This window comes from Labeo rohita, chromosome 24, assembly GCF_022985175.1.
Source record: "Labeo rohita strain BAU-BD-2019 chromosome 24, IGBB_LRoh.1.0, whole genome shotgun sequence".
NCBI lineage: Eukaryota > Metazoa > Chordata > Actinopteri > Cypriniformes > Cyprinidae > Labeo > Labeo rohita.
Window position 1 is genome coordinate 22,672,410 of NC_066892.1, and position 60,894 is coordinate 22,733,303.

The following is a 60,894-nucleotide window of genomic DNA, read 5'->3' on the forward strand; positions in this document are numbered from 1 at the left end:
GCTCGTGAAAGAATACCATAAATTAAACAAGAATTGTAGGTAATTATCCAAGTGATTATAGTTACTTTTTTCCATAGTCACCACAAAATCATAAATGAACTTACGCTATGTAATCGAGCCATTTTATGGCCGAAGCGTGACCCCTAACGACACAGAAAATAACCGCAAGAGACTGAAGAAAACAAGCAAGCAGGACCAGTACAGTCTAAAGGTGTTACCTACAGTCTAAGTTTTGTTTTGTTTTTTGTTTATTATTATTATTATTATTATTAGTGGCATTTAGAAATATTTTTACTATTTAAAATAGATGTTTTCTATTTGAATATATTTTAAAATGTAATTTATTCCTGTGATTTCAAAGCTGAATTTTTAGCATCATTACTGCAGTCACATGATCCTTCAGAAATCATTCTAATATTCTGATTTGCGGCTCAAAAACATTTATTATTATTATAATGTTGGAAAAAAGCTAAGTAGAATATTTTTAGGTTCCTTCGATAAATAGAAAGTTCAGAAGAACAGCATTTATCTAAAATAAAAATCTATTTTAACATTATAAATTTCTTTATCATTACTTTTTGATCAATTTAAAGCATCTAAATAAAATTATCCATTTCTATAATTTTTTCTTTAAAAAACTGTACTCAACTTTTAAATATTGAGGATGATGATTATAATAATAATAAATGTTTCTTAAATGGCAAAGAAGCATATGACAATGATTTATAAAGGATCATGTGACACTAAAGTCTGGAGTAATGATGCTGAAAATTTAGCTTCAATCAGAGGAATAAATTACATTTATTTTTTAAAATATATTTAAAAAGAAAGCACACTGTAAAAAAAATGCAAATGCATATATATATATATATATATATATATATATTTTTTTCAGTTTATGAAACAGTCTCAAATACTAAAAAATGCTTTTCTTGAAATGACATAAAAACCCTTGTCAGACCAATGAAATTGCCCCAAATGTTGTCCCAACTAGTCAAACACAGTTGTCTGAACAAAGAATTTCATATTGTTGAAATGTAAATGTATATATCTGTTTGCTGGATATCTTAGTCTTGTAAGATGTTTTACAAACAAAGACAATATTGTCTACATACAGTATTAGTTATCCATGAAAGGAGAAGTCCACTTCCAGAACAAGAATTTACAAATTATTTACTCACCCCCTTGTCATTCAAGATGTTCATGTCTTTCTGTCCTCAGTCAAAAATAAATTGTGGTTTTTGAGGAAAGCATTTCAGGATTTTTCTTCATATAATGAACTTCAATTGTGCCACCGATTTTGAACTTCCAAAATGTAGTTTAAATGCAGCTTCAAAGGGCTCTAAATGGGCTCAGCTTATGTTTGACTTACTTGCACTTTCTTAGCCTTTGCGCGTTCGCTTTGTAAACACTGGGTCTGTGGTTCCGCCTACGTTCGGCGCGACCTTTCGACATGATTCAGTAGTACGTAGCGTCGTGAACGCGCATGCCAGAACCTGTGCTACACAAGCTTTTGTGCTTAAAAAGTATGCACATTTTTATTTTCCGAAAAAAATGACAGATCGTTTCACTAGATAAGACTCTTCTTTCTCGGCTGGGATCATTTAGAGCCCTTTAAAGCTGCATTTAAACTACATTTTGGAAGTTCAAATTCAGGGGCACAATTGAAGTCCATTATATAAAAAAAATCCTGAAATGCTTTTCTCAAAAACCATAATTTCTTTACGACTGAAGACAGAAAGACATGAACATCTTGGATGACAAGGGGGTGAGTAAATTATTTGTGAACTGTTGTTCTGGAAGTGGACTTCTCTTTTAAGGTTTCTATAACAATGCACTGTTTGTCATTTGTAAATAAACAAAAAATTGATACATAAAAAAATGAATTACCTCAACAACAGTAATTGTTGTTCCAGTTGCTGTGACAAAACTTTTTCTATTAGCAATAAGACAATCAGCACTGCATGAACAAACACATTTGTGTTGGCTAAGCAAAGTATCTTCACTGAGAAAAACTAAAAAACTATTGTTGAGAGAACTCAAAAGTCTTACTGCATCAAGTTTTCTTAACCATTTATTTTTTACAGTGCAGTTATTTTTTAAATAGTGAGAATATTTCACAATATTACTGCTTTTGCTGTATTTTGGATCAAATAAATTCAGGCTTGGTGAGCAGAAGAGAATTCTTTAAAAAACATGAAAAAATGTACTGTTCAAAACCTTATGAGTGGTAACATTCCTTGAATGTAATTTCATGGTACATATAATCAATCAGAAGGCCTAACAAACACATACCAAGGTATTTAATATATGATTTCTATAACTCTATCATGATACCACATGTATACATTTTTGTAAATGTAAATATATTTTTCTAAAAAATTTGGATGTTTGACAAGTTACTGAACCTGTACTGAACCTTAGTGTATTGTTTTATCTTGTGTAAAATCTTGATCACCTGTTTTTCTCAGGTATTTTTAAAGGAGTTCTCTGATGTTTGAGATTACAGACATCAGACAGATAGACACCAAACTGATGTTTGCGGTCAGGGTCAGGTGCAACGCTTTAAAGATGAGACACTCACTGAACTTACTATAAAAAGAGAGAGAACTTAGATGTTTATGTTATGGAGACTGATTTCAGAAAACACACACACAAATTCACACACTATGTTGTGTCTGGTGAGATTCAGATTGATAAGATGGCTGCGTGTTGTTATCACTAAGTGGCTAATCTTATCTAGCGGGGCAGAAAAGCATGCATCAAAGTGACGCAAGCCAATGCCAGCCACCCCCTTCCCTTCCCTTCATCAGTCCAATCACTGATAGCCCATCACTCAAACACACACACACACACACACACACACACACACACAAGCACAGACACACACTGTTTTCCATATTTTATGGGGACACAGTCATAATGATTTTTATACTGTACACACTGTATTTTCTATCCCCTACTCTACCCCTCACACAAAACTTTCTGCAATTTTAGATTTTCAAAAAAAAAAAACGTCATTCTGTATGATTTATAAGCTGTTTTCCTCATGGGAATCAAAAATGTCCAGGATCAAACAATATCATATTACCATCCTTGTGGGGACATTTGAAATTAATTAATTAATTAATTAATTAATTAATTAATTAATTAAGTTTAATAAACATTTTTACTCTTCTTACAAAATAAACACATTTTCACAATTATTTTAATTATTCTAAACTGTTAAAAAAAAAAAAGTCAAATTAAAATATTTTTTTTACCCCGCTGCCTTAAAATTTTAAGTTAACTTAAAAAAAGTTTAGTCAGCTTGAAATGTTAAGTTGTACTAAGTGTCAACTTAAATATTTGAGTTGATTCAACGTAGAGCAGCTGGGTAACAAACCCAGCTTTTAAGTTTAAAATCTTAATTTCCAAATTTGTAGTTTAGTCAACTCAAATATCTAAGTTGTCACTTAGTACAACTTAACATTTCAAGTTGACTAAACTTATGTGAGTTGACTGAACTTAAAACTTTAAGGCAGCAGGGTAACAATTATTTTAAGTTGACAAAAAAAACAGTATTTTTTAACAGTATAAAGGCCCAGTTACAAAGATTTTTTGTTCGTTTTTTTTGCCAAATTATTTTTGTGATAACTAACATAATGCCACAAATGTTGTAACTTTTAACATTTGGAATTAACCTGTATCATTCTTTTAAATGAGGGGTGTCTAATCCTGCTTCTGGAGGACCACTGTCCTGTGGAGTTCAGCTCTAACCCCAATTAAACACACCTGAACCAGCGAATCAAGGCCCTACTAGGAATACTATAAAGTTCTAGATAGGTGTGTTGAGGCAAGTTGGAGCTAAATTTTGCAAGACCATGGCCCTCCAGGACCGAGTTTGGACACCCCTGCTTTACATCTTGGATCACTATGAACTCCCCTTTTGTGGAAAAGCACTTTGGATATTTTTTTTTAAAGAATCTTTACAGAGAGAGAGAGAAAAAGACCATAGAGGTTTGAAGCATAGGCTGTAAACGTTTGAAGAAACATGAAGGTAAATAATACAATTAAAAATAACAGAATTTTCATTCTTGAGTCAACTAGTCCTTAAAGACAGAAAGAATCTCAGGCAGTGAAAGGAAACAGACAGTAGCAAGATAAGTGGGTTAAGCAAGATAAAAGCTGAGCATTCCTCTGCAAATGTATTTCAATTGATAGCTGAAAGTGTTAAACACACACTTGCACACAGCCATAAGACAAAGTGTGTGTACAGCACACCATTTCACCAATCATGACATTCCACTGCACCATCTGCAACAACAAGATGCTAAAGCAGTTGTTTGTTTTCAAGGTAACTTTAAAATAAATGGCTGTAACAGGTTGACTTGAAATGATTGAAAAGTGGCACATTCATTTCAGGGGCTCTGATCACAGAAAGGATGAGAGGAAAGTGCAGCATTAAGGAATGCAAAGTGCAGCATTCATGTTTGAACTGATCCATTCTTCAAGGGTCAGTTGCTAATCAGCTGTCAGAAGCATGATGAATGACCTGTGCGTGATTCTGTGTGGGGTCAGTTAACAGACTAACTTTCCTGTCATCACACTGTCTAGACAAAGCCTCACTTTAAAGACACACATGCACTTGTATATAGTCACACATATGAATTCTTTTTTATATATACCATGGAAAGATATGAAGACAATGCATGTTTGCAATGTTTTCTTGACCCATCTATTCCCACAAATATAAAGCTTTTAACAAAGAACAAACTTTTAAGAGTTGATAATCAAGTTTGAGAACTGTATAGATAATTTTCATTATGCCCTTGATCAAGACACTGAACTCAAGGTTACTTCAGTAGGACAGGTGAAGTAAATAACAATGATTTTATTGATACAATGGCACCTGTCAAGGGAAGCGATATATTAGGCCACCACTGAACAGTCAGTCCCTGAATATAATGAGTTGAAAGCAGAAAAAATGGGTAAGCAAAATGATCAGAGTGACTTTGACAAGGGTCAAATAATGATAGCTAGACGGTCAAGGGTGTGTTTCCCAAAAGCACCGTTAGCCAACTATGGTCGCAAGTTCCGTCGTTACCAACATAGTTTAACGATTCAGTGTTTCCCAAAACTATAGTTCAAATGAACATTCGCAAACAGCGTCACTAAATTTATGTGGTTGGAACTACAGCTCTCGACCTGTGTTTAGAAGCATAGTTTTTTGTTAGTAAGACATTTGGGCTTAAATTAATTCTGCTCTTGGGCACAATAAGCAAGCTAACATGCAATACAATCTATATCTTTCACTTGATCTAAGTATAAATGCATTTTAATCTATGTAATTTTTGCATGTCCTCTATAAGCACCATTTTTGTAGAGCTTGCATGTGCATAAATACCTAAGGGAGCACCAGAGTATGACGTAGGAGGGAACCCGTGATGAATAAAACAGCATCTCAGGGATCTGTAATCAGTTAAATAGCAGAAGTTATTACTCTACCACATTGGCCCTATATTGTTGAACTAATGATGGAGATGCGACCGTGTTCGGGAAACAGTTGTGAGTAGCTAGTTCGTTTCTAGCACAATGCGTCATACTATGGTGTTTAATCAGCAAGTTACGTCATTGTACGGAAACCCACCCCAGATCAGCTAGTCAGAACATCTTCAAAATGGCAAATCTTTTAGGGTGTTCCTGGTATGCAGTGGTTACTTGTACCTATCAAAAATGGTGCAAGGAAGGTGCCCAGGTTCATAGGCACCCAAGACTCTTTGATACACCGATTGGTCTGATCACACAGAAGAGGTAATACAGCTCAACCTTCTGGAAATCTTGATGCTGTCCATGATAGAAAGGTCAAATAGAAAGGTCAACATTCAGTGCACTGCAGTTTGACTAGTCTGAGTGCCCACAATGACACCACAGACCAGTCTGAGTGCCCATAATTAGCCATGCCTAGGTGGTTTTAATGTTGTGGCTAATTAGTGTAAGTGTACATAACAGCATCCAGAAAATAACCACTTATGTGTCACGTATCGTGCGAGGAAGGGGCGAACGAAGGACCCTGGAGGCTGGTGCAGGGCAGACACAGGGCAGAGAGAAGGATGGCCTCCAGGGTGGATCAGGGAGCTCAGGGAGCCATGGCGGAGCACACAGTCCAGGGGGCCATGGCGGATCAGGGAGCTCAGGGAGCCATGGCAGAGCAGACAGTCCGGGAAGCCATGGTGGAGTAGGCAATTCAGGCAGCCATGGCGGAGCAGGCGGTTCAGGCATATGGCAACTGGAGGGTACTCTGGAGGGCGCTCGGAAAGGAGCGGGCTCTGGAGGGCGCTCAGGAGGAGTGGGCTCTGGACGGCACTCAGGAGGAGCGGGCTCTGGAGGGCGCTCAGGAGGAGTGGGCTCTGGACGGCACTCAGGAGGAGCGGGCTCTGGATGGCGCTCTGGAGGGCTGGACGGGACCAGCGGAGATGTAGGAGGGCTGGACGGGACCAGCGGAGACGAAGGAGAAGGAGAGAGGATAGGGGCATCAAACCCCATGGGGAGTGCCAGGTCCATAATGTCCTTAATATTAACCTCAATGTTAATGTGGCTTGCCACATGAGAGGCCGGCGGGCTTGAGCATGGATCGGCGGCCAGCAAGTTTGAGTGCTGAGTGGCAGCCGGCGGGTTTGAGCACTGGACGGCGGTCCTTAGCGAGCCGGCGGTTCTGACTCTGGAACAGCCGGTGGGCTGGTTCTGGATTGGGGCCGGACACTCTCCAGACACCGGAGGATCCCTTCCCTCCAGCTCAGTCCTGTGGTGTCTGGGAGGTCCACAGGGCGGTTGTAATTCGTCCCACTCCAGAACAGAGAGTTGAGCGTGGCGTCGTCCAGCGCCGACATAGTGGCCAGCCTGCAGATCTCTTAGGGCTAGGGCAAAGAAGCGAGCTGCAACCTTCATAATTAAACTGGTCTGGTCATCTGTCACGTATCGTGCGAGGAAGGGGTGAATGAAGACGAAAGTGAAAGATAAAGTCTTTATTATGTTCCACAGGCAATTCCAAAACAGGTAAATCCACAGGAGGGTAGATACACGCATTCATTGACGAGACCGGACACCAAACACTGAACAGAATGCAACTTATAAAGACAGATGATAATGATGAACTTAATTAGGGCACAGGTGAAACAAGGTAAACCAATGATGATTAAACGAGGACAGGAAACAGGAACAACCAAATTTGGGCACAAGAGGGAGAAACCAACATAAACAGTCCACAGGGGTATGACATTATGTCTCTAGTAAAAAAGTAATAGATTTAATATGCATTTATTTTATACTAAATATAGTTTAAAGGGGTCATCGGATGCCCATTTTCCACAAGTTGATATGACTCTTTAGGGTCTTAATGAGAAGTCTGTAACATACTTTGGTTAAAATTTCTCAGTGGTAGTCTAAAAAAACACCCTTTTTACCTTGTCAAAATCAGCCCTTTTTAGAGCGAGCCATTCTGTTGTATTTGCCTTTAAAGCTCTGCTCACCCTGTCCCTCTCTACTTTTGGGTGACAAGACGTAAAGTTTACTTTAGCGGCATTTAGCCTTTATTATTAAGAAAGGTGATTCTGCTGTAGGTGAAGCTGGATCACAAATGATTTCTCACGAACATAGACGCAATTATGCAGATCGCCGGGCCCATTTCCTTCTAAAACGAAAGTAACGTTAACCCTCTGCATCTTCAGCGGCTCAGATGTTGGGAGTAAATGATGACTGCTTCGTTCATTATTACATCCGACACCTTAATCGCTCAGTCGGAGACTTTCTTGTCTTCCCCTGCACCAGAGTCAACACAATGGCCGTCAGACTGTTACAGGTCAGTCAGGGCGGGTCTAAGGTAAGACAGCCATGTCAATCAACTATTGGTCGGTGTGACATCATACCGCCAAGAAGTTCAGAAAGGCTCGATTTGAAAAGGGGGATTTTACTTAAAAAAAAAAAATAATTTTTAATTTTTAATTTTTATCATTACAGGGTGGTTGTGTACACACTTTTGTGTTCAAACAACATGTACAAGTGAGTTTTGCATCCAATGACCACTTTAAGTCTTTTAACATATTTATTGACATATCGTTTGAGACTTACTGATATATATATATATTTTTTAAAAGCTGTAATTAAACTTAATTTGGAGTACTACTTGTGCACAATGCACATTTCTAAATATTAAGCCTAAAATATGTTTTAATGTCACTATTTATGAGGATTGTATGATCTTTAAATAATATCGTCTTGAAATGCAAAATATTTAAAGTGTACCTTAAGTATACTTGCAATAGTTCCACTTTAGCACAATCAAATATACTTAAGTATATCTTTAGTTGGACTTCAGCACTACTTCCAGACAAATTGCATTAAGCACAAAATTAGCAGACTTTAAATATACCACTTTAGTATACTAAAAGTACAACTGCAGGGTATTTTTATTAAGTACATAATATGTAAATGTATTTGTAGTATACATAACATGAAATAAATGTATTTTAAATACATTTTAGTATATTTATTTTTCAAACACAAACACTTGATTTGTTTTAGTGATTTGAGCAAAGCCTTAACCCTAGGTAAACTGCTCAGTTTGTGCTCCAGAAGTGAATGATACATCAGACTGTGAAGCTTGTTGGTGAGCTGTTGCCTGTCTAAACAAACAAACAAAAGCATGATGTTGACTTGGTGGAATATGATATTAAGTAAGAACTCAAGTTTGATTCAGATTTTCTTTAGTATGATCTTTAATATATTTGATTAGCAATATAAAAAAAAAAAAAACTTACAATGAGAACTTGATCAGAGGCAAATGCAGACCTCTTCATGATTTACAAGCTTTAAACAATTAGATGCATATTTAACAAATGTTTAATTGTCACGGCATGCTGGTTTAAGTGTTATCTTTACCCAGATGTGGACTGGATCAAGAAACAGTCCATAGACTCTAACCTATGATACACTGCAAAATTAACCGTAATATCAGCATTATTTAGTTACACTCTGTCTCACGTCCATTCATCTGGCCGTTTACAGTTTACTCTTAGAGAACGTCCCACCTCTTCCAGCGCCTAAGCTGAATTTTGTTGCTCCAGTGACTGCTTCAGATGCAATGACTGGCAAACCATGGTCAAACTCATACTGCATGGCCTGGGTGAAGGAGGAAGAGTCAAAGGCAGCATGGTAGGCGGAGTTACGGTCGGCACGGAGACAGAGCTGTGGAAATGCGCTGACCTGTTCGGCAAGTTCAAGAGCCACTTGAAGTGCTAAAACAAACGAACAGATTAACAGTTAGATGTGAAGATGCCAAAATGCGGCCATTCCTAATCAAGCACAGGCGCATCTCAATAAATTAGAATGTCGTGGAAAAGTTCATTTATTTCAGTAATTCAACTCAAATTGTGAAACTCGTGTATTAAATAAATTCAATGCACACAGACTGAAGTAGTTTAAGTCTTTGGTTCTTTAAATTGTGATAATTTTGGCTCACATTTTACAAAAACCCATCAATTCACTATCTCAACAAATTAGAATACTTCATAAGACCAAATTTTCAGTGTGGGCAGGTGCCAAATCCTACTGGAAAATGAAATCAGCATCCTTAAAAAGCTGGTCAGCAGAAGGGAGCATGAAGTGCTCTAAAATTTCTTGGTAAACGGGTACAGTGACTTTGGTTTTCAAAAAACACAGTGGACCAACACCAACAGATGACATTGCACCCCAAATCATCACAGACTGTGGAAACTGAACACTGGATTTCAAGCAACTTGGGCTATGAGCTTCTCCACCCTTCCTCCAGACTCTAGGACCTTGGTTTCCAAATGAAATACAAAACTTGCTCTCATCTGAAAAGAGAACTTTGGACCATTGGGCAACAGTCCATTTCTTCTTCTCCTTAGCCCAGATAAGACGCCTCTGACGTTGTCTGTGGATCAGGAGTGGCTTAACAAGAGGAATACGACAACTGTAGCCAAATTCCTTGACTCGTCTGCGCGTGGTGGCTCTTGATGCCTTGACCCTAGCCTCAGTCCATTCCTTGTGAAGTTCACCCAAATTCTTGAATTGATTTTGCTTGACAAGCCTCTCAAGGCTGCGGTTCTCTCTGTTGGTTGTGCATCTTTTTCTTCCACGCTTTTTCCTTCCACTCAACTTTCTTTTAACATGCTTGGATACAGCACTTTGTGAACAGCCAGCTTCTTTGGCAATGAATGTTTGTGGCTTACCCTCCTTGTGAAGGGTGTCAATGATTGTCTTCTGGACAACTGTCAGATCAGCAGTCTTCCCCATGATTATGTAGCCTAGTGAACCAAACTGAGAGACCATTTTGAAGGTTCAGGAAACCTTTGCAGGTGCTTTGAGTTGATTAGCTGATTGGCATGTCACTATATTCTAATTTGTTTAGATGAATTGGTGAATTGGTGGGTTTTTGTTAAATGTGAGCCAAAATCATCACAATTAAAAGAACAAAAGACTTAAACTACTTCAGTCTGTGTGCACTGAATTTATTTAATACACAAGTCTCACAATTTGAGTTGAATTACTTAAATAAATGAACTTTTCCACGACATTCTAATTTATTGAGATGCACCTGTATAACAGAAATCTGACAGAAGAGAGCAAAGCTTCTAAACTTTTTTTCTTTTTCAGCTGACCATAAAGTGTGACCTCAAGTGACCTCCATATCATCACTCATTTCCTTCTGATATGAACTCATTTTGTCCTTCCGTGTAGCACATGAAAGGTTTGGCCTCTGTCCAGATCTCCTATAGAAACTCGAGTGACTTCACTTTGAAACTTAAGTGCTTACTTTAACAGTATCTCTAAACAGCTTTGAGCTCATCTCATTTAACCTCGCTGTGACTGTGTCAACTGCTGCCACATTACATTAGTTTAATCTACTGACATCCTCAAGAGAATTCTGCTGTAGATGAAGAAAGATGCAAATACACTGGTCAGATAGATGGACGATATACTCCAGAATGCTCACACAGCTCTTCTGCACAAAATCACTCTAAAAACATTAATCCATACAACTATAATCCATATTCTAATGATAAAATTATGTATTTAAAAGATCAAATAAAAAAAAAATCTAAAGTTCTCAAATTTCATTTGCGCTTTCACATATTCAGACTTTCCACATTATGATTAGTCATGTGACAAGCCAGAATACCATGAAGCACATTTTTCTAAGTAACTTTTAATGATATTACTTCAACATAGGTAAAATGTATTCCAAGTGGTTACTGTTTTCAAATGCCTTTTCATACTACAGCAAGTTTCAAGGCATACTGTATGTGTACCTTGGCCATCAGGCACCACTCTGTTTGCCAGTCCAAATGTTAAAGCCTCTTGCGCCTTCACCGGTCGGCCTGTAAGGATGAGATCTAGAGCTCGCGAGAGACCAATCAGCTGTGGCAATCTCACCGTACCCCCATCAATCAATGGCACACCTGTGTGAGACAGACAGGAAAAGGCTTATAAACACAGAGGAGCTGAGGATTAACTGGTAGGAGGTGAATTGTAAACACACTCATATATACACATATTCATATATTTTTGCAAAACACATACATTTGAAACTAAAAGCTAACTTTTTTTCAAATACATGCTGTTTTTTGAATTGTCCATTTTTAAATAGAAAGCAGTACTTTTAAATTGTATTACAGTCATTACTTACAGTGCTGCTTGAAAGTTTGTGAACCCTTTAGAATTTTCTAAATTTTTGCATAAATATAACACAAAACATCATCAGATTTTCACACAAGTCCTGAAAGTTGACAAAGAGAACCCAATCAAACAAAAGAGACCAAAAATATACTTTGGCATTTATTTACTGAGAAACATGATCCAGTGTTAAATATTTGCGAGTTGCAAAAGTATGTGAATCTTTGCTTTCAGTATCTGGTGTGACCCCTTTTTGAAGCAATAACCACAGGTAGTGTATTTTGTAACCGCTGATCAGTCCTGCACAACAGCTCGTAGGAATTTTAGCCCATTTTTCAGTACAGAAACACTTAAACCCTGTGATATTGGTGGGTTTCCTCCTATGAACTGCTTGCTTCAGGTCCTTCCACAACATTTCTGTTGGATTAAGGTCTGGACTTTGACTCAGGCATTCTAAATCATTAACCTTGTTCTTCTTTAACCATTTTTTGGTATAATGACTTGTGTGCTTGTGGTTGTTGTCTTGCTGCATGACCCACTTTCTTCTAAGATTCAGTTCTCGGACAGATGTCCTGACATTTTCCTTTAGAATTTGCTGGTAAATTTCAGAATTCACTGTTCTATCAATGATGGCAAGCCATTCTGGCCAAGATGCAGCAAAGCAGGCCCAAATCATGATACTACCACTAACACATTTCAAAGATGCAATAAGGTTCTTATGCTGGTGTGTTTTTCTTTTTCCAAACATAACACTTCTCATTTAAACCAAAAGTTTTATTTTGGTCTCATCCATCCACAAAACATTTCTCCAATAGCCCTCTGACTTATCCACATGGTCTTAGCAAACTGCAGACCAACAGCAGTTTTTGCTTTTTTGGTTAAAGGTTTTTTTTTTTTTTTTTTTTTGGAGAGTTTTTGCTTTCTTCTTGCAACTCTGCCATTCATACCATTGAATCAGAATCGGTTGTTTAGTGTTCTCCTGATGATGGACTCATGAACACTGATATTAACCAATGTGAGAAAGGCTTTTATGTGTTTAAAAGTTACCATGAGGTCCTTTGCAACCTTGCAGACTATTACAAGTCTTGGTTTGGAGTGGTCTTTGTTGGTCGACCACTCTTAGGGAGGGTAATAGTGGTCTTGAATTTCCTCCATTTGCACACAATCTGTCTGACTGTGGATTTGTGGAGTCCAAACCCTTTAGAGATGGTTTTGTAAACTTTTGTAGCCGGATGAGCAACAACAACTATTTTTCTGAGGTTCTCAGAGATCTACTTTATTCATGCCATGATTCACTTCCACAAACATTATCAGACTTTGATAGATTATTGTTCTTTAATTAAAACAGGGCATACACTGGCACCTGATAGTCATCCTATTGATTGATAACACATGTGAACAAATGGACTCTAATTTCACCTCAAAATTAACTACTAATCCTAGAGATTCACATATTTTTGCAACTCACAAAAATGTAACACTGGACCATTTTTTTCACTAAATAAATGACTATATATATCTCTTTGTCAACTTACAGGACTTCTAAATAACTTTTTGGTCATATTTATGCAGAAGTATAGAAAATTCTAAAGGGTTCACAAACTTTTAGGCAGCACTGTACATATAAAATAATATATCAACATAGGCGATTGTATAACACACACAACAAAAGGTTTTTGAATGCATATCTAATCATTAGCAATCCCTCCCGGTTTAGAGCTCTCGTTATCTCTGCCAATTCAAACTAGCATCATTAGAACCACATTCTATAAATGATATTTTCTCCTGAAGTCCTCCTGTAGCGGGTTATGGAAATAATGCAGCTCTATTCAAAGTGGCTTGAGAGGGTGAGAGATAATGAGTGGATACATCTGCTACCAATCATCTGTCCTCTCGGTCCAACACGCTACACATCTGGCAGCCTGAGCTTAGGTGGGAGGGAGTTTCTTTCAGTAAGCACATCCTTCCATATTTCCTCTGCTCTTTTAGCCCATCACTCAAGTCTGTCGTTCAGAAAGTCAGTCCTCCATCTCTATTACACATCTGCAAGCATGCAGCTGACACACACCAGACGTGATGAGATGCATCTGTTCAGAAGACGAACCTATGAAATCTTAAAAGCAGAGGCAGTGTCGAATCCATAATTGAAAGAAATCCAAATGAGGAATGAAGGTGCATTCATGCTAATGTTAATTAAATTGGCAAAGTTGACGAATCTAAGTTTGACCACTTGAAAGGATCCAAGAGATTGTTTGATGTACAACTTCAGAAAAAAATGGGGACTTAGGAATCAGTGAGGCCAAACCCTCAAATGAGTTTATAAAAATGATGATGTTCAAAAGTTTACATATACTTGATTTACTTAATTGGAAAATTGAGGTACTGACTGTATGATTTGAAATCCATCTTTTCACACTGAGGACAACTGAGGAACTCATATGCAACTATTACAGAAGGTTCAAACACTGATGCTCCAGAAGGAAAAACAATGCATCAAGAGTCAGGGGGTGAAAACTCTTTGAATTTGAAGATCAGGGTAAATTTTACTTATTTTGTCTTCTGGGAAACATTGTAAGTATCTTCTGTAGCTTCTGAAGGTCAGTACTAAATAAAATAAATATGATATTTAGGGAAAATAAGAAAAAATTATTCATTTTCATTCTGATCAAACATAATCATACAGTCATTGCCAGAAACAATTCAAATACAGAAAAATGCTGAAAAAACAAAGAATTTGTGGGACCTGAAGGATTTTTCTGAAGAACATTGGGCAGTTTACCTGTTCAGGACAAACAAGGGACTTCTGAACAACTATCACTAAACAAAAAACACAGCCGTGGATCATTCAGGTAACAACACAGTATTTAGAATCAGGCGTATGTAAACTTTTGAACAGGGTCATTTTTATAATTCCAATTATTATTTTCTCTTTTGGACTATATGTAAAAGTCTTTTATGTAAAATATCTTATTCAGGTCAGTACTAAATAAAAAAATAACATGCTGTATGATCCCTCTTATTTTGGTAAAATAATTAACATTTTGCAGATTCTGCAAGGTGTATGTAAACTTTTGACCTCAACTGTAAAGTACAAAGATGTACTTCTGAAGATACTGCCCCAGTGACGCATTTTAGCAAATTTGAAGTGACAGCATTCCCAGAAATTAAAATTTATCATTTCAAATGCATCAGAGGAAAGCGTTAGATACAGTTGTCTGTATATCTCTTTACATCAATCCATTCCTTTCATGTCCAGACCTTCACTGTTGCGCAAAATCCTCTTGCTCTCACACACAGGAGACATTGAAGTGGTACAATGGCTTTACAGAAATCACAGAATGACTCCATGTCACTAGTCCTGGGTGATTTCAGTTCACCTCAGGTGTTTGACTGAATGAATGGATCTGTCTGTGTAAGCCTGAGCCTGCAGTTGAACTTTAATGTCTTCCTGTACGTGTTCATGCTGGTGATACTGGTATCCACAGAACTTCAAAGTCCCAACAAAGCCCACGACGCAGGCTTGCACACACAATGGTGTTGAGGTAATGGCGTGTTACCACACTAGAGCTCAGGAAAAAACCTTTACACGCACACATGACTATACAATTACACATACGCAACAACAGCTAAATAAAAAGCTTTGGTCTACATGTCTGTGAAATCAGTACTAACATGACCATGATACAAAACCTTATTAATTATATTTGTAAATCCCTAAGGGTTAAACCTAAGATTTAGTTCATTTCCATTTAAGCTGTTTTAAATAAATGAATGCATTAAGGGAAGTCTTCCATCCGCAAGAGAACTCAAATCCGTCAATGTAATTGATGAAATCTGCATCCCTGAGTCCAAGTATTATAAGCCAAGGAAGGATCTGAAGGTTGAAAGAGAATGTCTGTAAAATCTGAGAAAGGTCGAGTCATTTCAGTTGTTGGCAGCCACTCCAGTGGCTGAGGTGGACGAATGGAAAGTGCATTCAGAACAACTGGCTTTGACCACCTGGGCTGTTGGATTAGATACAACGTGTGCAGTTAGGGCCTCTTAAAATGATAAACTCAGATTTCACAGATCTTCTGGTCTCTGATAAATGTACTGCATTTCATTTGAGCTGGGAACAAACTGTCCAAGTGAAACACAATATTCAATGAGAAAACAATGACTGGATCATGAAATGTGGGCGTTCCATAGCAGGATGGAATCAGACCTGAATGTGAAGTTCCCGTGAAGTTACTGTCCAGACACTTTCGGAACCTACTTTTTGACCTGGACACGGGGGCTGAAGGTCAGGTCAGGACATTTTAATATGTTCCAAAGGCAACACTTTTTGTCAAATTACCTGTAGCCTAAATATCTATAGGTAATGTCAGGCGAAAGTGAATGCGGTGAAAGTTCCTTAATTACCTTTAAATTATCGTACTTTTTAAATTATTATATATAATCTATAAAGTTTTTTTTTTCTTTGGTTTAACATAATGAATTATGCACAATAAAACCAGGAATGTACATAACAAATGTGCTAAAGACTACATAACTTTTTACTCAGTCAAACAATATTTCCCTTGGGGTTTAATGTGTGTAACTTGCACTAGCTGAATCACTTAAATGGCTTGTCCACATTCTTTTCAGGGCTGTTTCTTTCAGTTTGGTGGCTCAATGTAGTATCTGAAGACACAACAGGAAGTATTTGGCCACATCAGAGAGATTTAAGTCCGTTTTGGTAGCATATTTTCTTTTTCCAGGGTTACCTCCCCCATCCTCCTTCTCATTTCTTTCTCTTCGTCTCTCACCACGAGGGATTCCCCTAGGCTGTTCCCATCTTGGTCTCCCAAATACAGCCCTAAAATTCACTTGCCAAAACAAGATTAGGTAAAATAAAACCTACAAGCAGGATGTTAAAATAAACCCTTTCCACTGATGGTGGCCAAGACATCTATTATGTGAGATGAATGGTGTTTAAGGGCCTGCTGTGCACTGTGGGTAAGTACAGGAGAGAGTGAGGAAAATTCAGAGGAAATAAGTGGGTAGTGTCAGAGTGCTTAGCCTTGTTCTGGGAGAAAAAGTCTCCAAATAATAGTTCTCATTTAAACTCAATCATAGCGGAATGGCCACAGGAACCAATGTGCGGCAAAAACAACACATAAAATTTGTTGACAAAACATTTTGGTATATGGTTGAGGGCATGGTTACATGCTAGATGCTCCAATCAGAAGTGTAATGTGACTATAGATATCACCATGTAAGCTATTGGGTTTTGTCATGATTTCAGGAATAAATACAATTTCCTGGAAAAAAAATGTGTGGCATCTGCCTTTGCATTGCCAGTATGTTGCTAGAGGTTACTAAGCTGTACTGAGTATGTTTGAGCAGGTTGCTATGTGGTTGATTGAGTGTTGCGAGTGGTTGCCAGGGTTTTGCTATGTATCTATGCTACATAATCAAGATGTCCTGAGTGGTGCTCTGCGGTTGTTAGGGTGTTGTGGCTAGTTGCTTCATGGTTGCATAGCTGTTCTAAGTGCTTCTTTTTTTAAATAAGACTTTGTTCCACAATTTCTTCTCTTCTGTCTCAGTCTTCGACGTGTGTTCATGAGAGCAGCACGACATGTGTGTGCGTTGCTGCTGACAGAGGAGCAGCGTTCTGACATACAGTAGAACCTGGATGCACTGTGCTTTGTTTACAAGCAGAAGTAAACATGTCCGAAGAATTATAGATATAATAATTATGCATGTGTCTTGGAAAAACAGCAAGAAGACTGCATTAACATTTTAATAATTTAATAATAACTTTCTTTGTTTTCAGTTTAAGAGAAGTCGGTACTGACTGTCATTTAAATTGGTTTATTTGAAAGTAGACATTTCACTCTCTATAGATATATTTTCATGTCTGTAAGGCAAGTACACACAGAGTTTTGAAAATTTCACGCTCAAGATCATAGAGACCAAGATGGCAGAAAATGCATCCTGTTTGCTTTAATTATTTTACAAAAGCACAACGTTCCGTTGTTATTGTGAGTGTGCACAAATAAATGTAGAGTCTTCACTGATTCGAAAGATGTTTTACTTTTATCTGTATGACCAAAAATGACAAAGCATTTTAAGAGCAAGTGACCGCACCAGCACCTCCATCTGTCATGCAGTAAGCGTGCTACTGTTCAACTTCGACACACCGAGCAGACATTTCATTTCAATAGCACACATTTTTCTAGGTCAACACTACATTGAGCGACATGTAAAGTTGCGATCTGTCCGTGACTTTTTTTTTCTGCGACTAGTGAACTAGTTTGTTTCCTGCAAATGTTGAATGTTTAGTCAACAATTAGGGGGCGTCCCTAGTATTCCCGTGGCTTCATAACATTACGGTTGAACCACTGGTGCCATACAGACTATTTTAATAATGTCCTTACTACCTTGTCTGGGCCATAAAACGTCTCAGTTGCATTGCTGACTGTGCAGGTTCAGAAAGTTCTCGAATTTCATCAAGAATATCTTCATTTGTGTTCGAAGAGGTTTTATGGGTTAGGAACGACATGAGGGTGAGTAATTAATGACCAAATTTTTATTTTTGGGTGAACTACCCCTTTAATCAAGCTCAAATTTCATTAAATAATGTGAAGTGGAACAGTATCTTCCCGGTCTTGTTCAAAAATAGATGTAAAACGATGTAGGACTTGTAAGTGGTGTTTAATTTACTCTTATTCAAACTCTTACACTTGTTGAAACTATAGTTGATTAAAAGAAGTCAAATTGCCACCAACAGGCCTATTATATGAAGTGCAAGCAGTTCAAGTTCAAAATAATGTGAAGGACTTTTTTATATTTATGCATATACAGTATCTCACAAAAGTGAGTACACCCCTCACATTTCAGCAACGTTTTTAGTATATTTTCTTAAGGAACAATACTATAGAAAAGAAACTTGGATATATTTTAAAGTAGTCAATGTGCAGTATAGCAGTATATATTTACTGTCCCCTAAAAATAACTCAACATACAGCCATTATTGTCAAAATAGCTGGCAACAAAAGTGAGTACACTCTATATCATAACAGCACTATGTCATTTAACCATGCAAAGCCACATGTCCTAGTCATCATGTTGATGTTTTTGTCTGCTTGACAGGACCATACAAAGTTGTGTATCTTGTATTAGAGCAGTTAAAATTTGGTGCTTTGAGTACAATTCTCTCATACTGACCACTGGATGTTCAACAAGACACCTCATTGTTAAGAACTCTCTGAAGATTTGAGAATTAGAATTGTTGCTCTCCACAAAGATGGCTTAGGCTATAAGAGGTTCAGTAACAACCTGAAACTGAGTTACAGTACTGTGGCCAGGGTCATACAGAGGTTTTGCAAGATGGGTTCCATTCGGAATCGGCCTTGGAAGGGTTGGTTAATGAAGTTGAGTACTCGTTCTGTGCGTCAGGTGCAGAACCTGGCTTCAAAAAGCAGATACATGAGTGCTGCCATGGTTGCAGGTTAGAGGTTGCAGAAGTAGAAGGTCAACTTGTCAGTGCTCAGACCATACACTGCATGTATTGTCCCTTGAGAAGATATACTAAAATGATTGCGAGAAAGCATGCATTCCATTGAAAATAAATGGCAATTTAGTGTCATTTTATCCTGTTGGTTGTCATTGCTTGTTTGGTTATTGTATTTGTGGGTTTTGGCTTGTCATTACAAGTTCTACAAGGATGTAAATACGTTTTGCATGCCATTGCTATGGTGGTAGTTACCAGGTAATTGCTATGTGGTTACTAAACTGTTTTGAGTTGTTTAGAATGTTACCATGCAATTTCTAGGTTGTCGTAGGTGGTAACTTAATGGTCAAATTCAGTCCACCTCTTAATAATATATATTTTGCTCTCTATATGGCTCAGGTTCCTCCTCATAAGTAAGTATATGGGATTTTTACCCATTTTTTCGTCCATGTGGGAATTATAAATCTAATAAGAAAAGTTATAGCATACCTCAACTCACCAAAACACATGACTTGAGGTATCATTAGTTTTGCATGTAGTGCAGGTAAAGTTACACACCAAATTTTTAAGGGTTATAGGTTTGATCAAATTTTTTCATTGCACAAACAATTGTACTAATCATTACTGCAGAGTACTGGTAAATCCTTCAAGACAGCAGGCGTCACGTCTTCCTGGGTGGCGCAAGTACAGTAGAGGCAGACTGTCTGAGCAATGGGTTCGCAGGCACATGCGGGCAATGCCCGGATGCTTGGTTTAATGAAAGAGAGAGGGTCATGATGATGGTTCTATGTTTTAAACGAGCAGCTGGAAAAATCAGTTCCTGGCAGTAAATTATAGCACTGCTGGCATATTTATACACACTGTGGTCATATCTGTAGCATAGAGAAACTAGTACACGCAGAATGAAACGGCATCAAATTTCTCTTCTCTTTCTAGGTACTGTAAACCCTGTCCACAATAGTTCAGCTTCCCAGGATTTAGTCTACTATGTCTGGATTGAAATTGACATATTTTATTTTATTACTCATAATACACCCATTTAAAGCATTCTGCAAGTACCACTGTACAATTTGGTAATATCATGGTACATGAATATGGTAATCCAAGAATGTGCAGTCCATATAAGCTGTGAATTCTCTGCATGCCCAAGACATTTGAGAGAATGAGCTCAGGAACTGGCTAATAAAAATAACACTAATAGAAATTTCCTTGTCATTTGAGGTATAGAATAAAGCTTACATAATAAAATGTTTCATATGTATGTAAATTATTTATTTTCCAATTTCCAAATATGTGCCAGATACAGAGGGATTTGTGTGAGTGCATCCACAACAGCTTTGGCACCTACACTCAACTGCTATGATTCATCATTACTGCTCCAAGCTTTTATTGGTTTATTGCCATGTGGGCAATTTCATGCACAAGAAAAACCGTCCGCGAATTGCTCGCCCAACCAGAAAAAGGATGCCGTTGCTGCCAGATTATAATTACTGAATATCATGTTGTATTCGATGCAAAACTAACGCAACTAATTCAAATCAAAAAGTTGTAACTGTATATTCCTATGTTTTCTAAAGCTAAGCAAATGTTTAAAGTTCAATGAAAACATTTTTTTTGCATAGACAAAGTATGCTGAAGGTACATGTTATCTGGCAACATGCTTAAGCAAAATTTTTATTGTTCCATTTGTTTTTCCAATGCTTAAAAAACTTGCATGTGTGACACTGACATATGCACATGAGCAGTCATGGCCAAAAATATCGGCACCCTTGCAATTCGGTCAGAAAATTGTTCCAATTGCAGATGTTTTGGTATTCATCTGCTTATGTCTGCACTGCAACAACACAAAAAAAAAGTCAAACAATTTCACACAGAACTCAAAAAATGTGGAAAAACATGGAAAATCTCAAGGCTACAAGTCCATCTACAAAGATCTTAATGTTCCTGTGTACACTGTGCACAATATCATCAAGAGGTTAACACCCATGGCACTGCAACTAACCTCCCTGGACGGGAACGGAAGAGCAAAGTAAATGAAAAATTACAACGATGGATTGTTCGAATGGTGGAAAAGAACCCTGATTAACTTTCAAACAAATTCAAGCTGATGTGCAGACACAGGGTACAGCAGTGTCAGCTCGCACTATCCGTCGCCATCTAAATGAAAAGGGACGATATGGTAGGAGACCCAGGAGGACACCACTGCTGAAACAAAGGCATTAAAAAGCAAGACTGGAGTTTGCCAAAACTTATGTGACAAAACCACAATCCTTCTGGGAGAACGTACTGTGGACAGATGAGACAAAAGTAAAGCTTTTGGTAAAGGACATCATGGCACTGTTTACAGAAAGAGAAATGAGGCCTTTAAAGAAAAGAACACAGTCCATACAATCAAACATGGTGGAGGTTCAAAGATGTTTTGGGGTTGCCTTGCTGCTTCTGGCACTGGATGCCTTGACTGTGTGAATGGTATCATGAAATCTGATGATTACCAAAGAATTTTGGGGTGCAATGTAGTGGCCAGTGTCAGGAAGCTGCATCTCCACCAGAGGTCATGGGTCTTCCAGCAGGACAATGACCCGAAACACACTTCAAAAAGCACTCAGAAATGGTTACAAACAAAGCACTGGAGAGTTCTGAAATGGCCAACAGTGAGTCCAGATCTGAATCCCATAGAACGCCTGTGGAGAGATCTCAAAACACCAGTTGGGAGGAGGTATCCTTCAATCTGAATGACCTGGAGCAGTTTGCAAAAGGAGAGTGGTCCAAAATTCTAGTAGAGAGGTGTAAGAAACTCATTCATGGTTACAGGAAGCGATTGATTTCAGTTATTTTTTTCCAAAGGGGGTGCTACCAAATGTTAGAGAAGAAAAGTCAAATATGATACAATTTCACACAGAACTTAACTTGTTTCTGTGTTGATCCAATGCAAATAAAAACAAATAAATAAACATGTGAGTACCAAAACATTTGCAACTGCAACAATTTTCTGAGAAAAGGGTTGCATTTTCTGACAGAGTTGCAAGGGTGCCAATACTTTTGTCCATGACTGTGTGTGTGTGTAAGCATCTGTATGGTTCTTGGAAAAGCACTGCCATCTGGCTATTCCTGGCAACAGCTCTGAATTTTGACCCTGTCCTTGTTATGAGTAAATGGAGTCATACTTCTAAATCAACACTTGCCATGGTGGTGCTTCTTATTTGTTGTCTCTGATGTTGATGCGTTTCTTTAAAGGGGTCATTGGATGCTAAGTTTACTTTTACATGTTGTTCGAACATTAATGTGTGTTGGCAGTGTATATACACATCTACCCTATAATGATAAAAGACTATGCAGTGGTTTTTAATTAATCTGTAAAAATAATATCCCCTTTTTCAAATCAAGCCCTTTTTCAAATCGAGCCCTTTTTCAAATCAGTGTGGCGTCACACCGACAGAGGCCGCTCCCACGATAGTAGATTGACATGAGCGTCTTACCTCAGACCCACCCTAAATCAGCTGTAACAGTCCGACCTCCATTGTTTCGATGCCGGAGCAGGGATGTAAGCTAGACAAGAATATCTCCGATTGAGCTATTGAGGTGTTGTGGTGCTGGATGTAATAATAAACATAGTAGTTGTCATTTACTCCTGACATCTGAGCTGCTGAAGATGCAGTGGATTACATTTGTTTGTGAAGGGAATGCACCTCCCGATCTAAATAAATGCGTCTATGTTTGAGCAAATTACCTTTCCTAAACGTGCTAGTTAGCAAGTTTTGCGGCTAAATGTGCTAAATGTGGCTAAAGTAAACAGGTTCGTCACTCCACGGAGAGAAGAGAGGGGCAGGGCGAGCAGAGCTCATTTGCATTTAAAGGAACAATCCCACAGAATGGGATGATTTTTGCAGAGCTCATTTTGACAAAGTAAAAAGGGTGTTGTTTTACACTACCATTGAGAATTTTTAACCAAAGTATATTAAAGACTTTTTATTAAGACCATAAAGAATCATATCAACCTGTGGAAAATGGGCATCCGATGACCCCTTTAAGTGTCTCCTAAGTTGATGCACAGTACCATTCATTTTTAGGGTTTGGGGGTTATTGTCTACCAGTGCAGTAAACATTTAGTACCATGAAAAGCAAGGATATGCATTTTCATTCAACGCTGTTGTGTTGTTGCTGTATGTTACATTATGTGAGGTTTATGATTTTATAAAACATTTTGTTTTTGTCAAAAAAAATGTAATTATCATTACTGTACAGTTATTTAAATTGTAGTTTTTATGTTGATTTTACTGTTTTGGATGTTACCATAAGATATTGGGGTTGTTTTAAGCAAAATAACACCTGTAAGAACAATCAAAGAGAAAATGATACCTACCAAATCTGCGGCAGAAAACGCCCATGATGGAGCTCTCTTCAACCACCCTCAGATCAGCCAGCAGGGCCAGCTCCAGACCCCCAGCCACAGCGTAACCACTGACTGCTGCGATCAATGGTTTTGAGAGCCTCATACGAGATGGACCCTACAGCAAACAACACACATCAGTTTACTGCTGTTCTACCATGTGAACCAAGCTTTGGGTCTGCAAACATAGGTGTCAATTGTCTATTATGGAGAACATGTACACTGAAAATGACTTATCATTGTACGTCGCTGTTACTAGTGAGTGTATCATCCAGCTGTATCAAATGGTAGTTTACGTAAGCTTCACAGTTTGCTCTACTGTAGTTTCTGTTGTTTAAGTGGTACATGTTACTCATTTCACTCGTGAAGAAGAAGATCAATAACGACACAGCTCATTTACAATTAAAAAACCTTAAAGCTATAGTAGCAAAAAAAAAAAGCTTGTTTAAATCTAAAGGCCTGTTCACAGCAAGACAAGTGTTTGGTGTGAACAAAGAGTACAGAGACAAGAAAGCTGGTTCTGGATTTGTCTCTGTTATTCACTCTCTCTTAGCAAAATAGTCATAAGCACCACCAAATCATTTTATGTAACAGCAGTGGCTTTGGGCATGAGACCAAAAGCACAAATCTTTTTGGTTGGCCAGCTTTTTTCACAATGCAGTGGGGATAAAAAAGAACCATATGTTGCAATGACTGCAATGTTTGTTTCATAACGAACATTTTGGTAGACGTTTTAATTTTAAGTAATGGTTGTTAATGTGTCTCTTAAAGCATAGGGTCATAGAAACAGTGGATAATGGTCATGAAAACTATTTCTGGTTAAAGAAACAATTATTAGTGATACTAGTATAGCAAGCTTAAAGATAATGTTTTAAATGACTCCTCTAGTATTACTGTGTCTAAGAAGGACCACTCCGTACCATGGGACCAGGACCATGACAGACATCTTGTTCCATTATGAGAGAACCAGAGGTCTGGGCCAACTCCTTCAGATCAAAACCAGCACAGAAATTCCCTCCTGAAACAAATAACTTGATTATTTAACTGACAAGGGAAGCTTTGTAAAAAAAGAAGTCCATGTTAGCATACTGATTAATACAGTTGTAATATTACTTTAATAATTTAAAAGAATACACTTAAGTGCAAACTGAATGTACTGTTTACTGTTTTATATATAAATTTTCCTGAGGAAACATTGCCAGTTAAAACAGCCTTCAGTGCACTTCAGTTAATCACAGCTTGAACTAAGCAATAAAACAGCAATTATTTATAATTTAGCTGAAACGTGAACATGGACACAATTTTCATAATGGCTTCCTAATGGACTAGTAAAATCCAGACCAGTATGTAAGAATGTGTGTGCTCAATTGCATTTTAATGTCCTTTTAAATGTCTAAGATATAGTAGACCTGAACCTGTGTTCTGGTGAAATAAGGGAGTTCTTGTGTGGCCATCATTACCTCATTCACCTCTTCAAAGCTCAAGCAATTACTGTCATCACACATTCTTTATGTCCCTGTCCATGTAATGTTATCTACTGTGTTCAGTTCACCTGCAGACAGTCCTCTGGCTGGGCTCCAGATTTAGAGTGTGAGAGAAAGCAAAACCTCTCATTTGACTCGTGATAAAGGTGATTTAGGAAATTTGAGCAGAGTTGGTTGATCCAGGTTGAACAAATTATTTCTACTGAGGGTGTGCAATTTGATGGCCTAGGATAATTGTTTTCAACGTGGTAATATTGTCATCACCGGCTTTGACATAACACAGGACTCTTGAAGCCATGTGCTGCCCACTTAGTCAAAGATTTAACAGCTTTTAGTATGAAGGCACATTTTGAGAAAATGTTAGAAAGCTTTAGACCTAACCAAGTATATATTTAATGTCTGCAATGGGAATCTGGGGACAAAATAAATAAATAAAAAATCAGGGAAAAGAGCATGTACCATTACAATAAAATTCTTTGCTTTACCACTCATTCAGATGATGTATTTACTCTTTTCACTAACTATCAATGGGCTCCAAAGTTCATATCAATAATAGCGTGTAAGTGAACTTACCGACTCCATAAAGCACTGCCACATCAAGGCTGTTGTCCTGGTCAAAAGCTGACAGCTCCTCAGTCAGTCTCTGAGCAGTCTCTTGATTTACCGCATTGCGTGCTTCAGGACGGTTAATCCCAATAACCATCACCGTACCCCTCCTCTCAGAAATCACTGTCCCACCTGCACCTTCCACAATCACAGAAGGAAATGCATGAACATTGAATGAATCTGTTAGCAGGTGTATACAATAGATAGAATTTAAAACAATAAAATATGTCAAAATAAGTACAGTATCCGCAGCATATGTGACATACACTGACATACATTTTGGACACTTAAGACACGTCAGTGACATTAGATTAAATAATAAACTGAGTTAATTATTTCAGTTTAATTAGTATTTAATTATTAATCAATCTATGATTTTATCATTTTAAAAACGAAGAAAATTTATTTTGCAAAATATTTGCGAATTTATTTAATTATTTGTTTGTTTGAAAGAAGATTGCATTTATTTGATCAAAAATACAGTAATATCAGCAATATTCTGAAACATTTTTACAATGTTAAATAACTGTTTTTGTGTATTTTCATATATTTTAAAAAGTAATTTATTCCTGTGATGGAAAAAATGAATTTTCAGAAGCCATTACTCAACATCACATAAACCTTCAGAAATCATTCTAATATATTTATTTGTTGCTCAAGCAAGATTTATTATTGTAACATTTCTTGGTGAGCATAAGAGACTTCTTTCAAAAACATTTAAAAAAAATGTTACCACCAGTGTAACATTTTGTAACAAAATTCAACCCTTCTCTCAGAAAATTGTTGCAGTTGCAAATGTTTTGGTACTCACATGTTTATTTTATTTTTTTGTTTGTTTGCATTGTATTTTTTAGAAAAAAATAACTGAAATCAATCGCTTCCTGTAACCATGAATGAGTTTCTTACACCTCTCTACTGGAATTTTGGACCATTCTTCTTTTGCAAACCGCTCCAGGTCATTCAGATTTAAAAGATGCCTTCTCCCAACTGCTGTTTTGAGATCTCTCCACAGGCGTTCTATGGGATTCAGATCTGGACTCATTGCAGGTCATTTCAGAACTCTCCAGTGCTTTGTTTGTAATCATTTCTGAGTGCTTTTTGAAGTGTGTTTCGGGTCATTGTCCTGCTGGAAGACCCATGACCTCTGGTGGAGAAGCAGCTTTCTGACACTGGCCACTACATTGTGCCCCAAAATTCTTTGGTAATCATTAGATTTCATGATACCGTTCACAGAGTCAAGGCATCCAGTGCCAGAAGCAGCAAGGCAACCCCAAAACATCTTTGAACCTCCACCATGTTTGACTGTAGGAAATGTGTTCTTTTCTTTGAAGGCCTCATTTCTTTTTTCTGTAAACAATGTCATGATGTCCTTTACCAAATAGCTCTACTTTTGTCTCATCTGTCCACAGTACGTTCTCCCAGAAAGATTGTGGTTTTGTCACATAAGTTTTGGCAAATTCCAGTCTTGCTTTTTTATGCCTTTGTGTCAGCAGTGGTGTCCTCCTGAGTCTTCTACCATATCGTCTCTTTTCATTCAGATGGTGACGGATAGTGCGAGCTTACACTGTTGTACCCTGTTTCTGCAGATCAGCTTGAATTTGTTTGAAAGTTAATCAGGGTTCTTTATCCACCATTCAAACAATCCTTTGTTGTAATTTTTCATTAATTTTGCTCTTCCGTCCACGTCCAGGGAGGTTAGCTACAGTGCCACGGGCTGAAAACCTCTTGATGATATTGCAAGACACGAACATTAAGACCTCTGGAGATGGACTTGTAGCCTTAAGATTGTTCATGTTTTTCCACAATTTTTTCTTTCAAATCTACAGACAGCTCTTTACACTTCTTTCTTTTCTCCATGCTCAGTGTGACATACAACAGAAAGGTTGACTCAACTTTTCTCCATTTTAAGTGGCTGCAGGTGTGATTACTATATTGCCCACACCTGTTACTAGCCACAGGTGTGTCTAAATACAAACTGCAGGAGCATCACATGCTTAAACAGCAATTATTTCTTACAATTTTGACAAGGTACCAATAATTTTGTCCAGTCCATGTTTGAGTTCTGTGTGAAATTTTATCAAGTTTGACTTTTCTTACGTTTTTTTTTTTTTTGTGTTGTTACAGTGCAAACAAAAACAATAAGCATGTGAATACCAAAACATTTGCAATTGGAAGAGAAGTGTTGCATTTTCTGACAGAATTGCAAGGGTGCCGATATTTTTGGCCATGACTACATAGTGGATTTATGACATATTATTAAGGATCATTACTGTTTTTAAAGGAATCTCTTATGCTCATCAAGACATTTTATAATAACAAATGTTTCTTGTAATTACTAATAAAAGTAATAAATGTTAAACAGATAATAAATAAATCTGACAATGCCTCACAACTACAATAGTTCACACATTATTTTGACACCTTTTTATATTCCTGACAAGCTATAAACAGTGTTGGGGAGTAATTAGTTACATATAATGCCATTATAGAACTTAATTATAAAATAAATGTAACTGTAATCCGTTACAGTTACTGAAAAAAAAATTGTAATTAGATTACAGTTACTTAATGGAAATGTTAACGATTACAAAAGGGGTTAGTTACATCTGAATATTTTCACACACATACAGATTCAGTTGATTTCTTTCCTAGATTTGATTGACTGCTCTAAAATATGAGACACCAATGTTTCAGAAATTTAGGGCACAGAATATGAAACATACTTATTTGATAATTGTTTAATTTTTTAAGATTAAGTTTTTTCAATTCAATTCAATTCAATTCATATTGCTTTATTGGCATGACATACTTATACATATTGCCAAAGCATTGTACATAGCAACTACAAATCAAAACAAAAATACATACAACATACATCCATAAATAAACAAAATACATATAAAATATATCCATATATATATATTCATATAAACATTAATGGTTTTACTAATACAGATGTGTTCACTCTTTACTTCTTAGTTTGTGGCATTTATAAATATGATGTGCTACCAAAGAGGAAGTAGGTCCTTCACCAAGTAATATTATTAATTTGTCATTTTCATGGAGTGACTGAAACTCAGGAATGATCTGCTGTATTTGATTGTAGAGTGAGTCTCTTAAGGATGTGTATTTGTCACAGTGGAGGAGGAAGTGTTCCTCCGTCTCAACTGCTCCTGATCTACATTCATTACAGATTCGCTCTTCTTTAGGTAACCACGTCTTTTTATGTCGTCCTTTTTCTATGGCCAGCTGGTGGTCACTCAGTCTGTATTTTGTCAGTAAATGTCTGTGTGTTATATTCTTGACTGAGACCAGATAGTCAGCCAGGCCGTACTCTCTGTTGAGTTTCAGATAACATTGGAGACGACTTTGTTCTTTAGTTTGTTCTTTCCAATGTTGTATGTATGTCTCCTTCTCTTCATTCATAATTTCTTTGATTCTTCCATATTTTTCAAGTTTGTTGATATTAAGTGCTTTGTTAGTTAGATCTGACACCATTACACACAGATGACTTTTTTTAGTACTCATTTTTTGTGTTTGTTTGTTTGTAGAGCTTTATAGTGAAGAGAATCTTCAGAACTAGAGTTTAAGTGGATCCAGAACTTTAAAACTCTTTTTTTAATGATTAGATTTAGGGGGACACGGCCTAGCTCTGCTCTGCAGGCGTTATTAGGCGTATTTCTGTGGACATAAAGGATACTTCTGCAGAACTCTACATGCAGAGCTTCTAAAGGGTGTTTGTGCCAATCTTTATGGCTGTAGTTACTCGTTGGGCCCCAGATCTCGCTTCCATACAGGGCAATAGGCAGTATGACACTATCAAAAATCTTTGTCCAAATTCTAATAGGGATGTTTATTTTGAATAATTTTGTTCGTATGGCATGCAGTGCCCTGCGGGCTTTTACAAGTAATGTTTTAATTGCCAAATTGAAATTTCCAGTGGGAGTTAAAACTAGACCAAGATAGTTGTATTGTAAAGTGTGTTGAATTTTGGTGTTGTTTAAAGTATTTATTCTATTTAGTATTTTTCTCTCTCTCTCTCTCTCTCTCTCTCAAAGCAAAGCTACATGCTAATGTAATGATTTTAAATCTTTATTTAACCTCAGAACTATCTCCAAATAAAAAGAGGTGTCTGATTTTGTGGTGGCTGTGCCTATATTTAAATTATTATAATCTTAATTCAAGTGATGAAGGTTTTTGAAAGCATTACTGTAAACAGAGGTGACTTCTACTGTAAGGGTTACCTGCCTGGTTTAAATGTTTGAAATGACAGTTAATAAATAAATAAATAAATATATAAACAAATAATTAGAAATTTAGAAAGTAATCAAAAAGTAATCAAATGTAATTAGTCGCATTACTTTAATAAAGTAATTAAAATAGTTGCACTACCTATTACATTTTAAATAGGGTAACTTGTAACCTTTTGCAGATTACTTTAACCTTTACATTTTTAAAGTAAGTTTCTCAACTCTTGCTCCACAACTGCTCTGGCCACTTTGTTTTCCTAGCCTAAATATTTTATAGCAAATATCATCATATATTGTAAACCGTGAACCGAGTTTTAAAAATTGTACTATAACAGAGCAAGGTCGCAATGTTTCTGGTCAGCTAATGCTAATCTAAATAATCTTTCTAAACATATACACACACTGTATTCACTGACATTATGTGTAAAACTCGATTTTACTGAAAATAAACTACGATAAAACTCTAGTCACCCATTGTACTGTTTCTGAAGTCCAACTCAGAGTTCATAGAGCAGCAGCTGATTGGACAGAAGCAGTTAGTGAACTTAAGAGCCCCCTCCTACAGGGGGAGACTATAAACTTACTGCAGCAGTATCCCGGACAGGTCAAGTCAATTAAATGTATTTATTTACGCTTTTCAAATGTCCATGGTTTCAAAGCAGCTTTAAAGAAAAAGAACTGCAACCTAAAGATAATAATCTGGCAGTGACTAAGAGACCAGGTTTTGAAAACAACCTCAAGTGCAGTTTTTTTTTTTTTTTTTAAGTTTTACTGACCTCTACCGACAAACTCCTGAAATTATATTAACTTTTTACCTGAATCAGCGCTTGTTTTTTCTTCTTTTGAAATTGCGCTGTAAAATCTTTGTCCTTTCGTTGAGTTTAAACTCATGTGTTGAATTGCCCTCCTAAGGCCATTATTGATTGTCATCCTCCCTAAAGTTAAAGCCATAGTTTAGGGGAAATCTTTTAATGCGTCTTTAATCTGTTGTTTTGCTTAGTTTATAGTGGCAGATTGTGTCACACTTCACTGTTATACGTTACCATAAAATACAATAACAATCAGTAGATCGGAATACCAAAGTAAAAGTCACCCAAAAATGCTAATAAAATACAAACTCGTGTAAAGCAACACTTACACCATCTATTTCAGTGTCAAACCTTACCTAGAAATGAGACCAAATGTTCCCAAACGCTAAATGATATCCCTCGCATTGGATCCAAATATAATTCCGCTTCTTTCCTATATAACTAAACTATGCTAATTATAGAAATATATCTAGAAAAAATAATTGATAGTGCTGTCAAACGATTAATCGCATCCAAAATAAATGTGTGTACTGTGTATACTTATTATGTATATATAAATACACAAACATGCATGTGTATATTTAGGAAATTATATGAATATAAATATATGCAAGTAAATACAATATAATAGTTGTATGAAATCTAATATATATATATATATATATATATATATATATATATATATATATATATATATATATAATGGCTGAAACATTTCTTTTAACCAAATATGAAATCTACCCATCAAAAACGCTAGGTTTTTTCACACAAAATATAATTTCTTGTATTTTCCATGGGTTTTAAAGTGAAATATGAAAATATGAAATATGTTTCGTGATATTTACCCTTTAAACACAGAAAAATACAAATAAACGCAATTTTAATACAATATCCAAAATTAATTTAAATATTAAATAATTTAATGATAATAAAAAAACGATGCTGTCTACTGTGCAAATATGTCACTGAAACTAATAGTTTTCCTGTGTAATAAAGCTTAATTGATTTATATCGGTCTCACTTTTTTTTTTTTTTTTTGTTTTGTATTTTCTTCATTTACGTTTTGCAGCCACCAGGACTTTTATTACGAAATGAAAAACAAATCTTCCCATGACCCGGATGTTTAAACACGATCCATTCAGGCATGTTTCGAAGTAATTTCTTGCATTTGGCAGATAAAATGTAGATTTTTAAATTACGTTGGCTGGCAGTGAGATGTATATATTGACATAATGCGAAAGAGCTGGGTTAAGGAATGCCTGGTTGTTATTCCGCTCAGTTATACTGGATTTTTCATGGACTATCTGAAGATTATTGTACCGTACTGATGGTTTATCGTCCAGTTCAATAGTAGTTTGCTGTTTCACCACGGTAATTCTGAGCAACAGTCAGTCAAATGAAATCATCTTTTTTCAAACAAATATAACGGAAAGGAAGACTTTTGCAGGTTACTCTTTTTCTTCAACTGCTCATAATGTCTTTAGCTGGAGCGTTGTGGTTTGCTGTCCAGGATGATTTATTCTCAAACGGATTGTGTAACAACACTTCATCGCCCAGCATCAGCATCAGCAACACAACACAAAACAAACAATCCAGCATCAGTGAGCCCATCTCTGCCTCTGAGACACCCAGTGTCCTAGACGAACTGGATGATCGCTTTATTTCTCAGTCTTTACATCTCAATCGACAGTGTTTGCGGTTTATCGTCGATTTCATCCAGGCCCGTTTAAAGAAAGACGTGTTTGCGCCCAGACACAACCCGACCTCCGCAGAAGCCAACATTCTAGCCACGCTTGCCTACTACACACAGGGGTCTCTGCCCGGTAAAATCACAGACCGGTTGGCAATAGATCAGACAGCAGCGGTCGAGGCTGTGAAGACCATTACTAAACTCTTATCAGATGTCAGTCCTGATTTCATCACTTTCCCAAACAGTTATAACGACCGCATGGGTGCCGCACAAGCCTTTAAGAACCTGAGCGGCATCCCGCATGTGGTGGGAGTGCTGGGGTATTTGCACGTAAAGGTGAGCCCTCCGCATGGGGAGGAGCTCATGTACTTGAACACTCTGGGTTATCACTCAGTCATGATGCAAGTCATTTTCGACGTGGATGGGAATCTCCTGAGTCTGGAGAAGTGCTGTCCAGGAGGAACGCCTGAACACACTATTTGGGAAAACTCGGAAATTGGCAGACAGTTCAGCATATTTCAACACGGTCATACTTGGGTTATTGGTAAGAATTATTGAGAAGCGTGATAAAACTATCTGTACATTAGAATGTGAACTGTTTATTATTCATCTTTTTTTTTTTTTTCCTGAGGAAAAAAAATACTATCATTCAGTTTTACCATGATTTACAAAAGACACCCACTAAAATGTTGTTCAGTGTAACAGTAGTACATTTAACAAAATAATAATAATAATAATAATAATAAAATAAAAATCTGTGCAGTCATATTTAAAACCAGTATCAGTAGATTTCATTAAGAGACTATTTAATGATCACAATGCAGCCCCCAAAAACGTTTTTTTTTTTGTTTTTTTGTTTTTTTTTTAATTAAATCTTTACCCACTATCCAAAATCAAACCACTAGGTTTTTCCCATCAGCAAGACGTTTTAAATCATTTAAAATAGAATAAAATTTAGTATGATCACTTTTATATGTTTTTATAAGTATGGGTCAGAATAAGTATATTGTTTCATATTTACGGAAATGTATATGTTACACTGAATGACACTGGAACATTGTTGCACTCATGTTTTGACATTTTATTTTCACAAAGTTATTTGAGACATTAAAGTAGACTCTTTACACTCTTTACCTGTATTATGCGTTCTATGTAAACACTGTTCAAAAGTGTTTGAATAGTAAAATTTGTTTGTTTTTTTTTTGGGTTTTCTGTTTGTTTGTTTCTTCTGCTCACCAAGCCTGCATTTATTTGATCCAAAATACAGCAAAAGCAGTAATATTGTGAAATATTTTTGCTAAATAAAATAACCCCTTTCTATTTGAATATATTTTAAAATGTAATTTATTCCTGTGATCAAAGCTACATTTTCAGCATTATTAATCCAGTCTTCAGTGTCACATGATCCTACATAAATCATTATAATATGCTGATTTGCTGTTCAAGAAACATTTGTTATAATTATTGTCAATATTTAAAACAGTTGAATACATTTTTTCAGGATCCTTTGATGAATAGAAAGATCCAAAGATTTATCTGAAATAATACCATACATAATAATGCAATATATCATTCAAAAGCTTGGAGGCAGTATATACATTTTTAATTTTATATTATATTTCAATATAATGAAGTTAATTCTTTTATTTAGCAAGGATGCTTTAAATTGATCAAGAGTGGTGAGAAAGACATTTATAATGTTACAAAAGATTTATATATTTCAGATCAGTGCTGTTCTTCTGAACCTGAAAAAAATTGTACTAATTTTTGACATCATAATTTTTTTTTTTTTTTTTTTTTTTTTTTTTTTTTTTTTTTGAGAAGCAAATCAGAATATTAGAATTATTTTAAAATATATTGGAAGAGAAAGCATTTTTTTTTAAATAGTAAATGCTACTGTTTTTGCTGTACTTTGGATCAAGTAAATGCAGGCTTGGTGAGCAGAAGAGACTTATTAAAAAAAAAAAAAAAAAAAAATTAAAATCTTTTAAAAACTTTTGACTGGTAGTGTAAAAAAAACAATTTTGTAAATTTATTTTGATGTGGACACCAAAATGGGGCTTATATAATTCAATAATATAATACATATAATATAAAATGTTACAAATAATTTATTTTTCAAATACTGTTCACAACTTTATAATAATCAGAGTCCTGTAAAAATGACTGTTTTTACAAAAATATTAAGCAGCACAACTGTTTACAACATTGATGATGATAAGACATGTTTCTTGATTAGCATATCAGTATAATTAGATTGATTTTTGAAGTATCATGTGACACTGGAGTAATTGCTGCTGAAAATTCAGCTTTGTCATTCTTAATTAAGTTTTAAATATAATCAAATAGATAACTTTTTTTTTTTTTAAGCCGTAGTGATCATAAGAGATGTGTACCTTGTAATGTGCTTAATTATTACCTAATTAAATAGGTAGATCCTTTTAAGTAAAATATATTCAGCATAAATGTAATGTTCACATGTCTTGTATTACATTATTTATTACATAGCTTCCTGGAATGCTTAAATCTTGTTACCTGTCACTTCTCACTTCTGAATAATGATTAACCTAACTTATCTGCAATACTTTGCTAAGGGTCTGTCTTTAATAAAATAAATACAATAATTATTTAATTCCCTCTTAATCTTTTTGTCTTTGTTTCCCACAGGTAGCAGAAGCCTGCACGGTTGTGGACATGTGTTGACCCCTGTCGAGGCTTTCCGCATCAAAAGCAACGCAGCCCTGCGATTTAACAAAGCACACGCTCAGCTACACAGCCGTGCGCAGCAGGTCTTTGGCAGTTTGAAAAGTCGTTTCCATTGCCTGCGTGACATCGGCTCCATTCAATCACCTGAGTCGGTGGCATTCACCATCAAAGCTTGTTGTGTTCTGCACAACATCTGCAAGAAGTTCTCTGTGCCGTTACCCTGGGATTTAAGCTTAGAGCCGCTCCATCCACCATCAGAGGTGGTGAACATCATGGCAGAGCAGCCATTTGACTACATGGAAGACACTAAAGATGAGATGATAGAAATGTTTTTTAATATCACAGATGAAGGTGAATAAGATTGTTTTGTGATAGCAAAAAGTTAGAAATAATTAGTTTAAACCAATGAAATGAACAGACACATGCATGCCAGTGCCAGTTGAGTCTTAACATTCTAAGTTTATTCAGTTATTCAAAATTTGATCAAAATAAGTTAATGCTAATACACTATTATTTGTCAACAAGTGATGTGAATAAAAAAATGTCTATGGAAGACTTTAAACAGCACTCATTCAGTAATAAAAGTCTGTCACAAGAAATGGTATTGCAGTGGTACCTTGGCTCAATTATGCTATCAGTTGTTAACACCATGGTCCTTTACATACAGCACAATAGTGAATGATTAACAGTTATATATACATAAAAAAAACATCAAAGCCATGGTTGTTAATTATTATTTAAGTTTTATATACAAATTGCTTGTGGCTGGATATCATGTGCCTGGTTATGACATGATGTAAATGTATTTAAAACATTAAAGTTCAAATTTCAGTTTTTACTAAAGTGCAAAAAATTACATGTACAGCAAATACCAAAACAGGTCACACACAAGATTATTTACCCAAGTACAGTATGTGAAGGCAAACATGAAAGTTAAATTTGACTATATTAGTGACTGAAATTTCACTATATTCTGATTGGTGGTTTAAGTAATACAAAATGTTTAAAAAGACTTTACACAGCTCTTTCCATATAACAACAGTTCACAGCAACCACGTCTGTGAAGCACCAAAACAAATTAATTTTTCCTTTCTCTGCACCCCTTAAATCTCATTCTCTATTTCGCGTACAGATTTGAAATTATTTCCATCAGGGTACCCAGTCTTAACATAAATAATTACACAATTATCACACAATTATCATCTTTAGATAAACTATCCCTTTTAAAGCATCTTATGCATCAGGCAGCTGAGAATACATGACACTGGCAAAACAGAAAAAAAATAGAAAAATACTTTCCTTCGGTATTACTTTCAAATCAAATTCACTTGATATTAAATAGATCACATATTTCAATTTTTACAAAAATTTCTTGTTTAAAAGCAATGTGCAAAATAAGCAGCACTAACTATGGCTCAAAGGAAAATTTCCTTTCAGAGACTAGGTTATCGAGCTAAAAAAATTAACACAAAAAAAACAACCCAATACACACAGCTCCTTTGTTAAATAAAGACTGACAGTTAAGCTTAAATGGTAAACTTTTAGTGCTTTATAGCTTAGGCTTAAAATGCCATGGCCAGTATCTTTCAGTCTTGTTAGCAGAAGAGTGTGTTTATAATGATAATGGCAACAACAGCATTTTCATATATAATACCCATATAATCCAGGCTTTCAGTGTTTATTTATAGAAGGGTGTGTATTTAAGGACCATATGGCTTATATTTCTGCTCACATTTATTTTCCTTTTTCAAATTCTCTTATTGCCATTGCATTGACATAGATCATTTCTGAGTTTTCATAGAGAGGCTCTGAGTCAGGCATAACTTTGGGTTGCAGAGTATCCATGATGCACTGGTGCAGGAACACGTACTGAGACTGTAAAAGACAGAGATAAGCATAAAACAGTTGATTAAAGTAAATGATGTCTGCCAGGAATGCACGTTTTTTTTATTTCGAAGTGCTAAAATTATTACCTGTAATCACATACAGTAATAATTATAAAACTACAGATGCCATCCTGTTAGTACAAAGAGCTTTGAAATCCCCTTTGAACTCATAATAAGCATACTACAAGAACATGCTGATATCAACTGCTGCTATAAAAATTTATTACGATATTTATTGGTTATTAGTTCTTAAACTCCTAACACTGTTACCTCAGTTTGCACCATTAGTGGTCGATTGAGTCTCATTTGCTGGACGAACGCTGCAATGCCTACTTCCTTCTTTTTGTCCAGCTGCTGCAGCAGAACATCCAGCGCAATCAGGGTACCTGTCCGGCCCACTCCAGCACTAAAGGACGGAGATGATGACAAAAATACAGAAGGATTTAAACGTTTGTTTATTGATTTTTGTTAGTTTAATTATTGAATTTAATGCTCACTCTTCATATTGATTTGCTGTCAGCTCTCAGCAGTTGACTGACTCATTATTTATGTTAAGTTAATGTTTGAGTTTCAAAGTGAGCAGTGGTCACCTGCAGTGTACAACTGTCGGCCCTGCAGAGAAAGCTTTTTCTATGTGCTGACGGACGAGTCCTCTGAATTGGATCAGCTCCTCTGTGCCAGTGGGAACGCCGTGATCTGGCCATGCTGTGAAGTGGAAGTGCTTCACTGTTCTTGTCTCAGAGGTGGTTTTCTAATATACAAAAACAGACAAAAACAGTCTTATGCTAATCAGACTAGTGATGTGTTGTGTTCATGTTCAAGTTCACTTCAAGAACAAAATTTTTTGGATAGTGTCATTATGTCTTTTTTACTTCTGTCGTAAACAAATTATGTTTTTCAAGTAAAACATTTCAGGAATTATCTCCATATAGTGGACTTCTATGGTGCCCAAAATTCAGATCAATGCAGCTTCAAAGGGCTCTAAACGATCCCAGCTAAGGAATAAGGGTCTTATCTAGCGACATGATCGGTCATTTTCTACAAAAAAAAAAAACAAAACAACGAAAACGTATATATATTTTTTAACCTCTAATGCTTGTCTTGTCTAGCTCTACCATATGCATGTGTACTCTGTGCAGTCCCATCCAAAACTGTTAGGGCAGGATGAAAATTTTAACTTAAAATATGTAAGCTCCGCAGCTGTCTTAAAATTTTAAGTTAAATCAGCTTAAAACTACAATAAAATTAGTTCAAATGACTTGTACTTTTAAGTTGATTTAACTTGTGAGTTGAAATGACTTGCACTTTTAAGATGATTTAACTTAAAAAACGGAACGCACAGAGTACACGCAGAGCTAGACAAGACAAGCATTTGAGGTTAAAAAGTATATCAATTTTTATTTTTTTTAAGAAAATGACTGATCGTTTTGCTAGATCGGACCCTTATTCCTCAGCTGGGATCATTCAGAGCCCTTTGAAGCTGCCTTTAAACTGCATTTTGGAAGTTTAAACTCTCGGGCACCATAGAAGTCCACTATATGGAGATAATTCCTGAAATGTTTTCTTCAAAAAACATAATTTTTTTTACGACTGAAGAAAGAAAAACATGAACTTCTTGGATGACAATGGACAATGAGCTGTAAATTTTTGTTCTGGAAGTGATTTACTCCTTTAAATGGCTCATATCAGGAGAAGCAGAATACATACTGTTTTTCATAAACACCAGATGAACTAATGGTAAGTGTAAAATGTGGTAAAGTACAGCTACAGCTCTGAAGATCCTGCTAAAGGATCCCAAGAAATGAGTGGATCATCTTTTTTTTTTCTCTCTCTTATTTTTAGCAAGATATCTAAAAATATAAATTTTATGGCACTGTTTAGTGCAGATTTTATTAGCTATAATCTGTCACAATGTAATAAATAAAAAGTAGAAAAGCAATTACAAACTATCCACTTGTTAAGTCGTCATTTTTTTTGTTAGGACATCATGCATTACAGTTTCTGAGTCCAAATGCTCAGTCATATCCTAAAAGCAACCAACAAACAGTGCTAAATTCACTGACAGTATGCTGTAGTACTAGCGAAAAATCATGATAATAACAAATAGTGTTAAGATAGTAGTTTACAGGACACCATGAAATTTTAATCTTATCGTATAAGTGTGATATAAATTAATAGTGCTCATAAACAGCTGAGATAATTTAACAAGTGGATATTCACCCAACAGCAAACCTGCAGATAAATGCACTGTTGCTTATTTAACAAATGTAGTGCTGTTTCTAAAAGGCAATTAAAATTTAGATAAAAAACAAACATGTAAGTAAGTAAGGGTCAGAAAGAATTTGGGTGAAAAAAATGCCACAAAAATACGAACGTGTTTGTCCCACCAAAAAAAAGTAATTATACATTGAAGTACTGAGTCATGTTAATTAACTACACATACTTACTATATCAGGGGTGCCCAAGCTCGGTTCTGGTGGGCCGGTGTCCTGCAGAGTTTAGCTCAAACCCCAGTTAGACACACAAGAACCAGCTAATCAAGCGCTTTCTAGACATAGTATAATCTTACCGTCAGGTGTGTTACGACAAGTTGGAGCTAAACTCTGCACGAGTTTGGGCACCCCTGTGCTATATGGTTAGGGTTAGAAATAGGGTTTGGCTAAGGGTTGCTTACATGCAATTATGCATAATTAATTGTATTGTGCATAATGTTACATAATATGTAACGTGTAGCAAGGACACCTTAAAATAAAGCGTTACCAAAAACCTATAATATTTTTAGAAAATGTCTGTCTTCAGCAGTCTGGCATGTTGCTCTGAATATTTCATTTTATTGTCATAAAACAGGAAAAGAAATATCTCAGCTTACATTTTTGACATTAAATTCTCGCAGTGTCCAACTAGGATATTTATCCTCCGATTTCACTGTGACAAGCAAGTTTCCGTAGAGACATGGCGTGTAGTCCAGTGGCCAGTATTGCTCACACTTGACCTGGAAATATTAAATCAGAAAAAAAAAAAGTTCAAATAACTGCACCAAGTGCAGAAGACAAATCTGCTTTAAAATGATATTGTAGAAATTATGAAGTGTCTATTTACATTAAGTACAAAAGTGCAAATAGCCTGGGATAGTCAACACTACAAAAGACGCCTGCTTAACTATAATTCCAGTTACATAGTTGGTAAAGTGCATACAGACTTTTCGACATGATCGACCCAGGTTCAAATCCACCTATTGGTGAGCTTTTTTTCTCCCTTTTCAAATCTCATATCATGTCTGAAAGGCATTTATTTTCAATAAAAATGAAGGAAATAATCGAAAAGTTTAAAATAAAGTATCAGTTAAGGTTAGGGTAGATGTAGGGAGGGCTTTGTTGCCCCAATAATTCATTTAATAATTTGAAATAAAACTATAATTTACACTCAATACGTTATTATTGCATACTGTTTTATAATGTACTACAATACTGAGGCGCAGATAATTGCCTCTATTTGCAAGAAGTGTTATAAACAGAAGAAAATCCTGTTATTTTAACATAGTGTACATCAAATAAATAGCTATTTGCACTTGGTGTAAAAAGCATATCGTTAAGAAAATATGCTGTTTACGCTTAGTGTAAATATTATCTATTGCTATTTGCACTTAGTGTAAATAGCCGCTGCCTAGAAATTATGCCACAAGGCCACTCTATGTAAAATACTGTTTTTATGCAAAATTGGATTTAATATGCCAAACAAAATGTTTTTTCACCTCTGATAATTAAATGAAACATTTTGTAACAATAATGTAGCATAATACTGCTTCATACATGACTACATCATGTATAATTCCATATAGTGCTAAAACAAATGGACATCAGTAAACACTTTATACTTCAGTATTTAGTATTCTATTCTGAACATTGACTTACCCTTCCACTTTCAGTGCAGTTTGTTACCATGACAATCCCCTGTGACTTTTGCTCCCAAACCATTCTCCAGAAGTCACTGACAGTGGATGGCAGTGGACCTTGAGAAGCAATATACTGTCTTTTTGCATTGCCATAGCCCTGATATGCACATAAACAATAAAAAAACAAATGTTAGTCCACCAGGAGCATTTTCTCTAGAGACACAAGCGAGGTAGTGCCTTATGTAATGAATTACATCTGATGTTGACTACTTACAGGCATGTAGTTAGCGTTGATATAATCAGAATCACTCTCATTTTTTGTGATGAGATGCACTCTAGAGGTGTCATCTTAAAGACATAGACAGGTGGATAAAATTACATTTTCCAAGACAGACACTAGGCAGTAATATTGTGTGTATGTGTATGTGTAAACACTCACAGGCTAAAACGTTGGAAAATCGGTTTTTGTCCTTATTTTCAGGCAGACGAGCTGCAGCAGTAGACTGTTCTATACCCACTGAACTTAAGTCCTGTTAAAACATATTCAGTAAAAACATACTTAACAAATGCTCTGAACATTGAGAATTAACTTGATGTTTCTAACATATACGCAGATTGGCATTTTCACTGTTTAAATACTCTGCAACCATCCAAAGGCCTGGTTCTGATTCAATGCCATTTAGAATTCAGACAAGAGCTAAAAATAAAAATGTAACTCTTACATTTCAGATTTAAAAAACCATACCTCATATTCCTCACTGAAACCTCTGTTCTGATCACGACTCATTTTTTGAAAATGTTCAGGAAATGTATCCAAGGAAAGGGATCTGAAAAAAAAAAAAATAAATAATAATAATATATATATATTATATATATATGTATATATATATATATATATAATTATATATATATATGTATATATATATATATATATATAATTAAAAGAACATCATATACATATCATATGCATTGTGTTCAAAAACGTCTAGGTTACTCTCGTAACCCTCTTTCCTTAAAATAGGGAACGGAGACGTTACATCTATGGGGTCCCGCTTGGGGGCCCAATCACCTCTGAGCTTAAGTAGAAAAGGCTAATGAACACTGGCGAGTGGAATTTGCATGCCAAGCCACTCATTCAGGTTTGTGCTGAGGAGCACAATGACAAGATGTAGAGTCATGCAGAAAGTTTTTTTTTTTTTTTTTTTTTTTTTTTAACTTAAGAAGGGGAACACGGTGGAAATAAACCGTGGAAATATACTAAACATGATGCCACGGCTGGAGAAGGAGGCCCCCTGCCAGCACAGAAGCAAACTACTCTGCCTAGTTTGAACTGCGGGGCAACGGGGGGAGTGGCTTGGCATGCAAATTTCACTCGGATTTCAGGCATTTCTCAAAATATGTTCTTATACTCTATGTTCCACACAATAACGTTATACAGGTTTGGAATGACATAAAAGAGAGTAAATGATGACCAAATTTACATTTTGGATTAAACTTTCCATTTAAGTGTATATTTTCCAATATACTGGAGTCACACATACTTGTATTTATTAGTAGGCACTTTTGACTCCACCTCTTGAAGTGGTGTGGGCATTCTAAAAATGAGAAAAAGACAGTAGAGATTAAACAAATACAGTTTGTGCTGCTGTTTATTATGAAAGACAGTCATAATCCTAAACAATAAATAAATAAAAATCATACTTTGTAGGTTGTGCTCTTTTTTTGTAGCGGATCCATACAAAGACTGCAACACAAATAATGATGACCAACAGGAAAAACACAAGAACACCTGCTATAACACCTGCAGGAAACAAAAATAAACAAATACTCAATGCTGTGTTCAACTGCTATGAATAAACGCAAGGTTAATCTCTATGCTGTTAAAGCCTATTGGGGTTTAAAAGCATAAATGTTAATATAGAGGCACACTGTTGGATTTCTAGTATTTTCAATTTCTAGTATTTTCTAGTATTTTCTGGTACCCACAATAGGCCTCTAGGCTTTGTCATACTCTACAAAAACAACTCCTGCAGTAATGATCTTGCTTCTAACTCAAATATAAATTTGTGAGGCTGTTTGACTCATGCCAGCTTTTAATCAGTCACTGTTAAATACTGCATGCTACCAAGGAAATTTTTAGTACTCCTATCACATATGTGACCCTGGACCACAAAACCAGTCTTAAGTCGCTGGAGTATATTTGTAGCAATAGTCAAAAATACATTGTATGGGTCAAAATTATTGATTTTTCTTTTATGGCAAAAATCATTAGGAAATTAAGTAAAGATCATGTTCCATGAAGATATTTTGTAAAATTCCTACTGTAAATGTATGAAAACATAATTTTTGATTAGTCATATACATTGTTAAGAACATTATTTGAAGAACTTTTAAGGCAATTTTCTCAATATTTTGATTTTTTGCACCCTCAGATTCCTGATATTTAAATAATTGTATCTCGGCCAAATATTGTCCTATTCGAACAAACCATACATCAATGGAAAGCTTATTATATTCAGCTTTCATATGATGTATAAATCTTAATTTTGAAAAAATGACCCTTATGACTGGTTTTGTGATCCAGGGTCACATATGTCAAGAAGTTTGACTTCTTGTAGCATTATTCTTGATTAATGTTAGTATTGCATGTATTTAATATGCTCTTTAACGTTTTAAGTTATTTTAGTTGTGGTTTAGTTGCCATTCTTTATGATGCTCAGCCACATTTGATGCCATTGTAAAATACTTTATAGACTACTAGTCAAAAGTTTACTTTTGTATCATAATACTTATGATTTTTTTATGTTGTTGAATGAGATCTTTTATGCTCACTAAGTCTACAATTATTTAATCAAAAATACAATAAAATCAGTAATAATGTGAAATATAATTCGAATTTAAATGACTGTCTTTTATGTTAATGTATTTTAAAATATATTAGATTCCTATTATGGCTAAAGATGGCAAAGCCAGTCTTTAGAATCACATGATCCTTCAGAAATCATTTCAATATGTTGTTATTATTTCAATAATATATATAATATTATTACTATGCTATTATTACAATAATTCTATTGTTATCAATAATGAAAACATTTTTTTTTTTCTAATTAATGTATTGTGGAAACGTTAATGTGGATATGTTAAATTTATCAAATAAACTGGTCACTATAAGTTCAATACCCTGGTAAAAAAGTAATAGATTTAAAATCCATTTATTTTATATTAAGTATATTAACATAAGTCTATTAACATATTTACTGACATATCACCTGAGACTTGCTGATATAAAAACTGTAATTAAATTTTATTTTGAGTACTACTTGTGCACAATGAACATTTCTTAATATTGAACATAAAATATGTTTTAATGTCACTATTGATGAGGATTGTATGATCTTTAAATAATCAGTCTTTAAATTCAACATATTTAAAGTGTACCTAAAGTAAACTTGCAATAGTTCCGCTTTCAACAATCAAATATACTTAAGTATATCTTTAGTTGGTCTTCAGCACTACTTCTGCACAATTAAAGTGCATTAAGTACAAAATTAGTTGTTCCAATTTAGCAGACTTTAAGTATACCAGTTTAGTATACTAAAAGTATAATTGCAGTCTATTTTTATTTTTTTATTAAGTACATAATATGTAAATGTATTTGTAGTATACTTGGGATGAAATAAAGATATTTTAAATACATTATAGTATATTTAGTTTTCACTAGGGTAAGCCCATAATAATATAAAGTTACATAAGATTTCTATTTTAAATAAAGCCATAATAAACTTAATTAACCTTTCTGTTCAAAAAAGAATCCTGGGGTATAATGGCTTCCACAAAAATAATAAGCAGCAAAAATGGTTTTCAACGCTGATTATAATAACCATTATTAATTAATTGATTGATTACCAAATGAAATGTATCATAAATGAGCACCAATATCAGCATATTAGAATGATTCATGAAGGATTATTTGAGTAATGTTCACACTCAATCGCAAAAACTGAGATGGGATGAAAAAATCATAAAAGTGGTCTTTATGTCTTGCTGTATTGTCCAAATGACTTGATGTATTGCAAGTCTTCTGAAGTCATATGATAGCAATTGTGTGTAAAACAGGCCATCTTGATATCCACCCTAGCTCTCCTTGGTGTATCCATGAAATCTCATCAAAGAAGTAGGATTCATATTGGTTTGGATAAAGCATAATTTTTGCTTTAACTTGTATTTATCTTGGAATATTCATGGAGTTTTAAGACACTTTCTTTTATTACAGATATCTAGACATTCCTTTACCTGCTGGATTTGTTTGGCAGTTGACTGATACTGTTTGACTCTTCATGGCTCCAGAGAATGACGTAGCAGTCACTTTGTACCATTGGGCTGGTTGCAGGCCTGTTACCTTCTGTTCTGGTTCTAAATTTTGTGATTGGTTGAAATTTTTTTTATTAACGCCCACTTGCACCACATCCACAACTCCATGTAGACGATCCCAAATTACAACCAGACCATACCCTCCAGAATAATATTCACATCTGAGATTAGATACACTGTTTGGAACTAAAAAGAAGGACAAAAAAATTAATTGAATATCAGCTGATCAGGGGAACAATCAAAGCAAAGCATGTAAACTCACATAATCTCAGTTGGTGTGAGCACTGTGGCAGCCTGTCTGACTCCAGTTCATAAAACAGTGAAACAGTGTAGATCTCTCCAGGATCCATGTCTTGCAGATTCACCTTGTTGCCCTGTACAAGGCCATTTTTAATGCTTCCGGTGCTGCTTTTAGCTGTCACATGTGTGCAACCATTCACTTTAGCTTCTATTGTTGAGTTGGTGACTGTCCAGTTAAAGGACGCACAGTTAAGAGCTGCAGAAAATATAAGAACATATGAATGTCATTTTCAAAATCAGCTGGAGTCTTACTCTTGGGGTCTTAATCTTAACATAAGTCATACAGGACTTTAGGTAACTTTTTATTTTACAGCATCTTTGTTACACGTTACATGTATTTACTACAGTAATAAGAGTGAATTATGCATATTTAAGTAGCCATAAATTAGTAGCATTTAGTAAAATACTTATTGTTAATTACTACCAGTTAGTTTTTTAAATGTATAATTACACCATAACGATGACACCTTACAATAAAGTGTTAAAACTTTGTTGATTATGATGAGGATTCCTTATTTTCATAAATGATTACATAATAAATGTATTGAAAATATTGGTTAACGTTTGTTAATGTAATAAGCAATATATGTGACCCTGGACCACAAAATCAGTCTTAAGGGTACATTTTTTGAAATAGACTTATACATCAAGCTGAATAAATAAGCTTTGATGTATGGTTTGTTAGAATAGAACAATATTTGGCTGAGATACAATTATTTGAAAATCTGGAATCTGAGGATGCAAAAATATACAGAATTTATATAGAGAATTTATATTTAAAGATGTCCAAATTAAGCTCTTAGCAATGCATATTACTAATCAAAAATTAAGTTTTAATATATTTACGGTATGAAATTTACAAAATATCTTCATGGAACATGATTTTTACTTAATATCCTAATGATTTTTGACACAAAAAATAAAAATTTATCATTTTAACCTATACAATGTATTGTTGGCTATTGCTACAAAAATACCAGTGCTACTTATTACTGGTTTTGTGGTCCAGGGTCACATATTTGTTACAGTATTTATAAATATATACAACTTCATGTTAGATCAGGTCAGTTAAATAATTTGAGACCATTTTGATTTTAATGATGTACTAGTATTAAACTACCTAAAACAAACTAAGACAACTGTTCACTGTTAGTTCATTTTAACTAACGTAGTTAACAAATGGAACCTTACAAACATATTATTTAAAGAGGTCAAGCATTGAAAATCTAACATGTACTTTTTATTTATTTTTTTATTTTGTTATTTTATTTTTTTCATAACAGGAATGCTATCAAAACTCAATTACAACTCATACAGTAGATTTGCTTTTTAAATAAGTAGCTAATTCAAAGCAATGTTATCAAAACTTACTAGTGATAGTATTAAAGCTGTATCCTTTACTTATGGCATTGTTCACCACAGTGAAAAGAGTAAAACTGTGTACAGCCCCTGGTGTGAGAGATGAGTAGGTATGTGTAATCACATCATGCTCAGTGGATCCTGAGAAATGTATCCCAGTCTCCTCTTCCTGCCTTTTTAAGGTGTAGTTGTAGATGCCATTTTTGTTTAACTTATTCCATGAGATTTGCAACTCCGTCTGTGACCGAGTGACTGTAACTTCAGTTATGTCAGATAGAGCTGTGAAGAGAGATTCATTTTCAACGTTAATTGATAGTAATATAAATAATGCAGTACAATAATAAGCCAACTTAAGATAAGCCAAATTAAGTATTATAATACAAATTTGAATCATATTCTTATATATTTAACTTTAATTCATATAAATCAATTTCCAGTGTGTCAGTTATAAAACTGACACACTATTTTCCTATTTAATACTGTAAAGCAGCTTTGACACAATCTGTATTGTTAAAAGCGCTATATAAAGATGACTTGACTTGACTTGACTGCTACAATAACTAGTTGCCCAAACCAATCCTTAACCGTAAACAATCCTTAACCTATAGAAGTTACCTTATAAGTTATATGAAACAAGTATTATGTCTAATCAGTGGAATGAAATAGGCATTTAGTAATTAATGATATTCTTGCCCAATCCTTCTTATCCATTATTATTACAATCCAAAGATTGAGAAATATGAATTCAAAAGTCATCTTTTCTATAGTGATTTATACAAGACTAAAAACAACAATTGAATCAATTATAAAAAGGGTTGCACGATAAATTGTATTTGTGGGAAAAGAAAGAAAGAAAGAAAGAAAGAAAGAAAGAAGAAAAGAAAAGAAAAGAAAAGAAAAGAAAAGAAAAGAAAAGAAAAGAAAAGAAAAGAAAAGAAAAAAAAAGATGAGAAAAGAAAAGAAAAGAAAAAAGAAGAGCCACGTACTCATCTTTTGGAAGAAGGTATATCCAGTACTTCTCAGATCAGCAAACTCTGTGTACAGAGTGAAGCTGTAATTTGTTCCAGGAATCAAACTTGATATATGATGTGTTACTTTATTTTCTTCTGCAGTGTGATTAATGTAATTCACCAGTCCATTTCCGTATTCAAGAATATAGATGTAAGTGTTGTTGTCTATGTTTGATACAACATCCCATTGGAAGGTCAGGTCGGTGTCATTTTTATGCAGCACAATCACATTTCTAACATTGGATGGCACTGAAACAAATGCAGATATAGTGAGATATGTGTTACACAATGAGCTTTCTATTTACATACAGTTATTATATAATCACAGGTAGTAGGTACAATAGTGGATCTGTTAACTCTATGACACCAACTGCGAGTTTGTGACAGTTTTCGGGCCAGTACCGTACTGCCGCAGAAAATTTTACATTCATTGATCTCTTATGCCTTGTAAACATCTTGGTGTATTTTACACTGTTTTTGCAAATTCAGATGAAGAGACAATGTAGCTGGCTAACACAGACATAGATCTTGTTGGAATTGAAAAAAAAAAGATCTTGGAAGCATTGGAAGGAATGCTTTGCAAACTACAAACCAATTAATTAATCTTTTCTTATTCCAGCATGCAAACTGGAAATTGGAGAGAAATGTCAGAGACCCTTGTTTTGTCTTTCACACCCCTATTTTTCTTAATTGGTAAGTGTGACAGACCTCTGACAGAAGAGGACAAGACAATAGCAGATCAACAGGACTAAAATCAACAGGTCTAAAATGATGTACTCACTGGTTACATTGGAGAAGTTGTATCCACTGCTCATCACGTTTTCAAACACAGTGTGGAGCATAAAGGAGTATTCAGTCCCAGGTGACAGATTCTTGACGTTTTGTTCCACAGTAGAATTATCTTGTGATTGAGTTATTGAAGAGATTTCTCCATTCCTGTTTCTCAGCTCATAGGTGTAATCATTACGGTTGTTGACTTTTTTCCATTGTAATGTTATTTCAGTTTCGCTCCGATCGATGACCAAAACACTGTCAACATTAGATGGGACTAAAGAAGAAAGAGACAGAAATTTTATTTTCATAGCTCCTGCATCTATTCACCTGTACATTAATTCATCTGCAATTCAGTTCCTTCAGCGACTGACCAGTTAATGTACAGTTGTCCCAGAAAGTTGGAAATCTATACGCCTATATGTCTTTGCGTTATAGAAAAAAATATCAATAAAGTTAGAATTTATTTTAAAGAAAGACTGCACACATTGAATAGCACAGTCAACAAAACAACCACTTTGGGTTTGTGAATTGTTAATGGATCACGTTGATAGGTAATGTTAAGTTTAAACTAACTGTACACTGTACCCTGTAAAGTAAGTAAAATAAGTCAAATTTATGAGTGATCATATAATTTACTATGAAAATCTACATAAATAAATAAATAGGCATTTCCAGAATTCCCTGTGTGACACTTTACATTTTATTAATTACGTTTCTTCTCGTTGTTATCAGTTACATCAGAGTTACATGTTACATCTTGTGTTAAAGTGTTAATTTTTTATGGATTGTTTTAGTGTCATTTGTGTCACGCTGATATATTGGTATTTGCTTTGACTTGTGGAAAGATGAATTTTTATTTATGTGATTTACCATTATATCATTCATTATTATGGTGTTATTATTATTGTTATTATATTCTAAATGTGAACACATTTTAATACTTGGTATTTTAACATTATATCCAAAAAATGTAAACCTAAATATGTTCAAAGACTATACGTAGCTGGCTAACACAGACACAGATTTTGTCGAAATTGAAAAAAAAAAAAAGATCCTGGAAACATTAGAAGAAATGCTTTGCAAACTACAAAACCAATTAATTAACAGTGAATTCTAATTTATTCTAATTCAATTAGAATTCCAGCTCTGATTTTGTTCTTATTCCAGCATGTGAACCGAAATTGGAGAGAAATGTCAAAGGCCGTTGTTTTGTCTTTTTTAACACCTCTTTCTTTCTTAAATTGGTAAGTGTGACAGACCTCTGACAGAAGAGGACAAGACTTCAGGACAAGACAACAGCAGATGTCACAGCCTCAACCCAAATCAACAGGACTAAAATTATGTACTCACTGGTTACATTGGAGAAGTTGTATCCACTACTCATCACGTTTTCAAACACAGTGTAGAGCATAAAGGAGTATTCAGTCCCAGGTGACAGATTCTTGACGTTTTGTTCCACAATAGAATTATCTGGTGATGGAGTTATTGCAGAGATTTCTTCATTCAGGTATCTCAGCTCATATCTGTAATCATTACGGTTGTTGACATTTTTCCATTGTAATGTTATTTCAGTTTCGCTCCGATCGATGACCAAAACAGTGTCAACATTAGATGGGACTAAAGAAGAAAGAGACAGAAATTTTATTTTCGTAGCTCCTGCATCTATTCACCTGTACATTAATTCATCTGCAATTCAGTTCCTTCACCGACTGACCAGTTAATGTACAGTTGTCCCAGAAAGCTGGAAATCTACACGTCTTTGCATTACAGAAAAATATCAATAAAGTTACATATATTTTAAAGAAAGTCTGCACACACTGAATAGCACAGTCAACAATACAACCACTTTGGGTTTGTGAATTGTTAATGGATCACGTTGATAGGTAATGTTAAGTTTAAATTAACTGTACACTGTACCATGTAAAGTAAGTAAAATAAGTCAAATTTATGAATGATCATATAATTTACTATGAAAATCTCCATAAATAAATAAATAAATAGGCATTTCCAGAATTCCCTGTGAAACTTTACATTTTATTAATTACGTTTCTTCTTCTTGTTATCAGTTACATCAGAGTTACATGTTACATCTTGTGTTAAAGTGTTAATGTTTTATGCATTGTTTTAGTGTCATTTGTGTCACGCTGATATATTGGTATTTGCTTTGACTTGTGGAAAGATTATTTTTTATTTATGTGGCTTTCCATTGTATCTGCATTATTATGGTGTTATTATGATTGTTTTTACAGTATATTCTAAATATGAACACATTTTAATACTTGGTATTTTAACATTATATCCCAAAAATGTAAACCCAAATATGTTCTCATACATTTTTATGTGCGTTAGTGTTCAAATACTTGTACTATTTTTAATGAAATAAAACTTAAACTTGAGACTTAACTGCAAGATTCGGTTACTTCTAGTTGCAGTTTGACAACTACAGTAAAACTGTGTATAACACACTAGGTTTTGCAATAGATCATTTATTGATTTCATTGAGCCAACAATTAACACTGATACAATTGTAACATAAATGTTAGGAATTTAATTTATATAAGATTTATAGTATATTTATTTATTTTAATATAAGATGAATTTGAAATGTATATTTCCACAGCTGTTAACCTCAATGACTCACTTACCAGTAACATCAGAGAACTCATATCCTTTGCTCGTACTCCCATTATACTCAGTGTAGAGTTTGAAAAAATATTTATTTCCAGGAGACAGTTTTGAGACTGTATACATTACATTTTCATCTGCGTGTGGGATTGTTGTATTAATGCCATTTACTGAAAGCACAAACGTGTAATTGCTGTCTTGAACTTCCCATTGAAATGTTAATGTAGTCTCTGTTCGATTAATGAGTGTAACATTCTTAACATCAGGGATTTCTGCCTGAGGGAAGAAATCACAATAATTTAAATTCTATAAAACAACTGAACTCCAAAACAATCACAACATATATGTTTGACAGCCAGCTGAATTTTAAAAATATTGCAAATATCACCAGTCATGCAGATTTGCTCTATAACATCAAGAAAAAAAAAACATCTTATCAAAGCATGCTGAAAGATTTTTGCCCGCAGGCTCTTGTCACTACTGTAACCTCTAGTAAGCTCTTTTAGGTCATCCTTCATCATGTGCAATGTGTCTGTGAGTCTCCAATAAATCCATATTACACCTCATTGTGAGTCTTTTCACTAGCTGCCAAGTTTAAGCAAATGCTGTATATTACCGAGATAGTTCACTTATTATATAAGTGAACAATACATAGTATTACTATGGGTTGCTTCTTAATCGAAAATGTTACATCCTAGTAAATCTGAATAATTTAGCTTCCATGTCTTCATCTTAATTTGAATTATCCTTGAAAAACAGCTTTTGATTAGCATCCTTCATTCAGCATTATTTAAAGCATAGTCCCCCAACAGACATTCAGCTGACTCTAAGTGGCTTTACATGTCTAAGTACATGTCAGCTTAGGGTAAGGATACTTGTAGTTCATAGAATGTTTAAAATGGACTATTGAAAATAAAGTGAAACCGAATATCTTCCTTTTTTAGAACTGCTAAAGACACAACTTTTCAGTGACAACTCAACTAAAAACTGATAATGCAGTTGCTCTTAAAATCAGTATACATCAAGAACGCTAACTATAAAGATTACCTGTAATGACTTTATCGTTATCTTTATAGTTATCATCCATGGTGTGAACAGGCCTGAACTCTTTACCATAGTTAATATATGTCATTTACTTTGATATTTATTACTGACGAAATGTTCAGATTGAAACTGATCTAGATGGATGTTGATTGAGATTACATGAGGCAGATGAAATTGAAATGCAATTTTAATGATTAACATGTAATCTCAAACACAAAAGCCACTGTGTAAAAGTGGTATAATTTTGAATTTTTTTGACTCAGTTACACAAATGCACACAGTGGCATGACAAATAAACTATAGTAAAATACACAGTATTTGCATAGTATAGGCCTATTACCAAGGTCTTATCAATGATGCTAAACATCCCTCTTACCATTTGACATTTCAAGAATATGTGTTGTATGAAATGTAAATGTCAAACACCTATCTTGATATCCACTGAAACTATGATTAATCTAATGAATGATTCTCTTTGTCACGTTATCATAAGTTGAAAGAATACAGCACATGTACTGATAGGAAAGCTGTTGACACAACAAACAAGGAAAGAGTGGATAATGAATATCTGGCAGCTTGTAAACTACCAGTCCAAAGTTTAGTTGCCTCTTCACATTCACTATAGTATTACTGTTTCTACATATTATGGTTTAAAAAAAAGTAGGACACTTGTGTAGACACACTTATTTTCATCTTTTATGGGAACATTGACGCAATGATTTTTATATTTTCTTTCCCTTAACCCTACCCCACACAAAACTACTGGCATTTTTAGATTTTCAAAAGCTTCATTCTGTATGATTTACAGGCTGTTTTCCCTTAGGGACCAAAAAATGTCCAATCAAGGTCAAAAATGACTGTTATTGCTATCCTTGTGGTGACAGTTGGTCCACATAATGTAGGTAGGGAATACACTGGTTTCCATGTTTTAGGGACATTCCATAAACTTAATGGCTTTTATACTGTACAAATTACTAGTATTATATCCATGGAGACATTTGATCCCAAAAATTTAGGGAATATTTCAACTAGTCCTTCTAATAATGGACATTGGCTTCACTATCCAAGAGCTTGTTTCAGAAGGGCCAATAATAGAAAATGTACTATGTGACAAGATTTTTTTAGTCTCTTATTTAAAAGAGAAGTGGTAACACTTTAATTTGATGGTCCCTTTTGAACATCCTGTTGACTAAGTACTGTATTTTGCACCTAAATGTCTACTATTAGTAGACTCATTAATGTATTAGTAGACTGTCTGCTTAATATCTGCTAACTCTTTATCATGATGTCTCCCAACAGACATTCTGCTGACTATAAGTAACTTTGCAAGTACATGTCAACTTATACCCTAAGCCTAACCCTACCAATATACTAATATTCTACAACACTGTAAAGAGAGTTAGAAGACATGTAGGTGCAAGGTTACAAAAGAATGTGTTAAAGGGACCATCAAAAAATGAAACCAGATAGGTGGAATGTCATTATCATTACAGTAAGATCATATTATAACTTATGATAACTCGTGATAACTTATCTCCAGGACTTTGGACTTTCAGAAGTGAAACATTAGATCCATAATATAAAATATTAATCCACAGAACTTTCATCTCCACACCATTTAGAAGAAGATCAGATTATATTATATAGTGGCTATTTTTAAATAGCTATTTATAGCTCAACTTTATTTCATTAGTCCATTTTAGACATTTTACTAACTATAAGTAACTCTACATCTACATGTAAACTAACTCTCAGCAGAATAGACTGTTAGGTTAGGGTTAAAGTGCCATATTCTCAGTGAAAAGTTGTGTTTTCAGCAGTTCCCTTAGAGTTGGAAAGATAATTTGGTTACACTTTGTGACCCCACTTTATATTAGGTGTTTATAAATACTATGTACCTATAATAAATTAATGAAGTGTTAGGTACAGTGTACCTGTTATGATCATGTTAATTGCAAAACATTTTGCTGCTATTTAGGATGGAATATGGGGAAAGGTTATTGGTTTGGAGGTTACGTTTTAGGGTCAATAGTGTAATTATAGATGTAACTACAGAAATAATTACATATGTAATTACAGGATGGTATTTTCAAATATGATGTAAAAAACAAAATATGTATGTACACAATAAATGCATTGTATCAAGTCCCACTTAATTTCCGTAGTTTACTTTACACATTCTACTAACTATAAGTAACTTTGCAACTACGTGTCTGATTAATTTGGAACTGCATGTAAACTAACTCTCATTGGAGTATTACTAGACTGTTTGGTTAAGATTTAGTAGAATAAGTTGACATATTATAAATGTAACTTTTAGTCTGTAGAATGTCTGTTGGTGGAACATTAAATCAAAGTGTTAGTAGACAGTCTACTAATACTCCAATGTTAAGTTGAACATATTATTTGCTATATATATATATAAATATATATGAAAAGCCATCTCGGTCAAAAATGAGATAATGATGCTGAGTGAATAGTTTTGACACATAGTAAACATCTATCAAATACTTTTACTTCAAACTTGCTAAATCCCAGCCTCAGCTCAATTAGAAGTGTCGATGCTTACATAGAAACCTGTTCATAGGAGCCTGATAAAAATGCTTATTTTAAAGAACAGATGGATTTAGAGGCTTTTGCATCTGAACTCTTCATATATACTGTATACGTGACCCTGACCACAAAACCAGTCATAAGTAGCACGGGTATATTTGTAGCAATAACCAACAATGCATTGTATGGGTCACAATTGTAAAAAAAAAAAAAAAAAAAAAATTAAGCCAAATATCATTAGGATATTAAGTAAAGATCATGTTCCATGAAGATATTTTGTAAATTTCCTACTGTAAAAATATTGATTTTCTCAAAATTTAGATTTTTTTTTTTTTTTTTTTTTTGCACCCTAAGATTTTCAAATAGCTGTATCTCGGCCAAATATTGTCCATACATCAATGGAAAGCTTATTTATTCCGCTTTCAGATGATGTATACATCTCAATTTCTAAAAAAAAAAAAAAGACTATTATGACTGGTTTTGTGGTCCATGGTCACAAAAATAAATATATAATTCTATTCTTGAGATAAGGGAAAAAAAACGTCCTAAATTCAAGAGACCCATATTAAACAAACAGAAAGTACATCTTGAATTATATTTCCCATTTTTGTGTATTTATTTATTTGTAATTCTGAATAAATCATGCAATATCAGAGGCATCTTTAACTCTGAGGAACCCTTTCCTATTTCCTGCTCATTTGGGATCACACAGTAGGACACACAGTCCTGGAAATTTTATTTTTTTCTCATATTTTTCAGTGTTGAAGTCTCTGTAGTCACAGCTTTAACATGTCAACTCCATTATCCCAGTATAATAGTTTCTGTAAATAGTTCCGGGATAATTTGTTGTTGTTGCATTTTTGTCATGTTCTACTGTATAACACATGGTTAATGTGGAAACATATTTGATTTTGTCAACTCCGTTGGACGTCAACTTTTATGACAGAGTTGACTTTTAAGCTGATGAAGTTGACATGCTCACAAAGGTTTTAATATAACGATATATGTTTTGCATATAGGGAACTATTTTATTGTTGTTTTTATGATTTTATTTACATACATATTTGGCCTCCAGTGAGTTACTGGAGACTCAAATTGAGAAATCCACTAGAAGGATTACTGTATTACATTAAATATCAGTTTATCAATCAGTTGTAACCTCAGTTGGACCTTTGTCAAGTCTGTCATTTTTTGTCGACACTGTCAGTTTTTGACACTTGTCAGATGAAGGGTTTCTGTTAATTTTGAAATAAAGATTTGATTTTTTTTTATTATTTATTTTTCAATTTATTGTTTTAAAATAGTAAAACATCAACGGAACTACATGATAATATATCTGAATTACCAAAGAACATTGGTTATATATGTTTAATATTAAAAAGGAGGGAACAAAATGAAGAAATTATACGAATTGTATTGTTTATTATAGTGGGCAAACAGGAAAAATGTAAATAATGTATTTGATCACTTCAGCTCTTTTACTGAATGTCATTATTACACAATTGAAGATTTTACACTGTTATTGGGTGTATCAAATCAAAATATCATGCTTTTTAATGCGTCTGATGGAGCTGACACAAATTAATTTAAGAAGTGAATAAATGTACATTTTTAGGGAAAAAAAAAATCAGAAAAGTCTGTTGCTATACATGGTTCATGAGCTGAGACCTTTCTCTACAAATATATACATTTCTTAATAATGTATAATAAATAATAACTTAAAAACATTTTAAAACATGTTTTGTCCCTTATCTCAAGAATCAGTGATATATGTGTGTGTATGTATGACAAACTTGAAGATTTAAATGAATTACTCAAATTTTCACTTTGAATTCAGTACAGTTTTTTTATCAGCAGAGATTCTTTCACTTCGCTGTTTTATATTTGGTATTGGTCGCAGGTGTTTTTGTCCTAAAAAATGAAACAAACCTCTTTGTCACGCACAACTATGGGTTTACAACCTGAACCCTGATTCAGGAATTTCAGTTAACCACAAATAACAGCTGTACAAAGATTAAGAGTGACTTACCCATGCAGAAAGCGCACACAGCAATACTAAAGTCAAAACTCGTTCCATGATCAACCCGGTATGTGGTCAGCATAAACAGCACCTTTATAACACTACTACTCCCTATTTAACCACTGTATTCAAAAAACGTATTTAACTGAAAATAATTTCATCTAGCCTGTTAGCATTACAGTGCTCATGACAGTTTTGGTACTGTATTTAGTCTCTTTAAACTCTCAGTTTCTGACGCTGCTCTCTGTCTCTGTTCCCTCTCTGGTGACTGATAAATGACCTGTTTTATTGCCACTTCTCCTTTTTCTCATGACGGGAAAACAATGAACATCAACCTTTGTGCTGCCTTTAAACTAAAGTTCTTCCTTATTCTAAAACTCCTCCCTTTTTTATTTCCAAACTGGTTATAACTAGCTTGTTGTCTCTTTTTAATTGCCCCTCACATTTCCCTATGCTTTATTATGGCCCGAGCACTGCAGTGCGAGGACCCTATTGAAATTGCTTAGTTTATTTTAGGTTGGTATTCCTCTAACACCTAATTAACTTTTAATTTTTAAAATTAAAATTAATTTTGTTTTCAAATATGATTTTAAGTAACCCAAAAGAAATAAAATGAATGAATAGAATTTAGTGTTTTTAGTTTTCCCTTGAATGGTGTTCTGCTTGTGGGTTGGCAAGTTAACAAAAGAATCTATTATCTTTACAAAGATCAAATACCCCATTATTCTTGCCAGTAACAATAGATAAAATTTATGGCTTAAGTTCCATAGCTTAGTTGGGTGTGTCTTAAATATATCTATATGATACTGTGCATATCATGATAAGGAGTTATTCTATATATATATATATATATATATATATATATATATACATATATATATATATATATATATATATATATATATATATATATATATATATATATATATATATATATATATATATATATATATATATATATATATATGAAGTTTACCAGACTGATGATGCTTGTATTAACAAACAACTTTTCTTTACTATAAACATATTGTAGGTCTAAAGATATGGGAAGGAAATTAAGTGTGGAGGGTTTGTTTACTTTTAATTTTCAGCCAACACAGGAGGAGCACAGTCAGCACTAATGTAATTGTTTTCCCTCCATGTCTTTCTCTGTGTCATGTTTTAGAATAGCTTTTAGATACACTCTGTATTTATTTATTTATTTTATTGCCATTTGCCAAACAGTGTCTGTGAAAAGTGTAATACATAACTGAATCACAAAATGGGTTTTATTGCTGTCTTTACATTATCAACAAACAAACAAAATGTCTTGACAGGAAGTGAATAAAAAAAACAAGAAAATGTTACTTGTTTACACAATATTTCTAGATAGGATGTTCATGTACACTACAGTCAAATGTTTTTGAACAGTAAGATTTTTGTTTTTAAAGGTCTCTTGTATCTTTTGTAACATTAAAAATGTCTTTATCATCACTTTTTTTTTTATCAATTTAAACCATACTTTCCTAAATAAAAGTATTACTTTCTAATTTTCTCAAAAAAAAAAAAAAAAAAAAAAAAATATATATATATATATATATATATAATGTTACTTTAGATAAATGTTATCTGAAATGCTATTTCAGATAAATGCTGATTTTTTGATCATTAAGTTCATCAAAAAATCCAGTTGTACTCAACTGTTTTAAATATTGACAATAATACTAGTTAAAATGGTAAAATATTTATTGAATAGAAACCCAACATATTAGAATGATTTCTGAAGAATCATGTGACATTGAAGAAAACCGGAGTAATGATGCTGACAATTTAGCTTTGATCACAGGAATAAATTTTAAAATATATTAAAATAGAAAGCAGTTATTTTAAATAGTAAAAAATATTTCACAATATTACTGCTTTTGCTGTATTTTGGATCAAATAAATGAGGCTTGGTGAAAAGAGAATTCTTTAAAAACATTAAAAGTCTTATTCAAAAGTCTTAAAACATTTGACTGGTAGTGTATGTCTACTATTTTAATTAGAGAGACAAGCATGTTCCTTTTTGTATAATTGTAAGCATGACGTATATTTGTCAGAAGCCGTTCAACAGGTTTTTCCTCTCAAAACAAAACTGTCGAGCCCCCTTCTGCTGCATTGCTGTCATTATGATCAACACAACACTTGTTTTGTCAACTGGCACTTTCCACGAATGTTCAAATTGGTGTCCTGTTTCTTTTTAAAGCAATGAAGGTGCACACAAATCCCTCATTCTTTGGGGAAATATTTTATCAAAAAAATATTGTCTAACATCAGAATGGCATTTCTAATTTTTAAAATGAACAACAATATCTTAATTTAGGCATAGATCTCAAAATAATAATAATAATAATAATAATATTACTAAATAATTATTTAAATTGCCACAAACTATATTTAGCTGTTATATTATTTCCTTCATTTTATGTATAACCCTGTTGCCACATAGTCTTGACTTTTACCCAATTCTCAAACAAGCTTAATCATTCAATGCTTTTACCATAATACATTTAAGAGAATAGAATCTTAGGGTTCTTTATTACACGGCTCTGTGGGATACTCGATTCTGATTGGTCAGACACGTCATTCCGAGGTTGGCCTATGTGGCGAATGTCAGTCCTGGAGATCCCCAGAGTTTTGCTTCAACCCTAATCAAACACAACTGAACAAACTAATCAAGGTCTGAAAGGTTACCTGCTACAGGCAGGTGAGTTTTTATTAGAGTTGGAGCTGAACTCTGCAGGACTGTGGCTCTCCAGGACCGGACTTCACCACCCCTGTCCCCAAAAAACAACAAGTGAAAACTAATAACAGTCACAGGCTCATCCAGGTAACTGCAGTTGGCGCTATTGGCTTGCTGGGAACATTTTTTCTTCATGGAAGCTTTGCGTTTGGTTGGCTAATAAAATATTAACGCTCAATTTAATATTCTCTGTACAATTATTTATGTCACCCTTGCATAGCAGACTAGCTCTCCCTTGTTTCATACAAATGCATTGAAACAAATGATTGTTTTGTACACTGTAATGGATTGTAAGATAACTAACAAACTGGTAAGATTTTAAAACAGTTTCATTTAAAATCAATATCTTTTATCGCCATTATTATTCATGTAGTGAAATGCTGTGTAATAAGCCCGCTTCACGTTGGGTTGCCTGTAAGCCTGTCAGGCTTTATTCTGCCATAACAACAGGCTGGATATGCAGTATCTCTTACTAAATACATGTATTTAATTATTAGAATTTACTAAATGATTCAGTTTTGTTGCCCATATTATGGATTATGAAAGTTTCATATTTTGGTTTTGGGAGTCCCCAAAAACAGGTTGACATACATACAAGGTTGAAAAACACTTTTATTGTTTTATAATATGCATTTATTTTATCTTCCTCGACAACTTTGCATGACACTAATCCGCAGTGATTGGTCCAATGACCCAGTCGGTGGTGATTGGTCTATTGCGTGTAGCGCATGTCGGAAACAGAACACCCATCACCATTACATTAAACATTCAAACAGCCATGGTATACATTGGCCCAACGCAGAAATGTAGTGATAAAGCACTGCAGATTGTATTGCTCTATTCTTTATCAGGATTCCAAGTAAAAACACTTTCAGATTTAAATCTTTGCAGGATGTTTTTTATTCACTTAGAGCTGTGTTACACACTGCATTAAAGGTAATTTTCAAAAATCCATAAAATGGGCACTTTAATTAAAAGTAAAAACAAAAAGAATTAAACTGTAAACTCTTCTTATGCTTATTGTTTGACTTTTGTAAACATAAACACCACATATAGGCCTAATAAAAATCAAAAGAGTGTTTTCATGACACGTCATCAATCAGCCATATTGGCGGTACTGAACGTAAACAATGCCACTGAACCAAATGAAACTCACCCATTTTGCTGATTATTGATGCTGAAAATGGTCAATTATTGTCATGTTTTGGGCTATT

General features: G+C 34.6%; 3 protein-coding genes across 9 annotated transcripts; 1 reads left to right on the forward strand and 2 right to left on the reverse strand.

Moving 5' to 3' along the window:
* Positions 1 to 7,025: 7,025 nt before the first annotated feature.
* Positions 7,026 to 30,896, reverse strand: zgc:101569 (uncharacterized protein LOC449822 homolog). Of its 5 annotated transcripts, none has more exons than XM_051098801.1 (6): positions 30,349 to 30,408; positions 25,595 to 25,759; positions 24,458 to 24,555; positions 23,511 to 23,655; positions 11,310 to 11,459; positions 7,026 to 9,272 (listed from the first exon to the last, which is right to left on the reverse strand). In XM_051098801.1, exons 1-6 carry the CDS (start codon positions 30,383 to 30,385, stop codon positions 9,037 to 9,039), a joined length of 831 nt encoding a protein of 276 aa, XP_050954758.1. In that variant the 5' UTR covers positions 30,386 to 30,408; the 3' UTR covers positions 7,026 to 9,036. The 5 variants fall into 5 exon arrangements, with proteins under 5 accessions (XP_050954758.1, XP_050954757.1, XP_050954754.1 ...); XM_051098800.1 differs by having other exon boundaries at positions 25,595 to 25,765; positions 30,349 to 30,367; XM_051098797.1 differs by lacking the exon at positions 30,349 to 30,408 and adding an exon at positions 30,693 to 30,896 and having other exon boundaries at positions 7,028 to 9,272; positions 25,595 to 25,768.
* An 896-nt stretch (positions 30,897 to 31,792) lies between these two features.
* Positions 31,793 to 35,988, forward strand: si:dkey-197c15.6 (putative nuclease HARBI1). Its single transcript, XM_051098640.1, has 2 exons — positions 31,793 to 32,920; positions 35,044 to 35,988. Exons 1-2 carry the CDS (start codon positions 32,161 to 32,163, stop codon positions 35,439 to 35,441), a joined length of 1,158 nt encoding a protein of 385 aa, XP_050954597.1. The 5' UTR covers positions 31,793 to 32,160; the 3' UTR covers positions 35,442 to 35,988.
* An 8-nt stretch (positions 35,989 to 35,996) lies between these two features.
* Positions 35,997 to 57,230, reverse strand: ptprh (protein tyrosine phosphatase receptor type H). Of its 3 annotated transcripts, XM_051098637.1 has the most exons (18): positions 56,929 to 57,230; positions 51,323 to 51,578; positions 50,028 to 50,294; positions 48,685 to 48,951; positions 47,880 to 48,152; positions 46,906 to 47,172; positions 45,497 to 45,730; positions 45,157 to 45,420; positions 42,562 to 42,661; positions 42,402 to 42,455; positions 41,606 to 41,687; positions 41,300 to 41,390; positions 41,135 to 41,208; positions 40,880 to 41,017; positions 39,838 to 39,960; positions 37,559 to 37,719; positions 37,239 to 37,374; positions 35,997 to 36,957 (listed from the first exon to the last, which is right to left on the reverse strand). In XM_051098637.1, the coding sequence occupies exons 1-18, from the start codon at positions 56,974 to 56,976 to the stop codon at positions 36,817 to 36,819; spliced, it is 2,976 nt and encodes a 991-aa protein (XP_050954594.1). In that variant the 5' UTR covers positions 56,977 to 57,230; the 3' UTR covers positions 35,997 to 36,816. The 3 variants fall into 3 exon arrangements, with proteins under 3 accessions (XP_050954594.1, XP_050954596.1, XP_050954595.1); XM_051098639.1 differs by lacking the exon at positions 50,028 to 50,294; XM_051098638.1 differs by lacking the exon at positions 48,685 to 48,951.
* Positions 57,231 to 60,894: the final 3,664 nt, after the last annotated feature.

What these genes read in the sequence shown, in the direction of transcription:
- si:dkey-197c15.6 (XM_051098640.1), top strand. Translation starts at nt 32,161, where the DNA reads ATGTCTTTAGCTGGAGCGTTGTGGTTTGCTGTCCAGGATGATTTATTC. An exon ending in CGGTCATACTTGGGTTATTG is followed by an intron (nt 32,921 to 35,043) that starts GTAAGAATTATT and finishes TGTTTCCCACAG; the next exon opens with GTAGCAGAAGCCTGCACGGT.
- zgc:101569 (XM_051098797.1), bottom strand. Translation starts at nt 30,828, where the DNA reads ATGGCTTTAACTTTAGGGAGGATGACAATCAATAATGGCCTTAGGAGG. An exon ending in GTCATGGTCCTGGTCCCATG is followed by an intron (nt 23,656 to 24,457) that starts GTACGGAGTGGT and finishes TGTTTGCTGTAG; the next exon opens with GGTCCATCTCGTATGAGGCT. An exon ending in CGTTTTCTGCCGCAGATTTG is followed by an intron (nt 11,460 to 23,510) that starts GTAGGTATCATT and finishes TGTCTCACACAG; the next exon opens with GTGTGCCATTGATTGATGGG.
- ptprh (XM_051098637.1), bottom strand. Translation starts at nt 56,976, where the DNA reads ATGGAACGAGTTTTGACTTTAGTATTGCTGTGTGCGCTTTCTGCATGG. An exon ending in ACTGCACTGAAAGTGGAAGG is followed by an intron (nt 39,961 to 40,879) that starts GTAAGTCAATGT and finishes TAATATTTCCAG; the next exon opens with GTCAAGTGTGAGCAATACTG. An exon ending in GAGAATTTAATGTCAAAAAT is followed by an intron (nt 37,720 to 39,837) that starts GTAAGCTGAGAT and finishes TTTGTATATTAG; the next exon opens with AAAACCACCTCTGAGACAAG.